This window comes from Spinacia oleracea, chromosome 1, assembly GCF_020520425.1.
Source record: "Spinacia oleracea cultivar Varoflay chromosome 1, BTI_SOV_V1, whole genome shotgun sequence".
Classification (NCBI taxonomy): Eukaryota; Viridiplantae; Streptophyta; class Magnoliopsida; order Caryophyllales; family Amaranthaceae; genus Spinacia; species Spinacia oleracea.
This window is the reverse complement of record NC_079487.1, coordinates 125,730,044-125,801,447: the sequence shown is the minus strand read 5'-3', so window position 1 is coordinate 125,801,447 and position 71,404 is coordinate 125,730,044. Positions and strand designations below refer to the sequence as shown.

At 34.3% G+C, this 71,404-nt stretch overlaps 9 protein-coding genes and 2 non-coding genes across 16 annotated transcripts; 7 read left to right on the top strand and 4 right to left on the bottom strand.

Annotated features, from left to right (window-relative positions):
• The first annotated feature begins 7,299 nt into the window (after positions 1-7,299).
• On the top strand, positions 7,300-9,132 carry LOC110782872 (metalloendoproteinase 5-MMP). The gene is made up of 2 exons (XM_021987116.2): positions 7,300-7,958; positions 8,335-9,132. The coding sequence occupies exons 1-2, from the start codon at positions 7,609-7,611 to the stop codon at positions 8,909-8,911; spliced, it is 927 nt and encodes a 308-aa protein (XP_021842808.2). The 5' UTR covers positions 7,300-7,608; the 3' UTR covers positions 8,912-9,132.
• Positions 9,133-25,737: 16,605 nt separating this feature from the next.
• On the top strand, positions 25,738-26,999 carry LOC110782805 (metalloendoproteinase 5-MMP). The gene is made up of 2 exons (XM_021987054.2): positions 25,738-26,123; positions 26,249-26,999. Exons 1-2 carry the CDS (start codon positions 25,783-25,785, stop codon positions 26,808-26,810), a joined length of 903 nt encoding a protein of 300 aa, XP_021842746.1. The 5' UTR covers positions 25,738-25,782; the 3' UTR covers positions 26,811-26,999.
• Positions 27,000-29,740: 2,741 nt separating this feature from the next.
• Positions 29,741-32,873, bottom strand: LOC110782871 (uncharacterized). The gene is made up of 6 exons (XM_056834513.1): positions 32,799-32,873; positions 32,059-32,112; positions 31,885-31,977; positions 31,666-31,805; positions 31,148-31,536; positions 29,741-29,948 (listed from the first exon to the last, which is right to left on the bottom strand). The coding sequence occupies exons 1-5, from the start codon at positions 32,871-32,873 to the stop codon at positions 31,152-31,154; spliced, it is 747 nt and encodes a 248-aa protein (XP_056690491.1). The 3' UTR covers positions 29,741-29,948; positions 31,148-31,151.
• On the bottom strand, positions 30,162-30,248 carry TRNAM-CAU (transfer RNA methionine (anticodon CAU)). Its single transcript is given in 2 exon segments — positions 30,162-30,197; positions 30,211-30,248. It is a non-coding gene; the product is annotated as a tRNA-Met (tRNA).
• On the top strand, positions 30,496-30,943 carry LOC130465661 (acetylserotonin O-methyltransferase-like). The gene is made up of 2 exons (XM_056834514.1): positions 30,496-30,741; positions 30,875-30,943. The coding sequence occupies exons 1-2, from the start codon at positions 30,496-30,498 to the stop codon at positions 30,941-30,943; spliced, it is 315 nt and encodes a 104-aa protein (XP_056690492.1).
• Positions 32,874-35,967: 3,094 nt separating the features above from the next.
• Positions 35,968-37,426, top strand: LOC110782846 (metalloendoproteinase 5-MMP-like). Its single transcript, XM_056834512.1, has 2 exons — positions 35,968-36,302; positions 36,820-37,426. Exons 1-2 carry the CDS (start codon positions 35,968-35,970, stop codon positions 37,424-37,426), a joined length of 942 nt encoding a protein of 313 aa, XP_056690490.1.
• Positions 37,427-38,592: 1,166 nt separating this feature from the next.
• Positions 38,593-40,525, top strand: LOC110782804 (metalloendoproteinase 1-like). Its single transcript, XM_021987053.2, has 2 exons — positions 38,593-39,057; positions 39,703-40,525. Exons 1-2 carry the CDS (start codon positions 38,693-38,695, stop codon positions 40,298-40,300), a joined length of 963 nt encoding a protein of 320 aa, XP_021842745.2. The 5' UTR covers positions 38,593-38,692; the 3' UTR covers positions 40,301-40,525.
• A 2,830-nt stretch (positions 40,526-43,355) lies between these two features.
• Positions 43,356-44,736, top strand: LOC110782845 (metalloendoproteinase 5-MMP-like). The gene is made up of 2 exons (XM_021987091.2): positions 43,356-43,738; positions 43,994-44,736. The coding sequence occupies exons 1-2, from the start codon at positions 43,404-43,406 to the stop codon at positions 44,559-44,561; spliced, it is 903 nt and encodes a 300-aa protein (XP_021842783.2). The 5' UTR covers positions 43,356-43,403; the 3' UTR covers positions 44,562-44,736.
• Positions 44,737-46,354: 1,618 nt separating this feature from the next.
• On the bottom strand, positions 46,355-46,438 carry TRNAL-CAA (transfer RNA leucine (anticodon CAA)). Its single transcript has one exon. It is a non-coding gene; the product is annotated as a tRNA-Leu (tRNA).
• A 3,209-nt stretch (positions 46,439-49,647) lies between these two features.
• LOC110782803 (non-functional NADPH-dependent codeinone reductase 2-like) lies at positions 49,648-52,114 on the top strand. Its single transcript, XM_021987052.2, has 4 exons — positions 49,648-50,112; positions 50,490-50,733; positions 50,837-51,016; positions 51,563-52,114. Exons 1-4 carry the CDS (start codon positions 49,799-49,801, stop codon positions 51,785-51,787), a joined length of 963 nt encoding a protein of 320 aa, XP_021842744.2. The 5' UTR covers positions 49,648-49,798; the 3' UTR covers positions 51,788-52,114.
• Positions 52,115-58,962: 6,848 nt separating this feature from the next.
• Positions 58,963-68,528, bottom strand: LOC110782870 (non-functional NADPH-dependent codeinone reductase 2). 6 transcript variants are annotated; one of them, XR_008918647.1, is made up of 6 exons: positions 68,005-68,528; positions 64,578-64,821; positions 63,668-63,847; positions 63,085-63,460; positions 62,663-62,870; positions 58,963-61,329 (listed from the first exon to the last, which is right to left on the bottom strand). XR_008918647.1 is itself a non-coding variant. In XM_021987114.2 (4 exons), the coding sequence occupies exons 1-4, from the start codon at positions 68,403-68,405 to the stop codon at positions 63,236-63,238; spliced, it is 1,050 nt and encodes a 349-aa protein (XP_021842806.2). In that variant the 5' UTR covers positions 68,406-68,528; the 3' UTR covers positions 62,942-63,235. The 6 variants fall into 6 exon arrangements, 1 of the variants encoding a protein (XP_021842806.2); XR_008918648.1 differs by having other exon boundaries at positions 58,963-60,427; XR_008918649.1 differs by having other exon boundaries at positions 58,963-59,900.
• Positions 68,529-71,404: the final 2,876 nt, after the last annotated feature.

The following is a 71,404-nucleotide window of genomic DNA, read 5'->3' as shown; positions in this document are numbered from 1 at the left end:
AAGTCAATTTTCACTTTGCTTCTTTTCTCTCTAGTTTCTCTCTCTAGTTTCTCAACAAAAGGAAAGATTTGGGTGATGAATTGCCCTAATAATAATATTCGACATGTTTTGTGCGATTTATTTACTCCGTATTAACATTGAATCTATTTTATTGCTGAATACAGAGTATTATAAAAAGAAAAAAGAAAAAAGAAAAAAAATCATATCCATAAAAAAGGAGTCGTAAATAATATGATTAATGTGTTGATCACAATACGTATATACCAAGTGTTTTATTTACATAATTTTCTACTCCCTCCATTTTCTTTTTGTTGTATCCGTTTTCATTTTAAGCGTTTCTTTTTGTTGTATCCGTTTCTATTTTTGGACATACATTTTATCCTAAAATACCCTTACATTTCTATCTAATTACCAAAATACCTAAAGATTCTACCCATATTCCCACCTAAATTTCCCCACCCCTATTATTTAATTCTTTTCCCTTTCCCATATACCCACTCTCTCACCTCCTTTATCACCCATCATTATCACTCCTCTCTCTTACCTTATTTCTTTATTATTTTCTCTCTTCTTTTTTTATTATAATCTCTTACATACAATCATTTTTTCTTACACTCAATCATTACACTTATACCAATACAATCCAAAGATTCCAATTTTCTTAAAAACTCCCCACTTTCTGAAATGGATACATCAAAAAGAAATGGAGGGAGTATAATTTTCCTCCATTAATTCTTGTTTTTCTCATTTAGTATTCGATATAAAAGTCTGAGCATGAAAGTGTCGAGCATGAATACTCATATTAAAATTACGTATACATATAGAAGAAAATAACAAGATCTCACATTAGTGTTTTCATTCTTAGCGTAGATTATGATATGACTGATCCTAATAGACTAATACGCGTTCCCTACTCTCTTATACTTTCTTATTTTCACAATAAATACATTATTTAGACTTTTTACACTATTTATATTTCGTATACTCCACTAATTTTGACAATCAATATCTTTAATTAGATATTAATAAAAATTGAAAATATATATTGAAATTAACCCAATAACAATTAAAAATACAAAATTGTATTTACGTATTAATAATAAATATGATAAAAATTACGGAGTAGTAAATAAATAGTTAAAAAAGTCTAAATGATACTCCGTACATCTATTACAAAACGGAGGAAGTATAAACTTATGATAATACCATTTATGAACACGCTACTAAAAACGAATGACCTCAAATTTGCCACAACTCTTGAATTTAATGCAAAACCATTGTCTAGATATTACAATATGGATTATGGGGTAAGACCTGCTCACACTAGAGGTAGTTGGTACAAAGTGTGGACGACATTGCATGTCTCATAGTGTCATAATTTTCATAGATGTGAAATGTGAATCAATGCTTTCAAAGCTAGATCTGAATTAGGCAAACTTGTCAATTCAATGTTTGTTTTTATTTATTTTTGATGGAAAATTCAAAACAAATGCTCCATCCGTTCTTGAATGTTAGTCCTCTTTTCGTATTGGGTTGTTCTTTTTATTAGTCCCTTTTGAAATCATTCCTTATTTGTCTAACATTTATATCTATTATACCCTCATAAAAATATAAATAGTCCACTTGTTTGCTCAAAGTACACCTTTATCCCCATTAATTATTTATCTCTCCTACCCAAACTTCGTCGAGATTTAAAGAATCCATGCATAGAACCATTCAGCATCAGAGAAAACATAGGAGTAGTGACACGTTGCGTGATTATATCAACAAACTGCTTAGAAAATTCCAGGTAATCTAACATTTTTTGAAGAAATTGCCAGTCTACCGTATCATAGGCTTTTTGAAGATCAATCTTCATAAGACAGATAGGCTTAACCCCCTTCCTCCCGTAGTGTTTCACCAAATAATGAACCACCATGATATTGTGCCCAATGTACCTTCCAAGAACAAAAACTCCTTAGTTTTCAAGAATAAGACCAGGCAAAACTTGCCTTAGCCTTCCACACAAAAACTTTGTAATACACTTATAAATTGTATTACAGCAAAAAAATTGGTCTGAATTCATTCATGACATCCTTTGGACATTTAGTCTTAGGGATGAGAGTTATCACTGTATGATTCAACTCTTTCAAAAGTCTCCCATGTTGTAGCATATCTAGGATAGCTGCAATGACTTCCTCACCAACTATATGCCATGCATCTTTATAGAAATAGGATCCAAATCCATCTGGTCCAGATGCCTTAACCCCTGGAATAGAAAAGAGGGCAACCTTAACTTCCTCTGCAGTATATGTAGCATCCAAGATGGCTTTGTGATGATCTTGACAAACTGGACCTTGTTGAACTACCTTTTTAACAACAGGAGTTCTATGCTCATGAATGCTCCCTAGCAACAACTTATAATAATCTAGGAAAGCTTCTGAAACCTCAGAAGGTGTGTCCTTCCACACACCCCTCATATCATAAATGATGTAAACTTAATTCTGCACCTTCCTGCTTCTAATACTCTGATGGAAGAGAACAGTATTCTCATCCCCATCTTAAGCCATGCCACTTTAGCTTTCTGACTTAGAAAAGCCATATAAGCCTTGTGTTTCTCTCTATACTCTTGAATAGTTTTTAACTCTGCATCTGCTACTCCTTGATCTGTAGGATTATTGTGCATTGCATTCTGAGCAGCAACCAAATCATGGTATGCTCTTAAATCGGCAGCTTGAACATCTGTAAAACCTGCCTTGTTAAGCTCTTTAAGAGCATGCTTAACCCTCTTCAATTTATTAACCACAATGGACATTTTTCCCCCAATCTGAGTATTCCAAGCATTATGAACTGTGTCTAAAAACAGAGGAGAACCTTTCCACATTGTGAAGTATTTATATGGCTTCCTCCCTCCATCATTTCTAGGGTACACAGTTAACAAACCAGGAGAATGATCAAACTGACCTTCAGGCATAAAACAAACTTCAATAACTGATTAATATCCTTGCCAAGCATGATTAGCCATAATTCTATCTATTTTTGAAAATACTCTTTTACTACCTTGTTGCTTATTATTCCAGGTATAGAGATTACCCACACACTTTATGTCCTCCATGCCACAAGCATGCATGCAATTACTGACATCCACAATGTCACTATGTTTAACCGGGGCACCAATTCTTTCATCTACAACCATGTCACTATTAAAATCCCCACACGTATCTTGAGTATTAAGCAACAACACATCTCTCCATAATTCTTGCCTCATATTAACATCATTAAAAGCATATATGAAATAATGAAAGTGCAATAAAAAATGTGCATACCACTTACAGGAGTTACATGGCAAGTGCAATAAAAACACCAATTTGCAAAAACTTTTTGATAAAGCGTCCATACATTAGACAGCTTCACCTTATGTTCCAGGAGTCCTACTAAACCCACTTCATACTTCTGAATGAAATTTTTGACCTCATTCTGTGTTTGAACTAAGTTTAGACCCCTAACATTCCAAGCTAGAACTCTATCAATTGGAATAGGAAGAGTCCCCTCTTCCAGCTAATACCGTTATTAATTTTGTACCCCCTCCAATCTGCATTTCCATTCATAGGAGAATCCAACATCTGAAAAGAATTAGATATCCTGACTTGAGCTTCTGGTGAGACTCTAACTCTGATTGGCCTAAGAGATCTCTGAAAACCATCTGGATCCACAACTAGACTTGTTACATGCTCAGTGATTATTGGCTGAACTTGAACTTTGGTTGTATTTTAAACCCAAACCCTCTTCCTACCTTGCTTACATTCAGACTACATATGCCCAATAATCATGCATTTTGTGCACATTGTTGGTCTCCATTCATAGAACAAACCAACTCTTACCATTACTCCATTCTCATCCCTAAATGAGATCCAGTCAGGGAGCTCCTGAGATAATGGCACATCAACCATTACTCTAGCAAATTGCAGTTTTTCTCTACAAGCTGTAGCTTGGTCCTCCTAATTGGCTTCCCTAACTGACTCACAATCTTATACATTGCCTTCTCACTCTAATATTTGAAGTTTAACCTCAATTGCACCCATATTGGCACTGATTTAACCTCTACTTTGTCCATATCCATACCATGATCCCATGGTTTAAGAATGAGAGGTTTACTGTAAAAAACATAGTGCCCTGCCAACACCTTATCTCTCGAATCCATAGTCAAAAACCTCACTAGAAAAATCCCCTTCCTCACCATTACTACCTTGTCCACATTCAACTGCTTCCATACCCTCCTAATGAATCCCTCCATCGATCACATTAATAGGAGGACTAGCACCCACAATGTAACACATAACAGCTGATTTCCAAAAATCTACTTCCTCCTAAATATCGTCAAAATCGATTTCAACAGGGCTTCTATCAGCATTATATATGCAATTCATTCACATCAATATTATCTAACTCATTTTGTTCTGGATTCAAAACTGATATACTCGCACTATTTGATTCAGTAATAGATTCATTATTCCATTTCAACATTAGCAACTTCATCAAATTGCTGCAAAATAGGAACTGAAATCGTACCAATATCCATATTAGGTCGAATCATACCTTGTTTCATCTGGTTTGTTAATCCATGAATCACCTCCATGAACTCATTAAAAGAATGTCGCATTTCAGAACGAGCTTGAAGATGCTGCAACCCTGATTTTGGTGTGAAAATCTCATTTTCATCACTGAAATCCAGAGCTTCTACCCCCTAAAATTTCCTCAATAGTTTGTGTAGCTCCTTACTCCGTATAATTTTTATTTAATATATAATTTTATTTATTTTACCTTTTTTTTCGTGAGCTATCTGCTCAAAATAGCTACAAGATTTTAATAGTTGATTATATCATTGATGTACCAATGGTTGGCTACATGCTCACATGTTTTTATTTTTTGTGAGCAGATTCCTTTTAACCATAGGAGTTGCTCTAAAGGGGTGTTTGGTTGGGATTTTAGGAATTGGTTAGAATGGAGTTTGAATCCATTCCATCCATATTATTGTTTGGTTGAAACATTTTAGTATGCAATCTCATACCAACACTACAAAAGTTTGTATCTTTTATGACAACTTAATAACGACTAAAAATCCCGTTGTAAAAGGGATTTTGCGACGGGGATAATAACCCAACAAAGACGGGAACAACCGTCGCAAATGTCTTTTACGACGGGTTAACGACAAGATTTTCCAATAACGACGGCCCCCTTTTATGACGGGTTCGCGACGTAAAATCCCGTCGTTAATCAACAATTATATGCCTTTAACGACGGAATTTCCCGTCGTTAAGTACAATTTCTTGTAATACAAGGGGTTCTAGTCTTACGACGAAAGATTGTGTTGTACGGAGTAATATTGTTTACAACAAAGAAAACAATTTTGGGCCAGATTTTACAAAAAGGGACACTAACTTAAGTGAATGATTTTTTTTTTTTAAGGTAAGTATTATAATAAGCTCAAAAACATGATAAGCCCAAAAGCTTAGGCCCAAAAGACAAGCATAAATAGTGTACAACCAAACCAAAGCAAATAACAAACTGCTACAAAGAATTGATCCAAACTCTACCTATATCAGAAGCTTTTATGGGCATAGCAGCTCAAACTCTACCCTTCACTAGGTCTTTGATGCACTTAACCATAGTCTCCAATGTAGGAATTCTAAACTCCCAATAACCTTCATTCTTGACTTTCCATACCTGATATATATAAGAAAGTAGTAGCAGCTACAAAGAGTGATTGAATTAATTAAGAACAATGATTTTGATGAATTTCCATGTATGACGATTGATGACATGCACGATTTTTTTTTTCTATTCTTTTCTCTGTTACTTTAATAGTTTTATGCTTGATTTAATGAATAAAAATGAAGAAAAAAAATTGAGTCGCAAATAGTAACAAGTCGGGTCAAAACCAATAGGGTTTAATCAGGTCAATGTTGTATTTGATTGAGTTGTAATGTAGTTTCTTCCAGAGTTAATTCGATTTTGGATTAATTTTTACCCTGTTTTTTGTAATTTTTACCTAGTTTTTTGTAACTTTAATATGTTTTGATTAACTTTTATATTAAAAAAAGGTAGATACATTTAAAAGGTTAAATGATAAATTTTATACATTATTAGTGATTTGAATAAATATTATTTATTAAAATGAATTTTTTTACTACTAATAAAATAGATAACTTTTACATATATAAACTTACATTTTTAAGCATTTTGAGTTAACTTTTATTCCAGTGTGCAATATTTATTGTATATCACTTGTAAATAAGAACTAACAAAAGATTTGGTGCGCACAAGATATACAATAAATTTATTTTACACAAGATATCTATAGTATCACTTCCCCGTGGCCCTTCTCAACTTTGAGCCCTCAGCTTCTTCTGTTGAGTGGTATTGATCCTAGCTATCGGAAAAAAAACCGCAAGTATGTGGGGAAAAGTAAATAAATTCCTTGAATCTTTGACTTTAAGAGGTTATTAATTCTATGCTCGTTCTGATTTTTTACCCAATTTTTTATAACTTTGGAACTTTTAACATGTTTTGATTAACTTTTACATTATATAAAAAAGTTTATAGATGAACATTTTAAAGTGTAGAATGATTATTTTTTCACATTATTAGTGATTTTGAAGGAATATTTTTTATTAAAATGAAATTTTTTATTCACTAAAAAATAGATAACTTTTACATAGATATGATTAACTTTTAAGCATTTAAGCATTTAAGTTAAATTTTATTTCAATCTACAATATTTATAATACACCACTTGTAAATAAGAATATGTGTCAGATGAATTACGGTATTTAGTGAATTTGTGATTTTTACTTGACCGAATTTAGTGATTTGAATGTTATATAATAAATTTAACATAACATACCCTAAAATTCAGATTAATAAAACTTCATATAGAAAACTTATCCTAGAAGTATATTATAAACACACAAATAATTATGAACGGTAAACACTACGTAGGTTCCAAGAATGTTCTAAGGTCTTTGCTGTTGTTGTCAAGTATTACATCTCAACCCAAAAAGCAAAAAAGGAAGTGATGCTTTAAAGTCTTGTAAAGCCATGCATCACAATTCATATGTACCATTAATTGGAAAGTAAAATAAGTCATGTTCTAAATTAATGATATATGGGTAGAAAAAGTCATTACCAGCAAATTGGAGCTACTTGTACTGTTGATAAGGCCGGGAGTCCAATCTCCTCACAAGTCACAACTAGACATAACAAAAATGATCCAACCCTCCCATGTAAAAGTTAACCCGATCTTCAAAACAAACTTACGCACAAAAAATATATTTGAAAATTGCATTTTTTCGAATCGAAAGCGATGACTTATTTGTACGATCCTTAATTAACAAAAATAATCCGACCCTCCTGTGCAAAAATTGGCTCGACTAGAAAAAAAATATATCAAACCTTAGCACGAAATGTATGATCGACAGGGTTGTACAAGAAATAGTGGTTTGGGCGATACTTCAATTAATGTTCGTCGCACCAACCATTGTGCAAATTGCAACTTGTTAATAGAGAGTCAAGATTTGCACATCTATAAATAGGCCATACCATGTTTTCTGATCACACAAACAAGATAATATGGCAACTACTACTAACATTTTTTGTGCAATTTTACTATTTGTCTTTACTTTAGGTCCACACACAACTCAATCCAAACCAAATGTTACCCCTTTTGGCTTCCTAAAGAGCTTAGAAGGAAGTAGGAAGGGCCAAAATGTAGCCGGTCTTCACCAGCTTAAAAGTTACCTTGTCAAATTCGGGTACCTCGAGAATAATCGAGTGTCCGAAAATGAGTTAACTATCAAAAACGATGATGGATTGTTTGATGAGCACCTCGAGAAGGCGATCCGGACATACCAAAACAATTACAGGTTAAATACTACAGGGCATTTGGATGCTGCCACGGTGAAACAGATGATGAAACCTCGGTAAGTTAAGTTAAATTACGTTTAATTTTGGTATGATAGAGTATAAAACTAATTTCGGGGGTTCAACCATCAGCTTAAGCTTTTGATTGAGTTGGTCCTTTGACATGGTATCAGAGCCAAAATCTCATCCACCCCTCCTTTCAAAATGGAATATTTCGCGCTAGGTATGAGAAGGCCTATGCTGCATCCACATTTCAAGCCCAAAGGGCTTTCATGTGAGGGGGCGTGATAGAGTATAAAACTAATCCCGGACTTCAACCATCAGCTTAATCTTTTGGTTGAATTGGTCCTTTGACACGGTATATATTTCCATCAAGATAACTTATATTTGTATAGTAAAATAAATTCATTAATTAATTAGTTACCCATTTTCTAGATGCGGATGTGCGGACATTATCAACGGTAGGAATACGATGCAACGGAAACACAATACAAGTAGTAAGTCCATGTATGGAGCATCGTTTTACGGAGTTATAGGGACAAGATGGACATCCTCTGAATTGACATACCAAATTCGGGTAGAGACCCTAATACCCGGGTCCGAAAACATGAGATACGTAGTAGCGGATGCATTGAACAAATGGGCAGAGTATAGCCCGTTCAGCTTTCAAGAAGTTGGCGAGGGCAGCCGATCCAATTTAGTATTCGGGTTTGCGGTAGGTGATCACGGGGATGGTTTCCCCTTTGATGGGCGGGGTGGAGTATTGGGTCATTCATTTCCTCCTCCTGATGGGCGGTCACATTATGATGCAAATGATATTTGGAGCGATAATCCGGGTCAATACCAAATCGATCTCAACTCCGTTGTGTTACATGAAATCGGTCACCTCCTTGGCCTCGGACATAGTGCTGATATAAATGCTGTGATGCATTCGGGTATTAATTATGGTGAGAGGAGGAGAGTGCTCCAAGAGGATGATATTCAGGGCATTCAAGCGTTATATGGTTCATAGTAAAGGGCCGTAGTGCTTATATGTTAGCTACAACATGCGGGCGAGGCCCAAGCCCATATTTAACAATATATGGGCTTTAATTTATTAGTATGTGTTTATAGATGTGATTATAGATTTATAGTATGACAAATTCAAAAATGTATCATTGATTCATATAATTTTATGTAAAGGCCTATAGGCGCATAATATGAAATATATATGCTCAATTTCTGTGATTAAAATCAGCTTGCCCTTTGAATGCGTGTGGATGAACCAAAAAACAATACAAGTTGTAAAAAGGGTGGGACATATTCGAATCTGCGATCTATAATACTTAAATTCTCAGCAAAAATCAAATTCAAACTAACTAATCTAACCAAAAGTTTGATCAACTCCTATAACAAAATAGCTACTCTTATGCCTGACATATAAACGATCATTAAAAAGATAAAAGACGTATTCTCACCCGCAGAAAAAACAAAATGAGAGGATAACTTAACTTGTAGGAATGGGATCCGCCCAAACTCTTAGCAAACGAACAACTAAACTCTAACCCAAAGTACTCAAACCCACACCAAGCAAGGGAGGAGTCAGGAGTGATACCCCACTGCCCCACTGGTCATTGGTCAACAACGAGTAAAAAGCCCATATTTAGGTTCAAATTGGTATTTTCGCAAAAGATGTTGAAAATTCAAATATAGTGCTAAAGTAATGCAACAATGACAATAATTATACAAACGTTAACGGTATATATAACAATACTTTTACCCATTTATTTAAGTGGACCCCCTTACTTTTTCTATTTTATTTATTTTCTTGTTTTTAGGTGGATACGGGTTATTTGCCCGCGCGATGTATCACGACTCCCTAACAAGGAACTTCACTACATACAGTTGTGTTACTTCACACTATTTAGGCCCTGTTTAGTTCACCTTATTTCAGGATTTTATTACTTATTTCAGACTTAATCAGATCAGATCAGACCAGACCAGACCAGACCAGATCAGATCAGAAAAAATAAGTTCAGATCAGATTAGAAAAAATAAGTTCAGATTAGATCAGATCACACCAGACCAGACCAGATCAGACCAGACCCGGTTATTATTAATATTATATATTTATATCATTGTTAAGGGATACACTTGCTTTTTCCGGCCGTATTTATTCAAGAGATACACTTGCCATTTTTAGTAACTTATCAACACCACCATCTAATTAAACAATCTATCTAATATATCATATGTTCCACCACCCTATTAACACAAATAATTTCAGAACTACACCCCACCTCCCACCCCCTAAAATGACATGGTCCCCACTTATTTTACCTATTAAAATATCTACCCAACCTCACTTGTTTTATTACTTTATTTCATTCAATTTTTCATCTTAATACACGTGCCCGGTCAAGTCTACCCCTTAAATAAATACGGAGGGAGTATTACTTAAGGCATAAAAAACCATTAACAAAATATTCAAATTCATCATGTCCAAATTAAAACCATTAAGTCCAGATCAGAAACGATATGATCAGGTCATGTCCATATCAAAACTGATTTTTATAGATCAGAACCATTATATATCTAGACCAGAACTGACAGGATTAGATAATATCCAGATCATAACTGATCTGTACAGATCATGTCCATATCATGTTCAAATATGCAAAGGTCTTGTCTACATCAGAACCGATCCTTACATAACCAATATGTTCAGATCAAAATCGATTTGTACAGATCATGACCAAATCAGAATCGATATGTCCAGATTATAACTGGTCTAGATATCGATTGTGTACAAATTATGTTCAGATCAGATTTTTCTGCAAAGATCATGTCCATATCAGAATTGATTTGTACTGATCATGACTAGACCAGAACTGGTCTGTACAGGTCATAACCAGATCAGAAATAATCTGTACAGATCATGTCCAGAGCAGAACTAATCTGTACAGATCACGTCCAGATCAGAATTGATCTGTACAGATCATGTCCAGATAAGAGCTGAACTGTACAGATCATGTCCAGATCAGAACCGGTATGTATAGATCATGTCCAGATCAGAACTGATCATGTCCAGAACAGAACAGATATGTACAAATCATGTCCAGATCAGAACCGATCTGTACAGATCATATCCAAATCATAACCGATCTATCTAATATATGGAATAGTTAAATCATGAGCCTCAAATAAATAATAACAATGTTATAAATTTGTGTAATATTTATTTTACACGTAAGTCGTTTAATATTAATAAATGTAGATTTTTGTTTAAACTTAATTATGAAAACTAGATCAGATTAGACCAGACTAGATCAGACCTGATCAGATCAGAAAAAATAAGTTCAGATCAGATCAGATCAGAAAAAATAAGTTCAGATCAGATCAGACCATATCAGATCAGATCAGGAGAAATAAGGTGAAGGAAATAATGCCCTTGGTCCAAGTATGCATTCTATGTTAAGTCTAATAAATGCGGTTCAGTATTAATTAACAAGTTAATAATTCAGTGAGATCAAGTGAGCTGAATGCCTAGCTAGAGGCCGCTTCAGTTCAAGTGGAATTAATGATATTAATCCACAGCTTACTCTTGACTGAACCCGTAGGGTCACACAAATAGTACGTAAACGGATCAAGTATTTAATGGCATTAGATACTCCATCTATGGATATTCGGAATCGACAGATCTTGGTTTCAGTGGGAGCTGAGATCGTCACAGGCAAGAAATGAATACTCCGGAAACGATGATATTGCCGGAAACGGAAATATGGATCGTATCGGAAATATAAATATTATCCAAGTCGTAGATGTTGCCGGAAACGGAAACATGGTACGTATCGGAAAATATTATCGGAAATGGAAATATTGCCAGAATCGGAAATATTGCCGGAAACGGAAATATTGTCAGAATCGGAAATATTATCGGAATTGGAAAATAATTCCGGAAACGGAAATATTAAATATTTGTTCGAAACGGAAATTAATTCCGGAATCGGAAATGTTAAATATTGTTCGTATCGGAAATGAATTCCGGAATCGGAAATTTAATCGGAAGCGTATCGTACGAATAAGCATCGGACGAGGCCTGCCGGACGAGGGCCCAGCTCGAAACCAGGCCATCGCCCAGCAAGCCAAACGCGCGCCACAAGCCCAGCCAAGGCAGCGCCCAGGCCTACCGCAAGGCAGGCCCAGCGCGCGCCAAGGCCGCGGCTGCGTGGGCCTCGCTGCGTGGGCTGCTGCTCGCACGCACGCGCATGGGCGGCCCATCGTGGCTGCCGTGTGTGTGTGTGTGAGTTTGTGTTCATGCACGATTCCTAAAACGTGCAGAGTTCGGTTAATGATTAAATTCCTAATTCTATTTGATAAATTAATTAATTAGAGTTCTTGTAGGATTCTAAGTTTAATTAATTCGTATCCTAATAGGATTCCAATTCTCTTTCCATACCCCTATAAATATGTGGCCTGGGTTCACAATTTATAACGAGTTTTCAAGTATTCAAAGTGAGTTTTTGAGAGAAAAATTCAGTCACACATCTTGCTCAAAAGTGCCGAAAATTCTAGTACCTTAAGGGCGATTCTAGTTGGTCAATCTTAAGGCGGATCCGGACGTGCTGTGGACTATCTACGGAGGGACGACACTTGGAGTCCTAAAGACTTGTTCTTGCTCGGTTCGGGCGCAGCTAGGGAGGGCACGCAACAAAGAGTATGCATCTAAATTATGCTATATGATTATGTGTAAATAATATGTATTCCTGGGTTAATGGTTGTTTCCGCATGATTTATGTAATATCATATGTATCATAACCTAACAGTGGTATCACGAGCCCCTTATTATTTTCATAATCTAATTTGCATGAACATGGTTAAATATTACAAATTTGCAAGAATTAAAAGGGGTGATTAATTTTCGTAATTGTTAATTAATTGCAAATTGCGTTTATTTAATTGTACGTACGCAGTTTTTCGGCAGTTTCTTCGTTACTCATCCAAATCGAGTAATTTTTGTGTCAATTCCGCATGTAAAAGGCATTCTAAAATTTTGACAAAATTAATATTTTTCTGCCGAACCCAGAATTCTCAAATTCGAAGCCTAACTATGACTTTTCGAAGGTTTTAGTTTTTCGAATGCAAAATTTCGTAAATTTAAGATGTTAAATTAAATATTTGCGATTCTTGTTGATAAATCTTGAATTTTTGATTGACCTACTGTATATGTTTAACAAGTTTGAATGCCTAGCCTTGTTAATTATGCAATCTAATTTGTAATTATGATTAATTTGTTGAAAATTAGAATAATTTAGAATTAATTTGATTTTCATAATTAATTATAATTTAATTAGAAACCTATGATTAAAAACCACCATAAAAATTGTAAATTTATGATAAATTTTAAATTTTTATGACCTAGACTTGAATCCATAACAATCGGAAATCAATTGAATAATAAATTTTCGATTTTTTCGCCCTAAAATTATAAAATTAATATTATTTATTAATTTGTCATTAATTTTAAATATAAATTTTAAATTTTTTATGCGATTCGTTCATATAACTTGCGCGCACAAAGCAATGGACGCTTCGTGTTACCCTTAAGGGGTGTTGTATAGTGCGGGCATGCGACGACGAGCAAGGGAGCTCGTCGCCCGTGCGGCACCAATGCAATGAGCAAGGCATGGTGCACGAGCACAAGGCAGCAGCCCTGCCTTGTGTCGTGGGCCACGAGCTATGAACAAATGGGCATGGGCGAAAGGCAAGCCAAGGCAGTCGCGTGTGGGCAGCAAGCGAGCTGCGCCACAACGCGCACTGCGTCGCGCAAAAGCGCGCAGCCTCGCGCGCAGCGAGCGCAAGCTCGCGTGCCACGAGCGCTGCGCCCAGCGTTGCTCGCGCGCACAGCTAGCGATGTCGCGCGCCCAGCGAGCGATGTCGCGCGCACAGCGAGCGATGGCTCGCGCGCACTCGCGCGCACAGCGAGCTGTGAAGCGCGCGCAGCGAGCGCTGGCGAGCGCGCACTGCGAGCGATGGCTCGCGTGCGACGAGCGCTGGCGCGCGCGCAGCGAGCACCACAGCGTGCGATGGCTTGCGATGGGAGATGCAGCAGCTATGCGACGAGCGCATGGGCTGCGCGCACATGGCCAGCAATGGCTGTGTGCGTGCGGCCCATGGGCGTGCAATGCGTAGGGTGTTTGCGTTACGATTAGATCGTTTTGAATGTTTAATTTGAAAATTTCAGTTCACGTAATTTTAATTAATTTTAAAATTAATAATTTAAATTATTTTCTTGGATTTTAATTTTGAATATTGTAATTATAATAAATGTTATTTATTCTAATTATTTTACTAAAATTAAAATCATGAATTAATTTAAATAACGACTGAAATTAAATTAAACTTTTTGGATTCAATTATAAATTTATATGAGCTTTAAATTTTAATTAAATTTGTATGTTTCCGGTTAGACTAGAAATACATTTTTATGTTTAAAATTAGTAAAGCATATGAATTTATTGGTTTAAGTGGGAGCGCTTTTTAGTCATAAACTCTTGATTAGGTCTACATGCAAATCCTTAAGGTTAAAACAACTTGATTAGAATTAATAAGGACTGAATAATTGGTAGATTATTGGTGCCCTTGATTAATTGCTGCAAATGTTTACGTGATGCATAATGTGTTTTACTAACCAGCTATGTGGGCCATTCATGATAATGAATGGGTGAATGGTATATATTGTATATGTACTGTTTTGCAGGTTATGAAGTGACTAGTATGGCCCAAATAGGATAGAAAATATGGTCTGCGTACCATTAATTTGAATGTAATTGGTCTAAAGTACCAAAGTTATTTTTCAATTCAAATATGGTATGCGAACCATCAAATAGTTGTAATTAGTTATAGCTTATCCTATTTGAAGAAAATGGTGCCTCCCACGGAGATTTTCAAGACGGACTTTGAAGTCAAAGCTTCAAGATGAAGTCGGGCCATACTAGATCACATTTATCTTATGCATGCTTTAAGTTATTTATTGCTTTAAATATGTCTTAAAATGCATGAGATTAAAAGCTTGATTATGTTGCATGATTAAGGATTTTAGTTCACTTAAAATCTAACCAACATAGTAAGAGCCTTAAGTTCCAAACTTAAAAATTGAGTTAAAAGGTGCCATGCCAAAATATACACTTGCTTGGATATCCTTTACATCAATCTAGTAATAGTTTTCGCTCAGCGAGGTGTTACTTATTGGTCCTAAAGGGGCAAGGTACACAAATAATTGTGAGTACATGTTAGTTTTGGTGAAACTCAACGATATAAGTAAGGAGTCCTTTTATGTCGTGGCAAAATCGATAGGTTTACCTAATAAGTTCTTAGACGTACCTATCAACCAAGAATAGTTTCTAGACTATTAGCAAAAGGCTTTTGCTTACCTAAAATGTTTTAGAATTGAGTCGACAAACTGTGCTTAATTCTTCAATGGTTTTAGGGTCTTGGAATCATTTTATTCACACCTGCCGGAACACATAATTCGAATAAAATGCTAATGACTTGTTTAAATTGCATGATTGCTTTCATTTTCAAGTTATTATTCATGATAAATGTTTAGACTTTGCATGCTTCAATGTATGTTTTAATTATTGTTTATAATTAAATATCTTGCACTGCAGTAAATCCTTTTAGAAAGGTAACAGTAAATTTCCTCGATTGGTAGTGAATCCAAGAACGATTCACGGAAATGAGAGAAAGTGAGCAATTTAAAATGTACGTTTCTTTTAGCGACTTTTATGGTTGTTCAAAATCGAATGGCAAACCAATTGGTGCTTGTGAATTCAAAATACAATGTAGTTTTGAGATCATAAAGCATTGAGTTTAATACGCTCAGCTTTACCAATGGTTAACAACCTAATATCTTTGTCCATTTAATTCTCGAATGAGTCTAGTCCCTAGACATTCGAATAGATCGATGCTTAGAGAACTTTAGAAGCTTCTGGTAAGATCATCTAGTTGAAACAAAATATTCAACATAAATTAAAATGGTAAAGAACCTTGTTGGTGACATTGGACATGTCTAACAAAGTATAAAAGTCAACACTAAAGAATTTAATTCTTAAGACTATAAGAAAAGGTACAAGAAATAGGAAAACGAGGAACAAATGAAAGGAATTTACGATTTCGTTTCTACCTATAAGTTTATGTTTAAAGAGAAGTGACCTAGCAATCAAACTTCCTTGGTATCATATACCGCTTGAGGTTCTTACTTCGGTAATAACTCAAACAATGGAAGCTAGGATACACTAATGACCTACAAGTGGGAAATGAAGCATGGCAATGCTACATTAGTTGTAGGGTCATCTAGTTTGTTTTTAAGTCCTTTCAAAGGCTGGAACTAAATGGCTATTTTGTTCCATAATCAGCATACCTAAATTTCTGCTTCAAACACAGAAAGACTCACATTCAGAAGAACAAAAACAATGCTTGTTTGTTTGTTTATTTGAATGAAATGGTCAATTACAGGTTGAGTCAATATGCTTGATTAAAACAAACAACTCTTTAAAGAACTTTACTAGGTTCAAATCAAACCCTTGATTTGAGTTCCATTAATCTTTGGCATTTTTGCTTAGACCATATCAACAAGTTAACATTCATAAGCTCTATTTTGATGGACTTTTTGAAAGTTGGTTGATTTCTAGATCAACTTAAGACAAGCTAGTCTTACTTGTTGAAAGTAACAAAGAATATGAACTATTGTTAGAACGCCTAGACGATAGAGTTCAAAGCTAAAGAAAGGTTTTATGACTTTATTATTTCACATGGATTTGAGTGAATATAGGTTTATTTACTCAAATGTGATATAAGTTAAATCTGTTTGGCTAGTTCAAAGATTCAGAAGTATAAAATCCACTTGGCAAGAAATCATAAAGATCTAGGTTAGATCATGTTGATGATTACTTGAGACCAAATATGATCATCAATGATTGTGTGTTGTAATTTCACAATCTAGCTCCATAAGATATGGCATATCTACGTTGGAATGATCGAAGTCAATTAGTACTTGATTCGATCAATGATGAATCATAAAGACTTTTCCTATAATTTCTAAAACAAAATGCTCAACTACCACCAAACTAAACCAAATTCGTCAAAGCTATTGAAAAGTAATTTCAGGATATCTTTTCAATTAAATATATCTAAAGAGTTGCTAAACTCAGTGGGAGCTTAGTGTTTGTTATTCAACAAACTAAGGCCCAAGTCTAGATATATGTTTCATTATGATTTATTCAAATGAGACACAAGGGTATTGTTTCTACCACGAATTTTGAGAACATAATGTTTGTTTGCTCGAAATGATGTCCTTTTGGAGATTCGTTTCCAAAATGACAAGTGGGAGAAAATAGACCTCGAAAGTCTTCGAGGCAAACAACAAACATAAACGGACATTCCGGAGGCTTTTCGAAGTGCTTTAGAAAATCCGAACTTATTCTGTAAGGACTTTACAAGTGGCTTTAAAGAATAGACATCTCTTAGAAGACTTTACAAGTGCTTCAAGGAGAACAGAATATTCAAAGGACTTTCAAGTGGCTATTGATATTCTATTGTTTGATGTTCTATACCCAAGTAGGCATAGAATTCAAGTCACTGAAACTATGAGATTCTTATATTAGATAGTGAAGAAACATAGAGATCAGGTCAATGAAACTATGAGATTCTTCTATTAAATAGTGAAGAAACCTACAACTTGCAGTCAAACTATTATCATGTAGATTAATGAGTTTGTGACTTGTAAGAAAGCTATGACGAAACCCAGATTCCCTAAAATGGTTAGAGGCCATATATAGACTCAAATGTTTTAAATGGTTAGAGGCCATAAAACATACTCAATGTTTTGATGACAAAATTGAAATTTTGTTGATTTGCAAGAATAGTTTCACACCTATTGGTTGCAAGTTTGTTTTAAGGATAAAAACCATCAAACATGGAATTGTGTTCACACACAAAGCTAGATTAGTTGCTAAAGGTTACAAGCAAATTCATGGCATGGATTGTGTTGAAACCTCATGCAAAATCGTAATGCTTAAGTCTACAATTCAAGCAATGATTGCATATTGGTACATATGGCAATTGGATGACAAAACGTATTCCTCAATCAAATGATGGAATATAATATGTACATGGTATGTCATAGAATTTGTGGATCCAAATAAATTCTTGAAAAGGAAAGCTAGCTTATAAAATCTAAGTACAGATTTAAGCAAGCAATTGGGAATGGGAACTGTATTTTAAGTGAAGCTAATAAGCATTTTAGTTTCATAAAATATACATGATTCTTATAGATGTATAAGAAATTTAGTGGGAGTACATAAAAACTTATTTGGTCCTATGTGTATCACACACATATCTCTCAATTGTGAAATAACATTCAAATGCTAATGACTTAGATTTGAAATTATTCATCAATAATGGACCATGGCGAAACTTAGTACATATTGGGTATTAAGATCTATTTACAAAGATCTTATAATATTGTTTTAGATTAAGTAATGGCATTTACTAAATCAAACACGAAAGTCTCCATTGGAGATATTCAACCCATGTGAATAAATCTAAGTAAAGGATGTTTGAACTATGTATAAGCATTTACTAAGTTAAACATCAAAGAGTCTAAATGAGATTCTTAACCTATATTATATGTCAAAGAATTTAGCTGAATTTAGTATCTACTGAAACTAGATAAGCTAAAGTTACATGAATAGAATTCAATTGGGAAATATTCTGCAAAAGAATTTATCATGTATGATATAATATGAGGATCGCCAAAAACGTATCGTATGACTTTAGGCATGACGAACATATACCAATCTCTATTGATCTAAGTGAAGATCAACTAGATTGAGATCAAGAATACTTATGGTACTTGAAATGGTACATAGGAATAGTTCTTGATTCAAGGAAATAAAGATATGCTAAATATTGATGCCACACGCATAAACACTGGCAAAGGATCAAGCAAGACCCTTTGGATTTAACCATTGATAAGGACGAGCTATAGAGCATCGTGTTTTGAAATGGCAACATGGATTGGAGACCATGAGTTGTTGCGTGGGAAATTAAATATTAATTTCGGAAATTTCATGAAATGCCCTCGAGTTTTGTCATAATTCACCAAACGCCCATCAAGTTTCAATAATTCATAAAATACCCCTCACAATCCGTACAAATACCCAACATACCCTTACTAATAACGGGCCGTTAGTCCGCCGTTAGCCAAGTTTCCAATTCACCCAAATGCCCCTATTCTAAAACTTATTTCACCAAATGCCCCAAATTTAAATATAGCTATTCTGATGTTCCGGCGGCTAGTTTTTGTGTTTGAAAAGTGGTTCTTGGTCATGGTTGGCTATAAAAACCCCTTTGCTGAATGGTTCTTGTATTTTAGATGTTATTTTACTTTACTTTGCTAATTTCATAAGATTTGTGTCATGAGTTTTCTTTCAAAATCATCTTCCACACCCAATGAGTCCACATATATTAGGGTACCTAACAAATTTTGTTATTGTGGTAGGAATGGAGGTTGAAGTGGTGTTTCACAAGCTCTTCTGGATAGCTGCTAATGCTTTTTGGGGTAGTTTTTTGCACATCTGTTTTGATCTTGCACATATTCATTGAGTACAAAATAACATTAAATGTAGTTGGTGCAAAGATGTTTTGTAAGTGAAGCTAAAAACAGAAATGCTTCCCAGTTTGGTATTTTGTGCAGATTATGCAACATCAATTATTTATGAAATGTGAATTTGTTTCTCATTACTTGTGTTTACTTCATGATTACAAACAGTAAAATTACAAACATCAATATCCCCATTTGTATTACAACTTTGACTACTTTTTGTTGTTGTTTTAGCTTCTTCTTCATTTGCTTCAATTCTTCTTGCATCTTACTGTTTCGCCTGTTTTCAATACTTTCTCCTTCGTCTAAGCTTCCCCCGCATTGTCCTTCGTGTTGTTGCCCCTTGTTTTTTTGCTCAACTACTCCCTTTCACCATCTCAGATTGTTTCAAGTATCACACTTGTAGTACAACCTTTGTGGATTGAGTGTTGTATCAGAGCTTCGAATGACAAAATTTCTAGCACAATAACAAAATTTGGTAGGTACTCTAATATATGTTGACTCATTGGGTGTAGATGATGATTTTGAAAGAAAACTCATGACAAAAATTTTATGAAATTAGCAAAGCAAATCAAAATAACATCTAACTTACAAGAACCATTCAGCAAAGGGGCTTTTATAGTCAACCGTGACCAACAGCTACCTTTCAAACACAAAAACTAGTCGCTGAAACATCAAAATAGCTATAGTTAAGTTTGGGGCATTTGGTGAAATAAGTTTCACAATAGGGGCATTTGGTGAAATAAGTTTCAGAATAGGGGCATTTGGGTGAATTGAAAACTTGGCTAACGGCAGACTAACGGTCCGTTATTAGTAAGGGTATGTTGGGTATTTGTACGAATTGTGAGGGGTATTTTATGAATTATTGAAACTTGATGGGGGATTGGTGAATTATGGAAAAACTCGAGGGCATTTCATGAAATATCCGTATTAATTTCTATGTTCTAAGATACAACTGGAAAGTCTTCCACATATCTGTGAACTGCTTGGATAAGTAAATCCAAACAAAGCATCACTAGCAACCTAAACAGTTGAAGTAAAAGTACTTATTGCCTAAGAAGCAATAAAACAAGGTTGTTTGTTTATGTTAAAGAGTTTCTTCACTGAACTTGGGTAGATCATATGTCTTCTGACTTGATGGTTCTTCATTGCAAGATGCGTAGAACTACTAGAAGGAAAAGATCACAAAATAAACACACTCAAAAGATCTTATCATCATATCTCGAAGAACATTCGATGAAAGGATATTAAGATTGGCAAAGCATGATAACTAAACCTATGCAACAAGTGAGAAACAACACTCACATTGGGGCACTGGAAATCAAGCATAGCTTTGAATTCCATGAACTGTTTTAAAGATGGGTTTGAGGCCCATGGTTGTAAAACATTGGGGTTGAACATTTATCATATATGAAATGTATTTTCATATTCCATTTAATCTTGGTTTAGTATTAAATGATGAGTCCCTTCAAATTTGACGAAATATTCAAGATAGACTGTCAGGACCAGTCCTGTGACTAAGAAATGTCTATCAAGTGAACTTGAATGTCAAAGGTTGAAAATGGTCCCTAGTCGGAGTTTTCTATAAAATTGGACGCATAGAAAACGTTAGACGATTAAGAATGCAAGATGACTAGTAGTTCTGTTTCTTGAACTATGTGGACATGGCAATGTCATAATCATTTGCATAGATACTTACTTTGGGAAGACTAGTATCGGACAAGACCTATGAAACTTTACTGTAAGAGATGAAAATCTGTCATAAGTAAATTTCATTAAAATTATTAGACACTAAATCCTCAATACCTAAGTGATTTGAGATTACTTGTTTGAGAACTGGTTGCTTTGACGTTGACCAACCGTCGCACCGTAAAAGGAGGCTATAAAGGCAACGCTCAGGTAATCACCTATCAAACGAAGTCTAATCTCAAGATCGCAAGATTGGGATTGTCCTCCCATAAATCGGGATGAGATGCTTAAAAGTTGTACAAGGCCACTCCAAGAGCTAGAAACTGTGAAATGCATGGCCGTGCTCGGATGAATCATAGGCTATGATTATCTGTTTATTTGATCAGTTGAACTCTGAAACCGAGGAACACCTCTGGACATAATAAGGATGACAACTCTTACCTTATGTTCAAGAGCAAGCATCGAGCGACAAAGGAATTAGGAAATGCACACTTGTCCCTAAGGACAAGTGGGAGACTGAAGGAAATAATGCCCTTGGTCCAAGTATGCATTCTATGTTAAGTCTAATAAATGCGGTTCAGTATTAATTAACAAGTTAATAATTCAGTGAGATCAAGTGAGCTGAATGCCTAGCTAGAGGCCGCTTCAGTTCAAGTGGAATTAATGATATTAATCCACAGCTTACTCTTGACTGAACCCGTAGGGTCACACAAATAGTACGTAAACGGATCAAGTATTTAATGGCATTAGATACTCCATCTATGGATATTCGGAATCGACGGATCTTGGTTTCAGTGGGAGCTGAGATCGTTACAGGCAAGAAATGAATACTCCGGAAACGATGATATTGCCGGAAACGGAAATATGGATCGTATCGGAAATATAATATCATCCAAGTCGTAGATGTTGCCGGAAACGGAAACATGGTACGTATCGGAAAATATTATCGGAAATGGAAATATTGCCAGAATCGGAAATATTGCCGGAAACGGAAATATTGTCAGAATCGGAAATATTATCGGAATCGGAAAATAATTCCGGAAACGGAAATATTAAATATTTGTTCGAAACGGAAATTAATTCCGGAATCGGAAATGTTAAATATTGTTCGTATCGGAAATGAATTCCGGAATCGGAAATTTAATCGGAAGCGTATCGTACGAATAAGCATCGGACGAGGCCTGCCGGACGAGGGCCCAGCTCGAAGCCAGGCCATCGCCCAGCAAGCCAAACGCGCGCCACAAGCCCAGCCAAGGCAGCGCCCAGGCCTACCGCAAGGCAGGCCCAGCGCGCGCCAAGGCCGCGGCTGCGTGGGCCTCGCTGCGTGGGCTGCTGCTCGCACGCACGCGCATGGGCGGCCCATCGTGGCTGCCGTGTGTGTGTGTGTGAGTTTGTGTTCATGCACGATTCCTAAAACGTGCAGAGTTCGGTTAATGATTAAATTCCTAATTCTATTTGATAAATTAATTAATTAGAGTTCTTGTAGGATTCTAAGTTTAATTAATTCGTATCCTAATAGGATTCCAATTCTCTTTCCATACCCCTATAAATATGTGGCCTGGGTTCACAATTTATAACGAGTTTTCAAGTATTCAAAGTGAGTTTTTGAGAGAAAAATTCAGTCACACATCTTGCTCAAAAGTGCCGAAAATTCTAGTACCTTAAGGGCGATTCTAGTTGGTCAATCTTAAGGCGGATCCGGACGTGCTGTGGACTATCTACGGAGGGACGACACTTGGAGTCCTAAAGACTTGTTCTTGCTCGGTTCGGGCGCAGCTAGGGAGGGCACGCAACAAAGAGTATGCATCTAAATTATGCTATATGATTATGTGTAAATAATATGTATTCCTGGGTTAATGGTTGTTTCCGCATGATTTATGTAATATCATATGTATCATAACCTAACAGTATGTTCAGGAGAATTAATCCCTTAAAAAAAGTATATTTTAGGAGAATAGATCCTTTAATATTACTCTACTAAAATATATACGAATTATAAACGAGATGTTCATAAACACTAACAAGATGAACGCGATATTATTCGAGTAAGTCTCATTTAGTAAATGAGACTTAAATATTTACTTGAGCTTATTCAATTTTTTAATAAACGAATTTAGTTTAGCTTTGACCGAGAGTATTCAGAAGCTACATATCGACTTATTTACGAGACCCCCTAAAGTCCCAAACTATATACTCCATCCGTATTTTATTAGGAGTCACAATTCCATTTTTTGCAATTTTTTTACCTACCTTCTAATTATTTAATATATCTAATTTCGTAGGAATCACCACTGCAATAAACTGCCTCTCTGATTTAATTAAAATATCACTACAAGAATTTGTATCTTTAACAACAACCTATTTACGACGGGTCAAAAATCCCATCGCAAAAACCTTTTACGACGGGGTTAACAACCAAACAAATACGGGAACAACCGTCGCAAATATCTTTTACGACGGGTTAACGACGAGATTTTTCATTAACGACGACCCCCTTTTATGACAGGTTCGCGACAGAAAATCCCGTCATTAATCAACTATTATTGGCTTTTAGCGACGGAATTTCCTGTCGTTAATGGTACAATTTTTTATAGTGTATTTTTCTCATCATCGTTTTTTTTTATTTCTTTATACTACTCCCTCCCCCACATATTTTAGCATTTTTATTAATTCAACTATTATTTCCTAATATACATGACGGTCAATATGTAACTTGTAATCAAATACGGAGGGATCAAGGGAGAAACCAATAGGAGACATCTTGCGGCGAGTCCGCAACTACAACCAATAAGAGAATTCCTACGTGGAACAACTATCAGCTTGACACCTCTCGAAAAATCATCAATAATTAAATGGGTATATATTTTCTTCACATGGGAGGATACTAGTATCCAAAATATTCCACTTCATAATTTTGTCATTATTTTGTGGTAATGGTCCATGAATAAGTATCATGATTTTTTTCGGTCTACTAATACGTACTTAGAAGTAACGTTTAGGATTTGATTCCTTTTATTTCTTATAGTTCACATAAATTTTATTTCAGTTCATAAATTATTCAAGTGATGGAGAAGGAGGAAATTTTTTTTTTTTTTCTTTTTGCGCATTTTGGCGATTCATTTAGAGTTAGGTGTACCACCTCTTATATCTACTACGTAATTTTACATGCTTTTCACATAATTAGGTGAACTCTTTCACGTGAGAATGTGCACCATGATTTCGAGTACATATAAAAGATTTACGAGTAGAAGTAGACTATTCGTTATGTAAGTACTTCGTATATCCACTACAAAAAATTGTACCATTAACGACGGAAAATCTCGTCGTTAAAAGCCAATAATCATTGATTAATGACGGGATTTTCTGCCGCGGACCCGTCATAAAAGGGGGCCGTCGTTAATGAAAAATCCCGTCGTTAACCCGTCGTAAAAGACATTTGCGACGGTTGTTTCCGTCTTTGTTTGGATGTTAGCCCCGTCGCAAAAGGCTTTTGCGACGAGATTTTTGACCCGTCGTAATTAGGTTGTCATTAAAAATACAAATTCTTGTAGTGATCGTAGTGACCAATTTCTATTTATTTTCAGGGAAAAGTTTGTAACCAATTTCTCTTTCATGTTAATTAATGGTAATTTCTTTCATTTTCATTTCTTAATTAATACTACACTGTATTTAAATATAACTAATTAATGACCAACCTAATATTATTTTATTTTTAATAATAAATAGGTGTAGTTGTACTGTACCTGATAATGAAACAAGTAAGAGTTCGATCTATTCACCTAATTTCACTTATTTGTTCTTAACTTATTTTATATGGATTTATTTGTTGAAATAAACCTATTTGTGGATGATAATATATGAAAAAATTAATAATTTTCAGAACATATATTATATGAATTTCTAGAACTTATATAAATTGCACCATTAACGACGGAAAATCCGTCGCTAGGTCAATAATCGTTGATTAATGACAGAATTTTCTGTCGCAAACCCGTCATAAAAGGGGGCCGTCGTTAATGGAAAATCCCGTCGTAAAAGACGTTTGCGACGGTTGTTCCCGATTTTGTTTGGTTGTTAACCCGTCGCAAAAGGCTTTTGTGACCGAATTTTGGACCCCTCGTTATTATGTTGTCATTAAAGATACAAATTCTTGTAGTGTTATATGGAATTTTCTAAATTTATTTTGTCTGAAATAAGTCAAAATAAGTCGAATAGAGCAAAACCAAGCATAAGTTAGGCAACTAGCAAGAAAGTGAGATGAGATGAAATTTATTAGAAATCATGATTTAACAAACATAATTATGTTTTATGTGGTAATTAACGGATATATGTCCAGAAAAGATTTTAGCGAAATGCAACGACGAATTTGCCGACTTCTTGATAACGAGAATACAAGAGAGAGTATGACAAAAATAAAATAAAATAAAATAAAATAAAATGAAGGAGAATAATAATAGAGAGCTTATCCCAACTAGTACGTATATAAGTAAGCTATATTTTAGGTTGGTCATTCATTAGTTATATTTAAATATTCTGAAACCTAATAAATAATGCCAAATAATATGGCAACAAAAAATTATATTTTTTGTGCAATTCTATTTTTGGTCGTTCCACACACAACTCAGTCCAAACCAAATGATAGCCCTTTTGGTTTCCTAAAGAGCTTAGAAGGATGCATGAAGGGCCAAAATGTGGATGGCCTTCACCATCTTAAACGGTACCTTGCAAAATTCGGGTACCTCGAAAATCATACCATGACTATCAACAACGAAGATGATCAATTATTCGACGAGAGACTCGAGGAAGCGATCAAAACCTACCAGCACAATTACGGGTTAAATGTCACAGGACATTTGGATGCTACCACGGTGCAACAAATGATGAAACCTCGGTACGTTCTATTTCAACGTACATTTCTATATATCTATATGTTAGTCAATATCTCTCTATTTAGTCTCCTATTCACGTATGAATTACACTCTTAACGTATATTTCTCGATCTCTTGGTGTTTATAGATGTGGCGTACCGGACTTTATCGAAGGCAAGAATACAATGCGAAAGAAAGACAAGACATCCTTGTATACAAATCAAGGGGTAGCATGGCCATCCTCAGAGTACAAACTAACGTTCCAAATCCAGTCAGGAACCCTAGTCCCCGGAGCCGAAAACATGAGATCCATAGTAGTTGATCAGTTGAGTAAATGGGAACAATATAGTCCCTTTACTTTTGAGGAAGTGGGTGAGGGAAACCAATCCGATTTAGTATTCGGGTTTGCGGTTGGCGATCATGGGGATAGGTACCCTTTCGACGGCCCTGGTGGAGTAGTAGGTCATTCTTTTTATCCAACTGGTGGGGTTTCACATTATGATGCAACTGAGGATTGGAGTGACGACCCTGGAATAAATCAAGTCGATCTTAACACCGTTGTGCTTCATGAAATCGGTCATCTTCTCGGCCTTAGCCATACTCAGGATCAGAGTGCTGTGATGTTTGCCATTGTTGATCGAGGGGTGAAAAAAAGAGAGCTCCAACAGGATGATGTTTTAGGTATTCAGGCCATATATGGGAAGGCATAACAACACAATTTGGTGTTATTGTTACGTAAGTTAATTAGAGTGCCATGATATGATCAATCATCAATGCCGCATGCATTATTATAGTATTCAATTATTTAATCAAATTTCTTAAATTGTTGTACGTACAAAATGAGGTTATGGCCTACTTGTATACAAGTATTCCACCTTGCAATTCAATGTACTTCTCTATACGTGTTCACACAATAATATCATATAATAGCGCGTGAAAAATGAATTGGCCTTTAAGAAAAATTCTTGTACTTTTTATGTTTTTTTTTTGGAGTAATAATAGAACTACTTTTATTTATTTGTTTTGTGTTATAATAACTGCCTGGAGAGTGGAGAACTGGAGACTGATTCATTCTGTTAAAACTTTCCTTTAGTGAGGCTCACAAGTCACAACCAACGCCTTTCCTCCATTCTGATTCGATCGTTCCTTTGAAATTTCACTTCCCTTTCTACGTCACCATTATAAACATCCATACAAATTGATCGTAAATCTAAATGATCGAGGCAAACAATGAGCTAGCTGGTGTTTCCAAATTGGGATTCAATTCGCTCCAAATCTTCTCATATTCTCTCTAATCTTTTGAATTACTATAGGGTTTTGGGGTAAAATAAAGTGTAAAATTAAAAAGTGGAGGCAACTTTAAAAGTTTGGATTTTGAAATTTGCGGTAATTGCAAATATATATCTTGCAATTGTTGTTTTAAGTTGTGGTACCATGTAATTTTCCCAACTTTTCCCAAATAAGATTTTTTTTTTTTTCAATTTTATTTTAGGGTTCTTAATTATTAACAGTACAAAAAGTTGTACCATTAACGACAAGAAATCCCGTCGCTAAAGGCCAATAATTGTTGATTAATGACTGGATTTCCTATCGCGAACCCGTCATTAGAGGGGGCCGCCGTACGTTAATGGAAAATCGCGTTGTTAACCCGTCGTAAAAGACATTTGCGACGGTTGTTCCCGTCTTTATTTGGTTGTTTAGCTCCGTCGCAAAAGCCTTTTGTGATGGAATTTTTGACCCTTCGTAATTAGGTTGTCGTTAAAGATACAAATTTTTATAGTGTAATTCAGAGGAAATTAACGTTAAAATTTGTAAAATTACTCACTATTTTCGATAACACTATATATGGAGTACTTTTACGGAGACGTGGTATGAACCTTTGTACCACGTACGTACTACGTATCCAGTGGTATGTGTAAGATTTACAAGCTCGAGATCGAACTGATCAAATATGTAGCTCAACCTATCCTAAACAAGTACGTGTGTTACACATCTTACGAAAATTATCAAATCAACTTCGAAGTATAATACTTCGTATATATAAAAGTCTAAGTTAATTAAGAAAATAATGGAGCCACAAAAAATTTGTAATGACAAAAATACTAACATGCATGGATCAAATCAGAAAATCATCATCAATTATGGAATCTTTTGTGGTTGTGGCCGGTGTTCAATCAGTTTAGTTGCAAGCTCTTGGCTTCTTCGACTCTTCATCAGTCGTCGTCCATTTTGATGTTAGGGCCCATTTTGAATACGATTGTGATTATACTACGTGTCTACGTATATCCATTTTGTGGTTGCTAATTGAGTTTTCTTTTGGTGCGATGTTAATTGAGTTATTGTATACTCCATATGATATTATGCCGATTTCTAAAAAGAATAATTAAACATGGTGGACCTTGATATTAAGAGTTTGTTCTAGCAAGTATGATGCTCCGACTCCGAACATTTTTGTGGGGAAAAAGTACCGAAAACATCACTTTGGTTGGGAGGAAATCTTTGTCATATTTTCTCTAGGAACATGATTTTTTGTTTGGCTTGTAAAAATAAGTGATAACAAGTTTTATTTTATCTAGTGTTAAAGAACAATTTCTGTTTGTTTCGACACCACCTTTTTTCTTCTATTCTTTGCCTTTCACTTTCACGCAATCACAACATTTTTTTTAACCTTTCAACCGCATTCACTGTCTCGTTTCCCTTCCATTTTCCCATCATGGAGATCAGGTTTCTCTATCAACGTAACCACTCAAAAGACCTAATAAGTTGTTTAACAAGTTTTAATAAGTTCAAATGAATACTCCCCCGTAATTTATTAGGAGTGGACACGAGTATTAATTTAGAATAGTAACATAAAATAAAATAATAAAGCTAGTGGAATTGGAGTAAATATTTTATTCAAGTAAAACAAGTGAGGACCATTAACTTTAGTGGGGTGAGTTTTTAAAATGAATTGTATAATGTGGTGGTGGCCTGGTGGGTTACTGGGTTATAGAGTAAATTAGATATATTATTTAATTAGATGGTGGGGTGGAAAATTTACTAAAAATGGAAATGTGACTCTTAATAAATTACGGTCGAAAATAGTAAGTGTGACTTCTACTAAATCACGGAGGGAGTAAAGATAAGAGTGCGTAAAATAATAAGTCGCACTAGTAGTTGTCAGATCATATATGGGTCGGCTACATGTCAGTTCAAAAAAATTGATGAATAAGAAAAGTTAAGGTCCTTCGATCTTAACCCTACGAACTGCATGTTTTCTTACTCATATTAAATCCCTTACAAAATAATTTTACACTCTATGTTTTATTACGTTTCATAATATTTTTTACATTGAGTTTCACTACAACGAACAGGATCAAAGAGGGCGAAAAAAATCGCCCTCTTTGATCAAAATATCGCCCTTTTCTTCGTCCTATTAGCTTTCCACGGCAACACTATTTATTCGCCCTTTTTGATCAAAACCAAAGAGGGCAAATAAATTTCGCCTTCTTTGTTTGAAAACAAGGAAGGCAACTTAAATATCGCCCTCTTTGGTTATTTTTTTTTGTTCAAAATCAAAAATGGCAACTTGATAAAGTCGCCCTCTTTGTTCTTTTTTTTATTTAAAAATAAATAAATCTGGTTGAGGCTACGCAAAAACTTAGCTTATAAGTAACTATATATATTGCAACAAGCTTGGTGAATCTGTCCGTACAATAAAATAAAGGCGCTGTCCTGATTGTGTCATAAAGTTGAGCACAACAGCTTGATTACTGAGTTTGAGCAACCAATAACAACACCCAGTAGAATTGTGAGTAATATGTAGCCTACAAACATTCCTTGATTCAGTACCAGCCAGCATCAAGATCCTGTAAACAGGTAGGAGTATGTTAGAATAGATCCTTAGTACATCCACAGTTGAATCTGTCAGCTCAACCATTTTCTTTATCATCTAAAAATCTAAGTAAAGCATGTACAACAGGAGGGTGATGCAATAGCAAATGCATAGAGAATGTAGAATGCATACTGGTTAAAAGAAAACTTGCTCATTTGGAGCAATTTTTTTTAAAAAAAATTACAGTTGGGGTGAGAGAGGCTCGAACTCTCGACCTCAGGATTACTCAACTTAGCTATGAGACCTACGCGCTAGCCAACTGCGCCACCACCCCTATTGATGATAAATGTTAAACTTTACAAATTAACACATAATTGTAATTCTAAACAGATGAAAGAATACATTCCATACAATACAGTGTAGTGCAATTATATGAGACAAAGGTGTTATGAACTTTTATGACTTATATAAAAATATCGATCAACCAATGACATACCACAGGAGAAACGGAGGGCAATAAATGTCCAGCATTATATAAACAAAGCCTTGATATTAGCTTGCTGGACAAACACAGAACTAAAATGGAACAAACAATGTTGAGAGATGTAACAAATGGTGAGCACAGGGGAAAGGAAGAGGAGGAAGAAGCAGAAGCAAGTGTAGATATTTGGAGATATGTATTTGGTTTCACAGAGATGGCAATAGTTAAATGTGCTAATGACCTTGGCATAGCCGATGTTTTTCATAAAAATGGTGGATCTATGTCAACTAGCCGAGCTAGCATCTTCCCTTTAATGTCCGCCACCTTCCCTCTACCGCGTAATGAGGTTCTTAGCTCACCGTAAAATTTTATGTCAAAACATGAAAAAAAACAAAATCGATATATCTCCCATGTTCTAGTATCCACCACAAATTGAACAATTGGCTTCCCTCATTAAATTTGTGCTAAATCTAAATCAGCTAAAAGTTGGCATTGTAAAGGCAAGGACTGCATCAAATATGAATCGTCACTATGACCAAAGAGAATGACAAATTCAGTGATCTCCCTAACCCAATTCAGTGACCAAAGAGTTTAATCTTATCAAAATTAATTCTTAATCCAGATATTATAATCTTATCAAAATTTAAAATTAATTTTGGCAGCATGTCCCCATAAAATACTTGTATTTAACCCAACCCCCACAAGTATATATTCACAATAATTTTGATTTCATTTCAAGTATCAAATATTACCTCTTTATGTCAAGGATTCAAGGCCAATTTTCTCCATGATTAATTTAAGCTTCTGTTCCAGTTCTTCTTGTTTCTTCTTAGCTTCATTTTCCTTTCTCAAAGTTTCAGCTTTATGATGCTCAAATTCAGCTCGCATCGTGTTGTTCTCATTCTGGAGTTGCACTACAGTTACTTCCAACTCAACCCTTCCTTTCTTCAAATCCTTGGACAACACCGGGTGACCTTTACCTAACCCCCGTGCATAACCTGGACGATATCCAAGAACGTTTTCATAGGCCACATCTACGGAAACATTGTCTGCACCTTTCTCTCCAACTTCTTTCTCATGCAACTGTTTAAACTTGTTGTACTTAATTTCAGCCTCGTCATCAAACTTCCCATTTTTGTGCCTATCGATAATATAGAAGTAAGAAGAGAGAAAGTGATGAGTGTAGGAGTTAAACTGTATGCAACCAGACTATCCTTGCATTGAGAACCTTCCTACTTTTTATAAGTTTCCACCTTTGACAAATTAATACCTCTTTGTCTTCTCCCATAGCTTCAAATACATAGGGTCGCCATTAGCTTGTGTTGTTGATGTAGTTGCATTTGAACTAGATGCATTTGTGGCCTCGTTCTCCTCTTCATGCTCATTACTACCTGCCTCAACCTCAAGTTCCTAGGAAATATATAAACAGTAAAGTTATTCATTAATTATAAACAGTAAAGTTTGACAAGAAGTTTGACAAGAAGCTCACCAATTCATAAATTGTCCTAGCTATTGATTTGGCACCACAAGCTGACCGGATCTTGTTTGAAAGAGCATTCGCCCGATTCTTTTCACTTCTTTCCTATTATTTACAACACTATATATTAGATTACTAAAACGATGACAATGCAAATGAATATTAGTATTCGTAATTAATACTTGCCCTCTGTTTAGGAAGGTTCCAATAGCTATATAAGCCACCTCCATTGAGCAAGATCTATTGTTACTGGGCAGGCACGCTCCACCTCTTTCAAATTTCTGCTCTTTGAAAAATAGGCCGCCTTCAGCCTTTCTCTCCGATGTCTATAAAGGGTAGAACATTGAATCCTTAATGCTTTCTCAATGTTTGCATCATCAGCTTCACTGAAGTCATACTTAGCCTACAAAAAATTGAAGAAGGCAGCTTGTTATAAAAGAGAAGTCCAGTTTGAGAAACAATATATATTGCAAGCACCATCAAGTACAATAAGATTAATGTTGAACAATGAAGGCAGAGGGTGGTTGTGCTAGTTAGATAATTTGACGGTCACTTTGTCAACTATTCCGGAGCATTAGGCATGTCTTCTCCAGTTTTCTGCAAAACTGACCTTGTGGCTTGTGTGTTTCAAATACTACAATATTCCATTTTTCTTTGTTCAATATTCCATTTTTCTTATATTGAGGGCAATACAAACTACGAGTAATACTTTAAAGAAGCAATATCACTGTCTGGAGAATCAAACATCAGATGATCAAAGTTTGGTTTCCATAATGCATGTTAGGTAGTTAAGTTTGTGCCGATTCTCACAAATTAATGTAGATAGGGAGAAAGACCAACTTCAGCATAAATGCAATAGTAAACATTATGTATTTGAATGTTATTGTATGCAACTGACACGATGTAACATAGCTAGAAGTGAATACCGGGAATTCAGAATCAGAAAAGTGCTGCAAATGATAGACATGAATCAAACGATAATCAGATATGTAACTGATCATTTCTTAAGAAAATAAATTTTAGCAAATCTATACTCCACCAAATAATTACCAAATAATTTGTAACTACCAAATAATTTGTTAGTATGTACAAATTTATACTCCACCACATCCAACTGGAAAATGTTTACTTCATCTCCTTATATGGAGTATCATAGAATTAAGAGTTCATTACAGTTGTAATACCTGCCATTTCTATAACAGAGATCTTCAGAAAATAAGGAGCAAATCACTTTCGAACCGAGAACTTCAAGAGGGAAAAGATTTGTGCTTGCAACATGTCTTTGCATGCCTGCATGGAGGCCCATATATATATAGCAGTCACACAATATCTGTGATTTTTACTTTTTTTAATTTATTTGGGACTCATAATTTGGAAAACAGTTCCATGCTTTGATATCTGGCAAAATCTGTGATAAGAAATCTATGATTTTATTTAGTTGTGGGGTTGTGTTGTTCTTATGAAATTTCAGTTTTGTCCCTCCCTGCTTGGTAAAGACCAATGTAATCAAGAGGGAGTGTAGTCTGATACATCTTCTTAAGTTTGTGGCAGAGTTCATAAAAATCTATACAACAAGCCCAAGAAGGGTTTTACTGGGGGTCCCTATGAAAATTTAGAAAATCTGACACTATTATGGAATGAATATATTGTAAAAGACTACTATAACGGCATAGTATTGAAGTAGGCTAATATATCTTTTATAATTTTTTGATACATGTATTATTCTAGCAGCTTCTAGATTTTACAAGGAATTCTTGGGTGTAGTTATATAATTTATAAAACAGCAACAATAAACCATCCCCATTTAGGTGGGGATCTAGTGATGGCAAGTTGTACACAGCCTTGCTCCTGATGAGCAGAGCAGCTGTAGTTATCTTGTAAGGTTATGCTCACTAATTAAGAGAGTTTAGTTATCTCATAGGCATTCAAAATGGATGTAGCTTTGAAATTTTAAATTGACAATAGTGCATTTTATATCTAAGCAAAATATAATATGGACCAAGAGAATTCAGTGAAGTCATAAGTAGACCCTAATCATAGAGGAGAGGGAGTAACAGAAACAACAGAAACAAATGTCATATATGCATTTCAGAATCTCCTTTTGTTGTAATGTTCTTGCTGCTGTCATGCAATGTCCTACATCAATTGAATACGACCAATACGTAGATGGTCTCAAAAATCACCCAACAACTAAAAGTACCACTGTACCTGACATAATCATAAGGCTACAACAGATGACTAAGCCTTATGCCTTCTGAATCACAAGGCTAGCTACAACAGATGTGCCTTAATCACAAGGCTACAACATATGACTAAGTCTTATGCCTTAGATCATGTTTCAACATCAACTGCTAATCATATTCATTTCTCTGCAACACAAACTACAAAGAGCTTTAACTAGCCAAGGTAATCTATATGATCTTTCAAAATTTCAGTAATTTGACAGGCAAAGGTAATCTCTCTTCTTAAGTAAAATAGCAATTAATGCGTGTAAAACAATAAAAAATTGCAAAAAATTGAAATTGAAATTGCAGAAAACCGCCATACACCTCAAAAATTGCAGAAAATTGAAATTGAAATTGAAATCGGAAAGAGTAGATGATACCAGTAAGCAGAAATCGGTCTCCCCTCGAACAAATCTCAGCAAAAATCGTTCTTCTCTAAAACAAATCTCAGCAGAAGATCACAAGTTCGAACAAAACCCCCGAGGTTAAGAACTAAGCATAAACAAGTTGAGAAATTCAATCATTTTCGACTAAACTAGGATAATCTATGAAGAAATTAGGGAGAGAATCAGAAGCAACGAAATATCTTATCATCTATTGATTTATTTTTTAGGGAAAACGAATATGGGATTTTAGGAAAAATGAAGAACACGGGCTCCTGGAACGCATTGGGTGATTTAGGGGTTTATATTTTCTTATTTTCGTATAGTTGAACACTGGCTTCTTTTTTACTCCGTATGTTTTATTATTTCCGTATAGTTATTTGATCAACCAGGGCGACTTTTAAAATGTTTCCATGTATTATTAGCAAAAAGGTAACCTCAAACAAGTCGCCCTATTTGTTCATATATAAGACAATGACAAACACTCGCCCTAATTGCTTGTTCATTTAAAGGCGATTATACATTCGTCCTCTTTACTCAAATAATATCGCCCAGCTGGTTGATCTTTAATTTTTTTAGTGTAATTTACTATTTTTGGAATTAAAAATTTACTATCCTATTTTTTTTACCCCACACATTTACACCTTTCACTCAATTTCTCTTACTTTATCCTTTTTTTTTACAACCACCCATAAAATTTCACTTACTTTATCCACTTTTTAACTCCTTTGCTTTTTTATGGTAATGAACTAATGATATATCGATATAATGATAAGATTATCAAATTATTCTTGATATATACCCTACATTAATTGCAAGTTATGGGCTTGATTCTTCAAACTTTGAGTACATTCTCAAATCTTTAACCGTATTGAAGGGCAATACATGTTTCTCAACCAATCGATTAAAATTACACCTTATTCTCTGAATATATTCCCGAATCCCCCTATAATACCTGATACTCCGTATGTGAGAGGGCTGTAACACTACAAAAATTTGTATCTTTTATGACAACCTAATAACGATGGGTTAAAATCCTGTCGTAAAAGAGGTTTTACGACGGGGATAACAACCTAACAAAGACGGGAACAACCGTTACAAATGTCTTTTACGACGGGTTAACGACGGGATTTTCCATTAACGACGACCCCTTTTATGACGGTTTCACGACGGAAAATCCCGTTGTTAATCAACAATTATTGACGGAATTTTCTGTCGTTAATAGTACAATTTTTGTAGTGTAAATACATGCGGAACAATCGTTGTAATAATATGGATACCAAATTTAAACAATGACATGCTTATTTTGAAACAGTTGATATTTTTTGTACGTGCAACAATATGAATTCCATATATTCTATGATGTTTTACATTAATTTGCTGATAGCCGGTTTAAGATCGATATGCATGTACAATTATAAATAAGCCATGGTTGTTATTTGCTAAATAATTAAGCAACACTAAAATTTATAATTAGTCCCAATAATATGGCAGCTAAAATTTACCTCGTGGTATATGCAATTATAATGTTGCAATTATCTTTGGTTCCACACATATGCCAGTCAAAACCAATTGATAGCCCATTTGGATTCTTAAACAGCTTAGAAGGATCCACGAAAGGCCAAGAGAACGTTGATGGCCTTCACCAGCTTAAAAGTTACCTTGCCAAATTTGGGTACCTCGAAAATCAAGTCGTGTTTGAAAATGACAACTTATTTGACGAGAAGCTTGAGAAAGCAATCAAAACTTATCAGCGCAATTACAAGCTAAGTGTTACCGGACATTTGGATGGTGCTACAATAACACAGATGATGAAACCCCGGTACGTTTATATTAGTATCAACTTTTGATTGATTCTTGCTTAACTTAAATTCTAAACTGGTAACAGACGGTAATGAAAATTTATAAGGTACATTAGAATGGAATAACACTACATAACTATATATGGTCCGTTGTAACCACACAATGAGATTTGTACACCTTTTTACGCATAAAAATCATAAACGTTACTAATATTTACTTACATCAAATCATCAACTAAACGAGTGGTTAGGGTACCAATTGAGGTTGGCATGAGTGGTTAAGGGTCTCTTGCTCCTTAACCAAGGTCTCGGGTTCGAGCCTTGGTAATGGAAAAAATCTCAAATGGGAGGGATGTTGCCCATCGAGGTACCCATACAAACTCCCGCGGGAGATTAGTCCACTCGTCGAAGGCTGATGGCATGTGTACAATAGATTTAAGCCCTATTTGTAATTTATATTGCTCTTGTGACTCATTTACATTTCATAACAAGGCTAACGTTATATATGGTCTTTCTCTTTCTATTTTATGTGCGTAGATGTGGTTGTCCAGACATTATGAATGGAAGGAATTCGAAGCGAAACAAAGACGAGACAAGTATATACAAAAACCGAAAATCCCGAAACGGAACATCCTTGTACGTACTTGGTAATACAAAATGGCCACCCTCAAAGTACAACCTAACGTACAAAATACTAAGCAAAACCCTAGTTCCCGGAACATTCAACATGAAACACTTAGTAGAGGAGTCGCTAAAACAATGGGTAGAATTTAGCCCATTCACATTTTCGGAAGGGACTGACGGAAGCAAAACCGATTTGGTATTCGGGGTAGCCCGATGGAATCGCGGGGATGGAAAGCCATTTGATGGTCCAGGTGGAGTATTAGCTCTTTCTTGTTTTCCAACTGGTGGGTGGTCTAGTTATGATGCAACTGAAAAATGGAGCGATGATATAGATGACACTAAACCAGATCAATTTGATCTGTACTCCGTTGTGCTACATGAAATCGGTCACCTCCTCGGCGTTGCCCATTCTAAGGACCCGACTGCTGTAATGTTTCCTACCTTTGGGTTTGGGCAGAAGAGACAAAAGCTCCAACCGGATGATGTTCAAGGTATTCAAGCCTTGTATCGTCCTAATTAAATTCAATTTAATTAAATCGGATTACGTTGTGCATGCTTAAATTATATAACGTCTAGTTGTCTAAACTTATGATGTCATATAAGTTCGAGTAGCCTAATATTAATTTCTCAATAATTGTACAAGTTATATTGAATTATTTTTTTCAAAAATTGGGTATTTATATATCCTAATTATATTCAAGTGTTAACCTTGCATTTCAATAATTCAATATAAATACTATTCCTTTAATATTTAATTTTTATATATTTTCAAATATGGAGCATATTAGATTATTAGACGGCTGAAAGAATGGTTAATAGATGGACTTACGTAACACCCCGAATCCGAAACGATCTAACCATCACCTGTTTCTCATCCATTTCATCAAGGTTTTCATCAATAAATAATTTCGGGTGGATAAACGAATATCCATTTAATATTGCATGTATCCTTAATTGGTCCTCAATCTCTGGCAAAGATTATCCCTCTTTAGGGCTCCGTTTGGTAAGACGTAAAACATTTTCATTGTAAAATGATTTTCCATGGAAAACACAATTTCAAACTAGCTATATAGCTTTCCTTTATTTGGTACCTTAAAGGAAAATGGGAGAAGATGGTGAAGATTGAGGGGAAGAAAGGAGAGGGAGCCAGGGAGGTAAGGAGGAAAGAAGAAAAGCGGTTTCCCTCCCTTTCAAATGGAAAAGGGTTTTCCACCTTTGAGAGAGTCATGTAAAATTGTTTTTCATCCCTTACTCAACCAAACAACGTAAAATGATTGAAAAGAGGAAAATTATTTTCCATGAAAACGTTTTACGCCCTACCAAACGGAGCCTAGAACTTTCGTTGATTTAATTTTTTAAGTGAACTTTCCTTGATTTACGTTGGATTTTTTAGTGAACTTTCCTTGATTGACGTTGATTTTTTAAGTGAATGGAGGAAGTACGTTAGACACTTCAACCAAGAACATTCTAATTTCTAACCGAAGGTATCTTGTCTCATCTTAATAAGTCATGTTCCAAGTCTGACTGATCTAAATTGCATATATCCATCATTTTGAAAAGTACTCGTAATTCACTAGCAAATTGCAACGACGACTTGGTCAACTTCTTGATAGATAACGAGACGACAAGAGCAAGCTTTGCGCAACTATAAATAAGCTAACACTACGTACCATTTTACTCATCCCCTAAATAAATTTTAAAAAATAATCATTATTATTATTAGTATTTAGATATTAATTAGTCCCAATTATAAATTATCAACTACAAAAAAAATCCCAAATATTATATGGCAACTACACCTTATATTTTTTGTGCAATTTTAATATTGCTCTTTAATTTGGTTCCACACACAACTCAATCAAAACCACATGGTAACCCTTTTGGCTTCCTAAAGACCTTAGAAGGAAGCAAGAAGGGCCAAAATGTGGATGGCATTCACCATCTTAAAGGTTACCTTACAAAATTTGGGTACCTCGAAAATAATCGAGTGTCCGAAAATGGGGTGACTACTACCATGGCTATCAACAACGAAGATGCTCAATTATTTGACGAGAGTGTTGAAGAGGCGATCAAAACCTACCAGCACAATTACGGGTTAAATGTTACAGGACATTTGGACGCTGCCACGGTGAAGCAGATGATGCTACCTCGGTACGTTATGTTTCAAGATTTCGATTAACATTTATGCAAATCAATACTAGCTAGAGTAACGAACTCTTGTTTATATGTTTTCTCCGTTCCAAAAAATATTGTAACACGTTCAGTTTTGCACTATTCATAGTTTCATATACTAATTTTGACTATATATTTTTTACTAATTTATTTAAAGCAAATGGTATCGACTAAGATGTCGTTGAATTGATTTCATTACTTCCTCCGTTCTGAAATGTTAGTCCCCTTTTTTTATTTAGTTATTTTTCATTACTTCTTCCGTTTTGAAATGTTAGTCCCCTTTCTTTATTTAGTTATTTTTTTATTAGTCCCCCATGGAATCTTACTTTATTTGTACAACATTTATTCCCTTTATACCCTTATAAATATGTAACTCACTTGTTTACTCTCAATTAAACTTGTATCCTATTAAACTCCTTAATTATTTATCTCTCCTACCACCATTGGTTATATTCTGTTAGAAATTCATGTGACAATTATACTTTTGTTGGATTTTCAATATAATAAAATTCAATAACTTTTAACATGCAAAAAGATAATTAGAGAAAATTATGGCCGGTAAAAGTTGTATCTTGGCAAACATGCTAGTCAAAGTATGGTCTAATCTCTCCGTGTGTTATCTAGATGTGGCGCTGCGGACATTATCAACGGCAAGAACACGATGCAAAAGAAAGACAAAACAAGAGGTCATAACAACCGAAAGTCCATGTATGGAACATCATTATACGCAAATAGAGGGGTATATTGGCCATCCACACAGTATGAACTAACATATCAAGTTCGGTCAGAGACCCTAGTCCGGGGGGCAGAGAACATGCGCTACATAGTGGCTAATGCATTGAGACAATGGGAACGATATAGCCCCTTTAGTTTTCAGGAAGTTGCCGAGGGCTACCAATCCAATTTAGTATTCGCATTTGCGCAAGGTGATCACGGGGATGGTCATCCCTTTGATGGCCCTGGTGGTATATTAGGTCATTCTTTTTATCCAACTGATGGTCGGTCACATTATGATGCAATGGAGAATTGGAGTGACAATCCTGGACAATATCAAATGGATTTATACTCTGTTGTTCTTCATGAAATTGGCCACCTCCTTGGCTTAGCTCATACGCAGGACCAGAGTGCTGTCATGTATCCTACTATTGCTCCTGGGACGTTGAAAAGAGAGCTACAAGAAGATGATGTTGAAGGTATTCAAGCCTTATATGGAGCGACATAATTAAGTCACATAACAATACTTGGTGTGTTCATGTCTAAATGCATGATTATTTACCCTTTTTCTTTATGCAAATGAGCGATTTATTTACTCTGTAATTTCAATTGTGATGTTATTTTTTATTCATGTATTTGTACAAAATTCTCAGAAATTAGTACAATTAAACTTGTGACAATTAGAGGAATAATCCATACCGGTACCGGCCTGTCTTCTTAGTGCCTGTGTTAATAGTTCATCCTTTTCACCAATCTTTCAGCGTAGGACTTTTTACACGCTACGTATAAGAAATTGTCTACGATAAATTCACCAAGTACTCCGTAATTTTTAAGTCTATCAGCCCGTATAAAAAGTTACGCACTACATGAAAACAGAGTTTTTCCGACTAAATTTACCGACTGTTTAAATTATAGTCCGAAAATTACGTAAGTTGCGCTAGCTTGGTCCGTTGACTGTGTGTATTTTGACTATTTAATTTAATGCAACTCTATCTTAAAATATGAGTTTGTCTCATAACTTTTAATTGCCTTCAATTCCACAATTATATGGAGCAAAAGTTGCTCCGTTCATAATTTGCAAGGAGTAAATCTATGGGAAAAACCTATATTTCAGGGGAAATTGCATATTGTAGACATTGAAATATAATAGATATTTTTTTTCAAGATTATTGTTACTTTTATTTTTAACTAATAATCGACTTTTAATCAGGACAAAAGAAGTATTGTAGCTTAATCATTAACAAGTACGGAGTACAAATATTCGGAATATATATATAAGAAAAGTATAATAAAAGAGAAGATATAATTAAGAAAATAATGTATAGCCACACAATTTCATTCTAGTGACAAAAATATCAACTTATATGGATCAAATCACCGTCAGTCATGTTGTATTTCCAACAGTTTGCTTGCAAGTTCTTCAATTCGCTTCTTCTCTTCAGTCTTCACAAGTCACTGCAGGTCCACTTCTTGTTAAGTTCGTCCCTCTTTCGAAAAGGACTAGATGTTTGGCACATTTTGAGAACGATATTGATCGATTTTTGTGTGTCTATTTCGTGGTTGCTAATTGAAATTATTATTGTTCACGATAGGCCATAAAAAGAATTAGGGAATTTAAGAACTAAACATTAGATTTTGGTTGGGAGGAAATCATAGTCACATTTTCCTAGTTATAGAAATTTGAGGACGCACGCGGAAGTTTTGATGGACCTCAATTATATAACAAAATTGCATTTTTATAATTGATTACATTAATAAGAATTGCACAACAATATTTGCGAGAGCTCATGTCTCTCACTTATCTCTTTGGTAGAACCCTTGTTTCTACCTCTCACCCATATTTTTTGTGGGAGTCTCTTGATTAGCCCTAAACTTATGCAAATACAACTTATTTATAGTTGTTATTTTATGGTTTCTAGATTCTTCTACTCCCCTCATCATCTAAATGTTTTCTCTTAGGAGATTTTTCTTAGGATAATTCTAGAAATTTACCTACTAGATTTCTACAACAGCGCGTCTCCTGTCAGACCAGTCACACCATCAACTAATGGTGCGATGAGCGCGAAACCAATAGCGTACCTCCCCTAAAACTATAAAATAATAATAAAAAAAAAGTAACAGATCTAAACTATAGAAGTAACATACCTAAATTAAAAAAGTACCTCCTCTAAAATTATATATAAAAAAAAAGTAACATGTCTAAACTATAGAAGTAACATACCTAAACTAAAAATGTACCTCCCCTAAAACTATTCCGTATAAAAAAAAAAGTATCATATCTAAACTATATAAGTAACATACCTAAACTAAAAAAGTACCTCATCTAAAATTATATAAAAAAAAAGTAACATGTCTAAACTATAGAAGTAACATACCTAAACTAAAAAAAATCCTCCTCTAAAATTATTAAAAAAAAAAAGTAACATGTCTAAAACTATAGAAGTAACCTACCTAAACTAAGAAGGTATCTCCCCTAAAACTACTCCGTATAAAAAAAGTAACATGTATAAACTATAGAAGCAACATACCTAAACTAAAAAAAGTACTTCCTCTTAAATTATATAAAAAAAAGTAACATGTCTAAACTATAGAAGTAACATACCTAAACTAAAGAAGTACCTCATCTAAAATTATAAAAAAATGTAAAATGTATAAACTATAGAAGTAACATACCTAAACTAAAAAAAGTACCTCCTGTAAAATTAAAAAAAAAAACCTGTCTAAACTATAGAAGTAACATACCTAAATTCGCAAGTGTGAACTGGTCTTACCATCAGTTGATGGTGAGGACAGTCTCATATAAGAATTTGGATTTCTACAAACATATTATCTAGATTTTTCTAGATTAATATTTCAACAAAATGGTCGTTATTTAATTTGTAAAATGGGCGTAAAAAGATTCTAATGGCATGTATTCAGGCCTTTGAGCCCTTGAAAAGTCAATTAGAACAACTTTAAGGGGCGAAGCATAATTGGTTATATGTTTTAATTTGTCAGAAAATCAATTCAACCAAAAGCTTAAACAAATACTCAAGATTAATTTATTAGTTTTTAATTCCCTGGTCCACTGAAAAATAGTCCGCCGGCCCATTTGTCCTAGACGTGACTTTATGAATGAGGCCGGATTCGGTCATGTAGTTCGTGATTGCGATAATTCAACCCATGTTTTGAACAATCAAATGCAGTGGACCCTTACATCGTGGATTAAATTAAACATGACATGAAAATATGTGGAGGTATCCCTTGAAATATTATTCTTTTCCCACTCTATATCTTATGTTTTGAAATAATATCATTTTCTCAATCCTTGATATTCCTACCTTGATTGGAGGATATGGGGTTGATTCTTGATTTATTTTCTGTTTGTTCTCGAATCTTCTACGTATAGTATGGAATGATAAATTGATAATATGGATACAAATCATCCAATTAATCATTTCTTGTACAACAATATAAATTTTAACATATTCTAAATCCCGTATGTAATTCTTTTTACATTAATTTGCTGATAGTCTGTTTGAGATTTGTACAACGTAACTATATATAGACCATGATTATCATTTGTTAATCAACAAAAACAAAAACCCTAAGCAATAATTAGTCCCAATAATATGGCAGCTAAAGTTTACCTGGTGGTATATGCAATTATAATGTTGCAATTATCTTTGGTTCCATACATATGCCAATCAAAACTAATTGATAGCTCATTTGGATTCTTAAACAGCTTAGAAGGATCCACGAAAGGCCAAGAGAACGTTGATGGCCTTCACCAGCTTAAAAGTTACCTTGCCAAATTCGGGTACCTCGAAAATCAAGTCGTGTTTGAAAATGACAACTTATTTGATGAGAAGCTTGAGAAAGCAATCAAAACTTATCAGCGCAATTACAAGCTAAGTGTTACCGGACATTTGGATGGTGCTACAATAACACAGATGATGAAACCTCGGTACATTTTTTTTATCAACTTTTGAATGATTTCTTGCTTATTTATTTTTATGATTATTTTTTAAGCTTACCCTAAGCGTTACAAAAGGTATACAATTTTATTTTATTTTTATTTAATTCCATCTATATGTCAACCAAACAAGACGTTACAGTTTTGCATATGCTTTCTATATATAATCAACGTACGTACATATTTCGTATATATATTGTAACAAAGTTGATATTAATTATATACGATCTCTCTGTTTGTGTATAGATGTGGTTGTCCAGACATTATCAATGGAAGGAACACGATGCGAAACAAAGACATGTACAGAACATCCTTATATGTACTTGGTAATACGACATGGCCATCCTCAAAGTACAACCTAACGTACAAAATACAAATCAATGCGAGTGTTACCGGGACACAAAACATGAGATCAATAGTAGAGGAGTCGTTAAGAAAATGGGCACAGTACAGCCCTTTCACATTTTTGGAAGTAACAGACGGTAGCCAAACCGATTTGATATTCGAGGTCTCACAAGACCGAGGGGATGGAACCCCTTTTGATGGTCATGGTGGATTATTAGCTCTTTCTTCATACCCGACTGGTGGGTGGTCACATTATGATCCAAGTGAGAGTTGGACGAGTGATGACCCAAGACCCGATCAAATGGACTTGTACTCCGTTGTGTTACATGAAATCGGTCACCTTCTCGGCGTTGACCATACCTCCGTCCAGAGTGCAGTCATGTTTCCTATTATTAATGCAGGCCAGAAGAAACGAGATCTCCAGCCGGATGATATTCAAGGGATTGAAGCCTTGTATCATTCAAGCTAATTTAATTACGTTTTTAAGTTAATGCCTAATATAATTAATCGAATAGTTATACTTGTACAAGGCCGATTAAATTATTTCTGTTACAAAAAAGGGTAATATTTTACCTTGTAATTCAAAGGTACTCCATGCTGGTGATGCTACACACGAGATCACAATAATATAAACTAGTTTTTATCCCGTGAGATGCACGAAATTATCAATTATTTTTTTAGTTTGAACAACAAACAATATACAATGTATCCCTTGATTTGTCAAATGTGATGCAAAATCTATGACAAAAAGCTGATGTAATTTACTTTAGAAGAAAATTGGAAAAAACGAACTCATAGAAAGACAAGGGTATTTTTGAATTTTTCATTTTAGTTAATAATAATATGTACTCCCTCTGTCTCTTTTTGTTTTTTACGCTCTTGTTTGGGGTGTCTCGAAATGTTCTTTACATTTGCTTTTATATTATCACATAAATGTTTTAATATTTTATCAAAATATGTGTCAAATGATTATTTTAAACCAATTAAATTTATTGCGTCATTTAATCTTCACATTTTTCCATTGGGATAATAAATTTTTTCTCATTTTCTCAATATCAGAATTTTGATAAAAGTAAAAACATTATAAATGAACGTAATTTGCCTTGTTTAAAAAAAAAAAAATAGATAACTTAACTCTCTCTCTTTTCGAAGAAATTAGACTATTTCCAACCCTTTGTCTTCAATTTAATTCATCTATTGTCTCTTAAATTCAATTATCATATGGGCGGAGTTCGTCCTTGTTCGTTAGTCTCTCTATAGTGGAGTTAGTTTTAGTATGGTTTTTCGATAGACCCTCTCCCTAGAAAGAAAAAGAAAAGAAAAAAAAAACGTCTATATGCCACATAGCTCTCCCCCCCCCCCCCCACCCCCCACCCCCAAATTCATGCTATCAATCCACTTTTATTGAAAAAAAAAATAAGAAATATGATTTCATGAGATTTGAACACGTGATCTCCTGTTTCAACATTAGAGTATTATCCAATTGAGCTATGACCTTTTATGTGTTATATTTGCAAAATTAAACATAATTTTGTTAAAGCATATAATAATTAATTGGTATTTACATAATAATTTGGGGCATAGCCCGAGCCCAAATACTAGTTAATTGTTAAAAAGTGTGAAAATTACCAAACGTAAAAAACAAAAAGAGACGGGAGGAGTAGTATTTATATAACAAAAATGAGAAATATGGTTTCATAAGATTTGAACATGTGACCTCCTGTTTCAACATTAGAATCCAATTGAGTACGTTATGACCTTTTATGTGTTATCTTTGCAAAATTAATTTTAATATAATACAGAAAATTATATTGTGAAAATATTTAAACATAATTTTATTTAAGCATATAATAATTAATTGTTATTTACATAATAATTCGGAGCACCGCCCGAGCCCAAATACTAGTTAGTCGTTAAAAAGCGTGAAAACTACCAAATATAAAGAACAAAAAGAGACAGAGGGAGTAGTATTTATTTACATATAATTCTTTAATATGCATGCTAATGATTACATCGAAGATAATTACCAAAAAAAAATCTCAAAAAGAGACGGAGGGAGTAGTATTTACAGAATTCTTTAACACTTTCTCCGTATTTTAAAAAGAGATACACTTTGACTGATATATAGTTTTAGGAAAGTGAATTAAATTTATTAAAATAAGATAAAAGTGAAATAGTGGGTGAATAATTTATGATAGTAAAATGATTATGTGAGTAAGTATAGGGACTCAAAAAGGGAGGGAAAAAAAATTGGAAAAATTATGTCAGAAGTGGGATTTGAACCCACGCCCTCTTACGAAGACCAGAACTTGAGTCTGGCGCCTTAGACCACTCGGCCATCCTGACGTTTTTGTTAATTGTATGATTCTTGTTAATATATAGTGGGCCACTAAATGAAAGATTTTGAACACGTGGCAATGATGAATTGATGATGATGAGTCGATGACTAATCCAGCCTCCTGGTTTATCTAATACCATTACGGGGATGCGAAGCATGATATATGTGTCTCCCATTTAAGAATAATGGATAAAATTTGATTTTTCTCAAATGTTCAGAAACTAACTTCGATTATAGTGTTTTTTCCTTCTAATATGTTTATAAGAAATATTATTATATAAAATACTAACTTAATAAGGTGCATCAAAAGGGGAAAGCCTAAATTTATAAAAATGCGCTATCTCTTAAGTACCAACTCTTATTATTCTTTTCATTTTACCCCATAAAAAAATGTTATAACTAAAGTGACGACATTGATTTATGAGTGTGTTTTGTGATAGTCGGTCAGCACTTCACATTGCATAAAATTCGATATTTTATGAAAGGACAAAACATCTTGAGGTAGACTGTCATTTTATACGAGATGCAATTAATGAAGGTTTTTACGAAGGCGTTAGGAAAGACGCAATTTGAAGTTTTTCTTGGTAAGATAAACATTCAAGATTTACATACTTCATTTTAAGGGGATATTAAGATACATTAGGAAATACATAGTTCCTAATATGTGTCGAATACGTTAGATGTAGAATGGTAGTGTTAAAGTCCTAGTACTACGTTAGAATAGGAGTCGAATAGGAGTCAGTATTTGTGCAGGAGCTTGCTACCTATATCATGATGTACTACTCCGTATAAAAGATTACGTTGATGATAATAATATTCAAGCCACACTGCCACTAACTCTTATTAAAAAAAAATTAAAAAATCTTTATAAAAATAACTCTTGTTAAGGTCTAAGTGATGGAGTATAGGACCAAAGTAGTATATCAACTATCCAATAAGGATCACATCTAAGACAATCAACTAAATAATATTACTTCACTATACCACAAATAATTCATCAAATAGGTTTGGGATCTATACTTCTTGTGCTAGGCGGATATTGGCTTTTGATTGTAGCAAAAAGGAGAAAGGAGATGATACAAAAAGCTAAAAACTTTGAGCGGAATGGAGGCTTGTTATTGGAACAACATATGTCAACTAAGGATGGTATGATTGAAAAAACAAGTATTATCACCGCAGAAGAATATAATGAAATCAACACAAACAAATTGTACGTAGAAATCCCTTTGAATAGAAGCGTAAAAATCATGAGACTTGTGAGAAGTCCATCTAATTTACAATACTTAAGACATATGCATGCAACATTTAGAATGTCTACACGACCCCATTTATGAAAATACTCGATAGGTCGATCTTGATTGATACATGGCAGCGTTTACCTTATAACAACACCAATATAAAGCAAGGTTTAATTTCAATCTTAAGTATTCTAAAATAGAAGGACGCCTCTTAAGTCTAAAAACAAATCAAACATCTTTGAGCTCGTCCGGTATTTTTGTCGGTTTTCCGTTTTTTTTGTTTTGTTTTGTAAGTCATATGATTTGGATTGAATCATAAATTAAAAAATAGTCATACATATATATAGTAATTATGTTGATTATTAAAACTGACAACAAAATAACGACACATGGCTTACAATCTCCCTGTTATTAAATAGTAACTAGTGTGTGGCCCGGGCGTTGCCCCCGGGTTTTGACTTTTATTCGGGTTTTCTATTTTGCAAATATATGCCCATATAGATGGTGTCGTCATCGAATTACGGTGGTGACACAAGATTAGTTGTCGATCAACGTACAACTTTCTTAATCTAAAACCCCATATCCAAAAATTAAAACAAAGTCGTATCCTTTTGTTCACATTAGTTGATAAAATACTCAACCTCCGTTAGTGTTTCCCCTCTTACTCATTATTACATTCTATTACCCCGAATTTTGTTTTGTGGCTTAAGATAGGAAAGTAATAACTGTACATTTATAAATTAAGTAATTATTCATTCTATTTTTTGCATTCACTTTCATTTAATTTTATTATTTATTGTAAAAAGAACATATATGTTTGTATGGAAAGATGTAACATAAGTTATGCTTAGTTAAGATGGTAAGAAGTATGACTTTTAACAAAGAGGTCAAGTGTTCGATCCTTGTTACATGATTTTTGGTTGTCAATGATATGTTTTTTTTTTTGGTTCTACTACGAGGAGTTCCCACCGCCTTCGGCGAGGTAATCTCCCGTGGGAGTTTGCATGGGTACCTCGATGGGCAGCATCCCTCCCAGTTGAGATTTTTTCCATTCCCAAGGCTCGAACCCGAGACCTTGGTTAAGGAGCAAGAGACCCTTAACCACTCATGCCAACCTCAATTGGTGTTGTCAATGATATGTCATTGTACTGATTAATGGTGATGTGGCCTGATAAAGATGGGTATAGTATACGTGTCACGTATACGTTGTTAAGAACGCCTTTTAATATATTAGTATAGATGTAGCTTTGGACGATTTTTGGTTTATATACTAATGAGGTTTTAGCCTATTGGTTACGACAAAGGTTTTTTAAGAAGTTTCAGGTACGAAATATTCGGGATTACAATAAGTCATCGTAACAATCTTTCAAATATAAGTACGATGAAATGATCCTTGTAGCTATAACAAAATAGAACTTCTCTACGAAAATGATGTATATTATGCGCGAGGGAATGAGGGATTCCAAAGTGCAAAATGTTCTCAACAATTTCAGTTTTGATAGAGAATGCCTTTATTTGATTAAAATTTTATTAATAAATTGATCAATTTTAATTGTTACTATAAGACTAAGCTAGCTACAACATATAAGATCAAAGAGAGCCGAAAAAACAGGTCTCTTTGTTGTAAATACCGCCCTTTTAAGCAAAAAAAATTCTTAGTCTGTGTGCCAAAACAACCATATACGTTTGTGGAATTTTAATTTGGTTTGATCTACTCTTCTTATTGTGAAGTGACACATGTTTCTTCAAATTTCCAATACCTAAAATAGCTGATACTTCATAATTCACATACGTCACAACCCAATTTTAAAAAAAGAAAAAAACCTAGACACGAAAAATAGAAAAAACAAATGTTACAAGGAACTACTACATTTGATATGGTAATAAATGAGTAATAATGGAATCTACTAAAAACAATCCACAGTTTTAACATTTGCACCAACCAAAAACAAAAAAAAAAACTATATAACCACAGTTTTAACATGATCCTGGAATTTCGTCACAAAATTTACATCAATTGAGAAAGACCGTCCACCAAAATTATAAGTGCACATTTTCTGTGCTCCTTTTTTTTTCACCAAACAAAAATAATTATAATATCAACTTTTCCCACCAATTCCTACGAATACAATGTCACATGTACCAAGAATTCAGTTAAGCCACAACGGAGGGAGCATACCCGTGTTGGGATTCGGCACCGCACCCGACCCACCAGTTGCATCCGAGATTACCAAAACCGCCGTCCTCACCGCCATAAAAGCCGGTTACCGCCATTTTGACACCGCTTGCCTATACTACACGGAGGAACCTCTCGGGGAAGCCATTGCTCAAGCGCTTAAGGAAGATTTGATCACATCTCGTGGCGATCTGTTCATCACCTCTAAACTATGGTGTAGTGATGCACACGGGGACCGCGTGGTCCCCGCGTTACAAGCAACTCTAAGGTACATTGTTTTTCAAAATTTGTTACTTTTAGGCACGATAGCGCGCCTGTTACAAATGCTAGTAAATTAGTGATGAAGTTGATAAACGTGACTAATACGATGTCTAATTCTTGTTGAAATTGAAATGAAAAATATAGTACATTACGTCATGTCCAGTATCACGACTAAGTGACTAACTTCATGTCATATCTTTGTTTTGAGTTATCAAAAGTTACAACGGCTTTTAAGTGGCTGCCAAGAAATTGTTTTCGTTGTAAAACTATCCGTACACATTATTATAAGTTAATAGGTTTCCTTTTCTATTAACATTGGTTGTTGTAAGTTGGATGAAATGCCTACTAAAGATTGAAAAAATGCACCCTTTTTTCTTGAATTAGGAAGCTGAACATGGAATATGTTGATCTTTATCTTGTACACTGGCCGGTGAGCTCTAAGCCGGGGGTGTACGAGTACCCGATAAAGGAGGAAGATTTCATGGCCATGGATTACAAATCAGTTTGGGAAGCAATGGAAGAATGCAAGAAGCTTGGATTAGCAAAGTCTATTGGAGTCAGCAACTTTTCTCGCAAGAAGTTGGCGCATGTACTATCCTTTGCTACCATCCCTCCTGCTGTTAATCAAGTAATTAAACTCTTAACTTAACCCAATTATTCGAAACACCAAAATTAAGTATTTATGATAATTAATAATGAAATCTCATTGCATAGAATTTTGAATGTCAAAGGTTGAGGTAAATCCAACATGGCAACAAAAGGAGATGATTGAATTCTGCAAAGCTAATGGCGTTGTTGTGACGGCTTACGCTCCCTTAGGTGCTATAGGGACATTCTACGGTAGCAAGAACGTCATGGAATCGGATACCTTGAAAGAAATTGCCAATCGTAGGTGTAAATCTGTAGCTCAGGTACTAAATCAACTCTGATATCCTCATCATTATCATTATCATTACCCCATTGTCTTAAAAAGACTTCCGCGAGAAGCGAGGTAAGGGAGATCTGGTGTACGCAACCTTACCCCTGCAATTGCAGAGAAGTTGTTTCCAATTGACCCAAAAGCGATAACGGGACGACAATCGGAAGACCATCTTCTACATCATGGAAAGAAAGCGAATAGGTTTTAAAAGCCATTTTGATTTAATCCATTACATCCCACAGCCAAAAGAACAAATGGATCTTTGGCACCATCGAAAATGAACTCAACTCCTATATTCTACTCGACCAAATTATATATCTGGAATTAACAGTCACATATATTATATTATATTATATTATATTATATTATAGTAGTACGTTACGTTCTAAAAATGTTAGACACCTTTCCTTGCTTAAATGAGGGGAAGATGTTAAGCGTGTTTTTGGGACAATGTGACAACTAATTCAAACAGTGTACCAACTTAAAATCGTTTTCTTTCAAGGTTAAATTATTTGTAACTAGTTATGTGATAATGTAGGTATGTTTGAGGTGGGCAGTGGAGCAAGGGATCGCAGTGGTAGTGAAGAGCTTCAACGAGGAGAGGATGAAACAAAACCTCAACATATTTGATTGGGAATTGAGTGATGAGGATCATGAGCAGATCAGAAAAATTCCTCAATTTAGAGTGTGTAGAGGATTAGATTACACGTCAAAGTTTGGTCCTTTTGCAATTATTGAGGAGCTTTGGGATGGAGAGGTCTAATTTGAATGATGAATGTGTATGTGAAAAAGCCACATTTATGAATTGAATTGAAGAAGCAATAACAAGCTATACTATAGTTTAATTTACTTGAATCTTTTTAATTAGTTTGCACTTTGGCAAAGAATTGTTCTTGCCCTGGCCGATAGCTAGTATGCACGGGTCGTGGGATCAAATCTTACGACCTGCGTAGTACAAATTAATGAGTGTAAGTTTTATAAGATTTCCTTTGAAACCATACATTAGGCCAGTACTTTTACTATTTGTGTGTGAGATGTTGTTCGTATTTTTGTAACTAGTTGTGGGACCGTGCGCGTTGTACTTTTACTATTTGTGTGTGCGATGTTGTTCGTATTTTTGTAACTAGTTGTGGGACGGCGCGCTAACGCGCGCGGTCCCCCAAGATATCGGAATTAGTTCGTAGAATTAATTAGCGTATAAGTAAAATCGAGGGAATTAGGTAGTCCAAAAACAACTACAAGGGATAGCATTTTGTATTCCAATATCGGGTGCTTGATCTGTTCAAATAGCAGGTTAATGCAAGCTAGATAGTACATTATAGGAGGTCATGCTAGAAAAACAGCATTACATATTCCTGAAATCAGCATTGCAAAGCAGAACCTAAAGAACTCGGTATAGTTCCCGAGTCATAATATGTACAAGAGTAGTTATGTTCATGTTACAAAATATTTAAGGGGTATTTGTTGAGAACACCGCACTACGAGCTTGTTCCCTTCAAAAACCTTTAGGTAATGGGACTACATTCCCACCTTCTATACTATTGCAACAGAAACTAATTCTGTTGGCAAGAAGTGTAGGAGCCATAAGCATATTACGTACGTGCAAATACTTAAGGGTTTAATTCTGGGGGTTGCTAAATGCAGCATGATTTTACTTAACGCAACCCTTTTTTCTTTCATTTGTTTCATTCTGGAAAAAAAAACCCTAACCCCCACTTTTATTGTTTTCTCTCAACCTTTTCCATGTTAATTTTATTCACGTAAACTTGAATTTTTTTAGTGTAACGTGTATGTGATAAAATTAGAATACGTATTTGGATTGACATGGACGATTTTTTTTGAATTGGAAGACCTTGGAATTGAGGTAATATCCGTTTTTTTCGGTTTTTTTCGAGTCACTTCATGTAACTTATATGAAATATACACTTCCATTTTGTACATATTGAACAAAACAGAATTAGCTATTTCGTATAGATTGAACATAGTGGAACTAACTATTTCGTACAGATTGAACAAAATAGAGTTAACTATTTCATACAGATTGAACAAAATATAGTTAACTATTTCATACAGAAACCAAAGAATTAAAAAGGGTATTTCTGATTTTTTACAGGGGTGCGCCAAAGTAATTGAAGGTTGCGTATAGCAACCGTGTTAATTCTAGGCTAAGAAGTGTAGGAGCCATAACTATTTAACCTTTTAAAATGTTTTTCCACAATTTTTTTCATAATCAAAACATGTTAAAAGTTATTTCATACAAAAACAATGAGTAAAAATGATCCCGGTATACAATAACTTTATTGTACATCTTATGCGTGTAAGATTTTTTGTATGCCAATACTAATGTAACATTAATTAGTGAGTACCACAACCATGCATAAGTAACGTTTTATTTATTTATTTTTTATTTTTTTATTTTTTATTTTTAACATGGGATAAGAAACAGGAAAAATAAAAAGCACTAAATAACAAAAACTAAAAAATCTGAAAACAAATAAACGAGCGACGCTGCACAAAAGCAAAAACGGAGTAAGGGTAAGACGAATAAACGAGCGGAGAAGCAGAGGCAAAAGGAAAAAGGAAAGGAAAACCAGAGGAGAAAGGAATGAAATAAATTAGGAGAAATAAATTAATTTCTTAGGAATCAGAAAACAGAAAAGAGAGAAAGTAAAAAAAATAAATGTGGAAATATGTAAGCAACAAGGTTTGAACCTTGGTTGATTGAACAAGCATTATAAAGCTTGCAAAGGGAAGGGATGCAAAAAATTTCCTTAGGAATAGTGGATTTCATGTATTTGTGACTCAAAACACTATTACTAAGCATAGTGTTCAAAATGTGAGTATTTTAAAGGTTAGAGATATGTTTATAGGGCCGTTGAGGGTCGGGGTTGGGACGTTGGGTAAGAAGATCAATTGGGCTCCGTAGCTGGACTGCGGGGACCAGACCTCTACCAACCCCCGGCTCCTGCCCTTGCTTATTTTAACAATAGTTTTATATGCACGCGCGATGCGAGGAATATAAGAAACATATTTGTGTTACTATATTTAAACCTGGAATAACATGTAAAAAGAATATAATATAAATGCGATGCGTGCGAATATAAGAAACATATAAGTTAGATAAAGCCGAACGCATATAAACAGATTGATTAAAATGGTAAGAATTTATTTAAGGGGCTAGATTGATTAAAATGCTTCTTGGACATTTCCTATTGGATATGTTGTCATCTATATAATATACTAAAAGAGAGGAAATCAATGTGGTGATGACAAGTGTCACTCATTGATTCGCCTCTCTTTTAGTTAAAAATACTCTCTAAGACATATATGGAATAATATCATAACTTGATCAAGCTGCGGAAAATACTCATATAATATCTTTAACTTTATTACTACTCATTTAATAAATCATATATCATTGTAACTTTATGTAAAACGTGAATTAGTTCCAAAAAAAAAACGAAATAAAACGTGAAGCACAAGTACGTATTAATTAAGTAACTATTGTAAAAGATATTTTTGACTTTTTTATTTCATATATACTTATTACGGAGTACTCATTAAAATACATCAAGATCTATGTATCCTGGCATAATTCTATTTCAATCTCACGAGTCACACCTAACATTATTCTTACATATTATTACTATGTTTATAATTTATATGTGATTATCGAACACAATTTTATTTTATTATCTTTATATATTTACATTGACTACCTAACATAATTATAGTATATCTACTATAATTACTTTTCTTTAACATGCATATCTCTAATACGAATACAATTTTTTTCAAAAAATATTTCGCAAAACGTGTTTGTTAGTAAATTTGAGTGCATATTATAACCATTTGTCATCATGCAAGATGTCATATGCATTACAATATTTTCCACAAAATTATGGAATGCAATATTATGTGCTACTTTTTACAATTATCATTCTAATAAGTGTTTCATTTCATTACAATCTTTATTCAATGTTTTCCACAAAAATATGTATCCCTTTATTCTTGAGTGTTAGTCCCTTTTGTAATTGAAAACATTCCAACAAAAAATACTATTGAAATCTGGTATTTCAATAGAATCTAACAAATGTGTGTAGGGTAGAAAGAATTAAGGGGTTTAATGGGGATAAATTTTAATTGAGAGTAAACAAGTGAGCGATTTGGATATTTATAAGGGTATAAAATGGATAAATGTTGAATAAATAAGGAAATTAAGACTCCAAAAATAACTAATAAAAAAGATCTCAATAAAAAAGGGGACTAACATTCAAGAACAGAGGGAGTATGTGCTATTCTGTGCAATTCTCACGCCTTTATACAATATATTCCATATTAAAGTACATATATAATAACATGTCATATTATGGCTTACTCCTATCATTTACGATCAAATCACCAGAGTCAAAATTAGCTATTATAACATGCACTATGATACCCGTTACATCATCATGGAAATTAAAGGAAACGAATGTGAGGTTTTAAAACAAACGAATTACAATGTTTCAACAATAACTAGCTCAATTGAATTATTATTGGTGGATAAGAAGTTAAATTATCACAATTTTACTTTATGATTTTGACATTTCTTTTACTTAGTAAAAATATTTTTATTATAATATTTTTGCAACAAAAAATTATTATTAAATGTTAATGTGAAGTGTTGCAATATCACTTATATATAAAATTTCGAGCAAAATTAAAATTTTGACATGTAAATCGTGCATCACACCTTGGTGATGCATGGTGCGGATTTTGATTTAATTGACTTGGAAACAATCATCACATCCTAAAAATGTGGTCATATTTAAATTTTTTTTTTATCAATATTATGGTTAATAGTAAAATTATTTTTAATAATAAATTTATGTCAAAATTATCAAAATTTAGCTCAAAGGTAAGGTGGATTTTGACCAAATATATCAATATTGGGTTACCTATATACTATATTAAAAGAGAGGAAATCAATGTGGAGCTGATAAATATCACTATCTGATTTGCCTCTCTTATAGAAATAAAAAAATATATAAAAAATTAAATATTTGATTCTGTAATTATTTTAAACAGCGTAAGGCGATCGAAGTGAGGTTCAACCTTGATTGAACTAACTTGCCCCTCATAAAAAAATTGATTCTATTTTCCTGGAAAAAAAAAACATTCTACACATGGAGAATATTTTGTAAATTACGGAGTATACTTTATGTACTTTGCTAACAAATATGACCAATATAAGGTTATCTTTTTATATATAAAAAAACTAATCCATTATATATATATACTTAGTACCTAGGATTTTTATAAAACTTTAAAAGCAATATACAGATATTGGATAATTAGAATACAAATAAATCAGAAAATCAATCAAGTATGTATGAATAAGAGTGTATTAAAAAAATTACTATAGTACTCTATAATATTTTAACAACTAAATTTGAAAACCGCAATTGGTTGTATAATTTTATACGTAGTATATTTAGCAACTAAATTCGATATTATCAAAGCCATTGATAGTAATATTTTACTATTTTTTTAAAAAAAAATGTAACTTTGTTAAACATGAAGAAAACTTGCGTAATCTAATCCACCTACTATTCTACTACTTAGTTCCTCAATTTTTAGATGCAACTCTTTGATTTTAATACTATCTATTATATTCACACATCACCTCTACTTTTTTTTTTATTGTGTGTGATTATTAATACTTTATGATGAACATAGTCATGTACCCCCTAACATTTTTATTGGATTTGTCTAAATACTTACACAATATTACCATTTTTTAAAAATAATTTTTACTTATTTGATAATTTAAGATATTAACAGTTGAAGTTACTTATTAACAACCGTGAAAATAAAATTGCATTATCCAAAAGCATGGTAGAAGTAGTAAATAAGAAAATCAATGTGCAACTAACACACGTTACTCTCTACTTAAAAAAGCTCCTTTATATATTTTAGGCTAAACAATTGAATGATAATTTAAACATTTTTTAACAACTTTTGTATACGTAATACTAAAATAGTGACAAATCGATGTGGACCTGAAAAAATAATGTTGTCTGATGTGCCTCTCTTATAATATAAATAAAAATCATATGATAAAATAATAATATACTTCGTATTTATTTTACCTACAATCTAGCTTCTAATTACTTATGGTAATAATTGATTATACTACGAAGTACTATTTACTTATGACCAATAAATTTCTTAATTAAAACTTATACTCCATATCCATATCTATATACTTTGTACTATACCAAACGGAAGCCAAATCGATGTGGATATGACAAATATCGCTCTATGATTTGCCTCTCTAGCTTATAACATAAATAATGACTAATTGTAAAGTACTGGATGCGGTATCAATTTTTATTTAGAAATTATGTCATATGCTAGATACGGATATGTATAACGAATGTTTATCTTTGATCGTTTATTATTTGAAATCCAATGAATCTTTGCATGCACTTTCTGATAACCGAAAATCTTATAATAGTTGAACATGTACTATCAATTAAATTATTACAATGCTATCATATTTTTAAGAATTAGTGTCATATAATGAATCCGGATATGCATATATAACAAATCTTAAATCTTGATTAAATATATTTTACAAGGTTGTCTCGAATATTTTATTGCCCAATTTTAATTAACAAAATGAGACCCCTAGCCATATTTTTCTTATGACGGGTCCTAGCCTATACTTAATCTTAAATTTGAAAAACAAAATTTTCCACATTGTTATTATCGTAATATTTTTGCCATATATTTAAAAGTTGGTTAAGGAAAGGATTATTGATCGAATATATATAGTGATGTCAGATTGTCAATGAGGCATATTTTTTGGGAGATCCCCGTGCATCCTCCTCAAGTGGACGGGGATGGCGGAAAGTTTGGTGGATGATGGAGTTAAAAACTGTATTCGTCGTGGGAGACGGGACAAGGATAAATTTTAGATTGGACCCACCTGCCTTGCTAATCCTTCATCTAATTGATTATGAATAATATAAAAAAGTTACTACTAACTTAGTATAATATTTTATTTATTTATTTAATTACTCTAATCAGACTAAGGAATTGTCAAAAACTCAATAAGTTTTGAAATTCAAAACTATCTTACCAAAAACATTGAGTCTAGGGGTGCGTTTGAGGCGGGGATGGATACATTGGAGGGGGGGTCATGAAGAGGGGGATAAAGTTTATTTTGTACCTCTGGGATTGGAAGTGGTGGGTATCGTTTATGTCGTGGATGGAGATGAAAATTATAGGCGGGTATGGGTGTGCAGGCCTCACCTCGCCTCAAAGTTATCTCTGACTGAATAAAGTAAATAGTGTAGTTAGGTGTTAAGTGGTCGGGTAATGAATTTAATGGCCGACTCTGCGAGTAATAACTAGGTATTACTATCGAATCCCAGGGTGGATGAGATAATTAAGTTTATGCTTGACACAAGAGGTGAATAAGAAAGAAAATAAATTTATTTGTGTACCCTTATTTGTTTTAACTATTTTAATAAATAAGACACCGAATGAGCAATAATAAATTTATCCATCATTAATTCTAATTTGGAGAATACAGAGTAGCTATAAGATCTATTTTGATAATAATTGTCTACCAAGTTTCATATAAATTTATGTTTAGATTATAAATCGTGCATCGCACGGGTATTATACTAGTTGTATTCTCTATTTTATAAGTGTGGAGGGTATTTTAGTAATCCAAGTATAATAGAGATGATTTTATTATTTGAAGAAGAATGTTGGAGACCTATTAGTTTGTGGTGTGAGAGATTCCTAATAATAGTAGAGCCACTAAAAGACTAAAAGCTGATCCAATCATAATAAAGGATTGGGTCAAATTTTCAACTTGTTTTACTAAATGGGTCGATCAAACGTAACCAGTTTAGTTAAATGGGTTGGATCGGATTGAAATTTCAACGTAAAAGCAACCCACCAAATGTATATAACTAGTTAACTAGTAGTGTCACTGTTAAGATGTTAATCTAGAAAAATCTAAATCTAGAATGTACTATACAAAAATCTACTAGTAAAGTGTGTAGAAAAATATAGCTAAATAATGTCTAGAATTTACTTAAGAAATATCTAGTTAAGAAGAATCTAGATAAATGACAAGTATAGAAAAATCTAGAAACTAAGATATACTAACTATAAATATGTTGTATGCATAAGTTGAGAGGTGAGCCAATCAAAAGAGCTCCTGCAAAAAATACGAGTGAGGGTAGACACAAGAGTTCTACCAAAAATATAAGTGGGAGACATAGGATCTCGCAAATATTGTTGTACAATTCCTATTAATGTAATCAAGATATAAAATACAATTTTGTTATATTATTCGGGTCCATCGAAACTTCCGCGTGCGTCCTCAAATTTCTATCAGTCACTACGTAATCTTCTTTCAATATCTATTTTCTCTATCTCATCTCAAGCATCCAAAATCTGATTTATTTTCTATTTCTTTACATCAAGAAACAAAGATCTTAGTTAATTGCTAAATAACGGTGAAACATTATGAGAAGAAGTAAATAGTGAGCCCTTCCTAACTTCAATTGAATGTCGCCTCTTCTTAGACTTGGATGACCCATTTTAATTACTCATATGACTTTCATCCATTTATTAAAGCGAAATTCTCAATAGTACAACTATGATATTGACTTTTACTGATGTTATCGCTTCTGTTTTTTTGTTTACCAATGGTAGCATTGTACTTTGATGTTAAGTGATACCGTGACATTAACGTTAAACATGAATTGATGTTTTTAAGTTAAAAGTTTCGGGGAAAATATCATAGTGCCCCTTTTCTTCTCTTCCATTTCTCTACAAGGCAGCCTTACTCCATAGCAAACCAAGCCCTGGATAAAAGTCATTTCCACCCTCATCAAAATCCTTATAAAAGCCACCATGACAGTTTTTTCACCTTCTTTTTACACAAAACAAAGACAATACTAGTAATTGGGCTCTAGGCCCATTCCTTTTTCCCATTTTCTCACTTTTTGTTTGTGCTAGAGCAATAAGTTACTTCAATAGTACTCCAATTTGTAAGTGCTTCATAGTTTTTCAAATTTTGTGTGAACTTTGATGAACTTAGGGTGATTTTAACCCTTGTCTGGACTTATTTGTGGCTTAACCTGATTTTCAATTTCAAAATGTTATTTTTGTAAATATAATATTTAAAAATAAAGTAAAAGCGATCAAAAATATTTAAAAGAAACCGAATAGCGGTTTATGAATAATTGAGAAAACATATCATAACAGTATAACACGGTTAATCATTCAAACAATAATGTTTATGCAATACGGTTACAATTTATGAAAATGCCGAACGGGAACTTCCGGTTACCGAACTGAACTAAAACATAGTTTCGGGACGATTAACCACCTAAATTGAACACTCGTGAGATACAATACGTAAAATAGTTCTGAATTAGTTTGTACGAATACATAAAATAACCAACTTTTTTCATGAAAAAAAAAACTATAATACAATTACTCATCTTATTGCGAGATAGGATATGTGAGGTAGTTCTAAATTAGTTTTTATGAACATTTCCCCCTAAAACATTCTATCTTTGCCGGATCATGATATGCACATTAATATATCTGCCTCACTTTTTCCACGAAAAAAACTATATTACTATACCTACGTAATTTAAATGAGAATATTTGCTAGAATATCTTATCAACGATGTTAACTTTTTGTTTTGTTAAGAAAAGTGTTCTATTTAAAGTTTAAATTAAAAACATTAGAATCGAATTATTATTATTTTCCTCCTTTCTTAATTTGACAGGTAAGAAAATACATTCAACATTTCAGCCTACACCTTCCCACGTCTAGACAGCTAAAGACAAATATTCAATCCCTTACTCCCTTGACAAGCAAACCCTCCATTTTTCCAATCTTATTTAACACTAATTTCATCATCAAAAACTTCTCGCAAGAATCATATACATTCATATTTTTGTTGTTGTTGTAAATTTACTTAAAATGGCAGGGCATGGTTCATATTCGAACTCGTGGGCGGACCAATGGGATTCCAACAACGAAGATCAATCATCTTCTCTCAATAACAAAGGAAACAGCAACAACAATGGTGTTAAATCGGGAAAAAGTATGACGAAGAAGTTGTCGAAGAAATTCGGAGAAAGCTTCAACAAGACGAAGGAGGCATCCGCGAATGGAGTGGAGAAGACCAAGGAGTCAGTTTCTAAGGGAATGAGGAAGGCAAAGGATACTACTTCAGGTAGTATTTCTTGGGTTGTTCAGAAATTCCGCAGATCCTCCTACAAGTAGTTACACCCAAAAAAAAAAAAAAAAACACTTTCTATTTTCAATTTGAGGGTTGTTGTGTTTTGGCTTGAAATGTTCTAGGAATATATACTTATACAGTTTATTTATTTGTTCTTTTATTGGGTGTTGGAATTAATTGACTTAGGGCACGTTCCGTGATCAGTTTTTGATTTTATAATTTTGGAAGTAATATGATTTAGATTGCATGATAAAGTAAAAAATAGGCATACTTATAGCAATCATGTTGATTTTGAAGACACGCAACAACAAAATAGAAACTAGTTTTTGTGGTTTCATATTTTTGTTTTTAGTTTTCATAAAATACAGCAAAATGTAAACAAAAAATGGTGTCGAACAAGCCCTTAGTTTCTTGTTTAATTTGGGTTTTTTTCCCTTTAAATTTGGGATGTGAGTGTTGGATTGTTTTGCGTGTAGAGGAAGCCGAACAAGTCAATGATGTAGACGGGTTTCTTTCCTATGTATCGGTGTTAATAGCCGTTTATATTTGAGTTGTTAGGTTGTAAGACTTATAACTGTAAGAATGTTGAATGTTTAACAATTTCACATGAATATTTTGGCATGGATGAATGGATTTAACTTCTTCTTCATGTATTGTGTGTTATGTAAGCTTGATTTGGAAATCTTTTTCAAATATTTTAGCATTGGATGACTACAATTCCAGGTCTGATCATGGGCCTGGGTCTTTCAATTTGGCATAATGCATTGGGCCATAGCTCAGACTGAAACTACTAGCGTAAGATTGGGGAAATGAGGTTGGTTCTAGGCCTTCTAGCTAATGTTAATTGACACTACTACAAGATAAACAAATTTCAAAACTACAAAATAGAGCGGTGTACCAAAAGGTGTTTTTATCTCCACCGGCAGTCTCTCACATTTTCTCCACACATGCTCTGCGCAACACTCTGGTACACTTCAGAGTTCAGACGTGCCCATGTTTTAAGGCTTTGAATCTTTGATGTATCGAAATCGCCAAGTTCAAAGCTTTGCTATCTTAACAGAATATAGTCTATAGTTTTACAATAAAATCAAATGCTTAAAACTCGTCTTTGTCAAATATGGCTCTCAGACCTGTCAGCTTCTCAACTGACTGTATATTGGTAATTTGGTATGGCCGGGGTAGATTATAGTGGTTTCTCATAGTTATTTTACTAGTAGTAATTTGTGTTACACTATATAATTCTATGCATTAGAAGTACTCCGTACTCTGTATTATTTAAGCATAAACTAAAGTAGCAACACAGAAGAAAGAGAAGCATGAAGTGTTGAATTGAACAGACTAAGAAACAGGGTGTACAGGAGTCTCACCATATTCAGAAGAAGCGAAACCATGCTAGCCAACACTTCCATATTTTCCTAGCGCCCGCCTTAGCCATTGCATTGCCACCGGATTCCACAATGAGAGGTACATTTCTCAGTGAATTATTCTTGAAAGATGTATAACGAACAAACTCAACGCAACACGACCAATTCCATGTCCTTTAACTTCCTTCTATCCTAGCTTCCATTCCAGCAGCTAACATGCACAGAAAAGTCGTTATTGAATTTGACATCCAACAGGCCAACAATGAACCATCAACATTCCAATTTTTAAGAATTTAAAGGAATTATTGGATTAATGTTACTCCAACAGTCCTCTTTATCCCATGCGGTTTCATACCAGCTCCAAAATCCTTCCAGATATGAGGCAATAGATTTTTCCAGCAAATATAAAAGAAATACAATCTCACCAGGAGATATACATTGGGAATTTTTAATTTCTCATACGGGAGGTTATTCAGCTCAACTGTAATGGAATAAATCTCTCAACATACGAGGTTTGCATCCTCGACCATGGTGCATTTGAGGCCGCCATGTTTAAAGCATCGTCATGAATCATGATTAAAGCTCTCCATCCCAGAGTTCTTCAAGTGTCTTAAAAGGCCCTTTCTTCGATAAATAAGGCCAACCAGTGACCCCTCTGCTCTGAGGGATTCCCCTGATTTTTTCATGATCTTCTTCAGTCAACTCCCAGTCAAAAATCATGAGGTTTTCTTTCATTCTCTCTTTATTGAAACTCTTTGCCACTATAGTGATTCCTTGCTCATATGCCCATCTCAAGCATACCTGCCATTTCCAAAGATAAAACTGACACTTTAGATCGTAGTGCACGTATATTGTGAGCTTCAGATAGCTTTAGGCAAATCCATGTAATAGCAACTTACTTCGGAACAGATTACAGGGCACACAAATTGGCCATAGGCATATACAGACACTACATGCCATGTATAATATTTGAAGAGTAAGCAGATATAAGGTGTAGAAGGCAAGTACCTGAGGTATAGACTTTCCTTTAGACTTGGCTATTTCCTGAAGCACTTCGGACTCCAATATCCTGTTGCTTCCGTAGAAGGTTCCTATGGCTCCTAACGGAGAATAAGCTGTTATCAGAATGCCATTTTGTTTGCACAAGTCTACCAACTTCTTCTGTTGCCAAAATGGGCTAACCTCCACCTTTCATATTCCAATTGCAATGCTTTTAGGTTAGACAATACGAAGTAATAATCTGACTTTGAAAGAGTATGAGATCAAAAACAGGCTCTGAACAATATTTCTTCGTTCTTTTTTGCATTCTGTTCTCTGAATTCAGAATGGCTCTTAGGAATGTACTGATATAAAGTGTATGATAAGATACATAAAAAATTATTTGTAGCACTAAGGCCCTTCAGTGCATTGTTATTGAATAATGGACGCATATATTGTGTGTTGGGATATCCAGGACTTAGGAGCATTTTACATGTTGAGCTTATAAAGTTACTACAAGTTATGCACATAGAGAACCAGAGACCCTTACAAGTTACAATGTTGCATTTCAAGTAATACAACAAGCATCAGCAGAAGAAAATTCATGAAAAGTACTTTATCCAACTTTATTTTTCTTCTCATTTTGTCAGGATTGAAAACAAAGTGGTGCTTACCAAAGAAACTCAGAACCTAAATCATCCTTTGATGTGTTTACAAGTATACAATGACTTTGGGAGATCAATGAGTCGTAAAATTTGGCAACACCAAGAAAAGATAGACCTAGCCCTGCTACAACATAAACTCAATACTTACTAGTGACAGACAACTAGGCTACAAATATAAATCATTACTTTGAAACCAATGAAAGAAAGAAACAACTATTTGAAACAATCAGGAATGAAGTGCTAAGTTGCTAACAGGGAAAAAGGAAAATTCTTACTTGATTAACAGCTGGTGGGATTTTAGCAATAGCCAAGAGATCATTGAGTTTCTTACAAGAAAAATTGCTAACGCCAATGCATTTCGCAAGGCCAAGCTTCTTGCACTCTTCCATAGCTGCCCAAACACCTTGAAAATCCATGGGAAGAAAATCATCCTCCTTTATTGGAAAATCATTTTTACCAGGTTGACAGCTTAGTGGCCAGTGTATCAAATACAAGTCAATCCACTCCATCTTTAAATTCCTACAAAAGCGCCCCCAAAGCTCAATAACATGTCTTTCAATAACTTGTTTGGTACTCCCTCCGTATTTTTTTAAGAGATACACTTGCCTTTTCCGGCCGTATTTTTTTAAGAGATACACTTGCCATTTTTGGTAACTTATCAACCCCACCACCTAATTAAATAATATATCTACTACACCTTTTGGCCCACCATCCAATTAAAAAAATAATTTTACAACTACACCCACCCCACCCCCATCCCCACTTGTTCAAAAGGACATGGTCCCCATAGTACTTACTTATTAAAATATCTACCATAACTCCACTTCTTTTATTCTTCTTAAGACCCGTGCCCAACCAAGTGTATCTCTTAAAAAAATACGGAGGGAGTATGAGTTGGGAATAACTAAAGTGACTCATTGCACCATTGGGAGTTAAGGTTCGCAAAAGGTTTCACTACAAAAGTCTGATAAACTTGAATAAACACAAGGAATTCCGAAATTTACCATGTTTGGTTGGTAAGAACCAGCGGAAAATATGAGAAGTATGACCCAGAATTATAAGATACAGGGTGTGTATAAGCTGTTTTATGGAGAGATGAATAGTGGACCTTGGGCGTATACTGTTTGGAACAGATTTTTGGTTCCAAGTCTCTGCTTTATATCTTGGCTAACTGGTCAAAGTAGGTTACAAACGAGGGAGAAGTTGTTTAGGCATCAGTGACTCTCAACTATGTCTTATATGTGGTCTGCAACCAACCAGAAACTCAATAGGCACCTGCTAGGGGAATACATTTATGCTCATCAGTGTTACAGCCAGATTATAGAATGTCTGGGGATCGGGGTCCGGAACTGCACTATCAATGAGATGATGACTTGGTGCAGGCAGAGGTATAAGTGTATAACTGTATAACGGCTTCTAGTTCAGAAAGAAGGTGATAGTTGCTGCGCTAGCTGCTGTTATAAACAAAGTGTGGCAGAACAGTTTTTTTTTTTGGAATAACACAATTGATTGTATAGATTTTGTACTTAAGGAGATTAAGAGACTTGTAAAAACTAGAGTGAGTATGATCAAACATGGTTTGATACGTTGTAATGACATTAGTCTTTTCTAAGGCCTTTGTGTTTGTTTCTTTTAATGTTGTAATTTTTCCATGCCTTTTAAGAACTTAGGATTTATCATGTATGTTTGCCTGTTTGGTTTTTCATGTAGGTTTTTCCATGCCTTTTAAGAACTTAGGATGTATCATGTAGGTTTTTCCATGCCTTATAAGAACTTAGGATGTATCATTTAAATCTACTTACCAAATAAAAAAGAATAAACAGAAAATAAAATTGAGCAAATATGAGTAAATCATTGAATCTATCAATTGATTTTCATCCCATGTATTTTTCATATTTGTCCCAGTCTAAGCAACTCAAACACTAACTGTAGTACATCCAATCTATCCCACACTGTAACACTTAACCCCCCATTTCTATGGATTTTCAAATGACAAACCAAGCTAGTGAAAATTAAAGATTTCCATATAGTTTTAAATTTCTCCATATTTCTATACTTAAACAAAAAACCATTGGGTCAAATTCCATTTCTACACCTAGTGCTTGTTTGGTTGACTAACAATAATGGGCAGGGGATATTATAATTTCATGAAAATTGCTAAATTGGATTAGATGTCTAATTGACACTAAAAATAATTGGAGGACGCTGAAATGGGAAATAGAACTTCCAACAAAACATTAGAAATAAAGAACAAATCCCTTAGAAAATACTGTCCTTTGATATCATTTTAACAAGGACTGACAACCAGACATGAAACATGTCAATTCCCCTTCGATATAAATGTCTGAACCAAACAAGTAAAGACAATTCCCAAGAGTCGCAAAAGCAAAGTAATTTACAAAATATAACTTCCGATCAAAATTTAATTCTTGTTCAACCAAACCAGCACTTATAATCCAAACTAAATCTTTAAGAAAGTTGCCCAAATGAAGTGGCATTTTTCTAAGTGAGACACATTATCCAAACTAAATCTTTAGGAAGGTTGTTCTTAATTATATTTCTGTCAACATCCAACAGACAAAAATATTAACTTTCCCTCGATAAGGAACATGAAGATAAACTAAAAAAAATGTCGCGTAGAATAAAATTTTACGAATTTGGATCATCTCCATTTCTTTTCCTCCAATACCCAGGCTAGTAAAACAAATAGAACGAGAAGGCCAATATCAGCATGCATTACAAAATATATATCACCAACAAAATAGGAAAAAGACAAACTCTAAAAACAAACGTCATTTTCCACATAAAAAGCACAATTTGATTGTTGTGGTTTATCCTTTTGTGCTTGTTTTTTTCCTATATTGTCGTTTTGTTGGCTGATATGTAATTTATAATACGTCTCAAATATTGGAATTTACTTCCTCTTCCTCGTAAAACAAATCCCCCAAACCCACTAGAGTGAATGTCAACGAAAACGGCGAGACTAATCTCAGAGATGTATTACAAAATACATACTTCCTCCGTTTGTAAATACTTGCAGCGTTGGTCACAAAATACATACTTCCTCCGTTTGTAAATACTTGCAGCGTTGGTCACTTTCACGCATGACAATGCACAATTTTAAACGTTAATATCTTAAATTCTCTTCAAGTAAAAATTATAAAAAGTTGATATTTTGAAAATACATATTGAGACGAATCTAACAAGATCGACATGTAAATTACCAACAATAGTCAGAGTAAAAAAAACCGAACGTTGCTAGTATTTAAGAACAAAGAAGTATCGGCCAACCAAACGACAAAATACGGAAAAGACAAGCACATTTTTCAAAAACAAAAGCCATACAAATGCCAATTTCACATAAAGCACAATTTGATTGTTGTATTCTATCCTCTAGTACTTTATCCTTTATTGCTTGTTTTTTCCATTTTTCACTTACAAACGCCATTTTTCAAATAAAAGGCAAAATTTGATTGTTGTGTTTTGTTAGTGCTTTGTCTTTAGTGCTTGATTTTTATTTTTTTTATTTTGTCGTTTTATTGGCTGATAGGTATTTTGTGATATTGAAATTTAGATATCATAACCTAACATCAAACCGAATTCTGTCTGCATAGACTGAACCATTAATGAGTCGACTCTCTGTATAAGAAATAATGAGCCGACATGAAAATCAATAATGACGCAAGATTAACAGGAGATTACCCGAGGGATTTCTGGAGGCCAGGAACAACGAGATTTGGATGAGCATCACCACACCAAAGCTTAGAAGTAATAAAGAGTTCATCTCTGGATTGAATGAGCCCCAAACTCAAAGCCTCCTGGACTGCGTCACCAATTGGCTGCTCCGATTTGTACTTGTGGGCCGTATCGAAGTGCCGGTAGCCCACCTCGATGGCCCGCACCACCGCTGACTTCATATCTTCTGCCGATACCGGAGGATCCACAGCAGTACCTAAGCCAATGACGGGGATGCTTCGACCTCCGTGACTGAGTTGGATTTCTGGGACTCGGAGTTGACTCGGTGGCGCCGCCGTGTTGGTTGTCATCTTTGGCCGTGTTACGAAGGGGACTAGTCGCGGTTTTAGTGGGTCAACTTTGATCATATAATTTGGGGGTTTTCGTTTGGTTAATCTAATTTTCTAAATGAGTTGAAAGGCGGCTCGTTAAAACTTCAAACCTTTTTTTTTTGGGTCAGTTTTTTTTATCAGAGTGAACTTTAAAATCTACTTGTCTGATGTGATCTAGTTTTATTACTCCGTAATTTCTAGTGTGATTTGATCTGTTTTAAATATTTTTTTGTGGGGTCTTGTGTGGCTTGTCACTATATCAATTTTTTTTTTTTTTTTTTTTTTTTTTTTGCAAATGAGTCACAAGGGCAATATAAATTACAAATGGGGACGGGGGATTTGAACCTGAGACCTATTGTACATGTTGCGATTTAATACGATAAAAGAATAATGTTGCCACAATAATTTAATTGGAATATAATTAGAATAAACTTATCTCAATATCGTGATGAACGAGGTGACCGAATTAGAACGATTGTCGCGTCGTGGACGAACCACTGCTCTAAAAGACAATTCCGCGCTACCCCGGTGCAGTAGAACGCTTGCGGTTGCCCTCCAGGGTTAACACGACATCAAGACTTGTGTGCACTCACAAGACTCGATTGGAGACCAGAATATTTGCCCAGAACATGAGATAATTGAGAGGAATTTAGTTAACAGTTTCTGTGTGTATATTTTGAAGAACGGAAGTGGTAAATATATATTAAGAGTTTCTGGAAACTGTAACCGCCATAAAATGGCTAGAAAATAAATAATGGAAGTAGTGGGTGGTTACATGATTAGTGGGTGGAATAAGTGGGCAGTTACAATATTGAATGGGTTGATTAATTCTTCTAACCGTCATAATTAATTAGAACCACTTCTGCCCAAAAAGAATAACCCGACCCACAAACCCATGCTATTCTCATGCTTTCTTAAACAAATCTTTCCCTCAAGTCCCCAAATATAAACAATGAATGTAGTAGGTGTTTTTCCCATGTGGGACTTTCCACATACCCACATTTTCCGTTTCACACTCATTTTCTTTTGTATTTCTCACAAGGATTTCCAACAATCCCCCACAGGTCCGAAGATGAGAAAAAAAAGAAAGAAAAAAAAATTGAATTTCTGGGCAAAACAAACAATTGAATAGGTGTCAATGTCTTATGACTTGAATTAACACTTAGTGACATTCAAGCTAGAATCTCTTTCCTACCAAGTGACTTTCGTTTTGAACTTAATAGGAGGTTAGAAACCCGTCACTCAAAGCACACAATTGAACATGTATAATATTCTGAATCTCCGCCAATAAAAGTGACGCATTATACTGGCCATACGTCCATAACCTGGATGCTCATAGGTGCTCTAGAGAATAGCCCATGCAATTTTCGTAGGAAGCGGCCTCACTTCCACACCTAAGTAGGTGAATCCCATCAAGTGTGAGCTACATCACACCACCAAAAATATGGATATGGGTTCATTAAGAGCCATGTGCTCAACCTCGTTCCAATAGTAGCAAGCACATAACAAACATCTAGGGATGGGTAAAAATAAATTTTTGTGCTTCCGAATTGTCATATAATGTCCCCCTTTGAACTCTAAGAGTAGGAGTTCATTACTTTACAATTCATCCAATGGGCTTCAAGCCCATCCCTTCCGATGTTTCCAAAACTAGTTTTAAATAGGCCTTTCGTTAACGGATCCGCATTTTAGAATTTACACACTCTAAAGATATAACTCCAATAGACAACATACCTTTGACGGCCTTATGCCTCAAACGAATGTGTCTTTCTTCCCTTGTAGGCAAGGTTATTTGCAACAACAATTGCAACTGAAGGAGTTGGCTTCCCCCACAATGGAATATTTGCAAGCACATTCCTCAACCATTTGCCTTACAACCTGCCAATTCGATAACAATACATTTATATTCTATATTAGTCATAAGAGTACAAGATTGCTTGCAAGATTTCCAAGATACAGCTCCACTCCCTAGGGTGAAGAAATAACCATGCTGGAGTGAACCTTATCACTACCAGATATCAAATGGGCATCACATAATCCCTCCAACACTCCTGGAAATTTTGTGGGATGCTATAAGGTGATTGCTTCTGTACCATGTGGTACCATGGATTGGGATATGAGTGTACCTGCTCAATCCATTCACAGAATAATCAATGTCAAACGTAGTGTAGTTCATACAAAACATGATACTACCAAAAACCTCGTTGACATGAAAACTATTACCAATCATTGTTTTTTAATGCTATTATTTAGGAGTTTGGTTAAGTCCTTCAACAACTTAACCAATTTTACAAACCTTTGTCTCATGATAAATAAGATTCAATCTCAACTTCATAGTGTATAGTACAACATACTTCTTCTCAAAATATTACACTACCACATAGTAAAATTCAAATTCACTAGTAGTGTTATAATTGTACCAACAAACGTTGTTTACTGCAAAGCAACATCAAATCAAGAGTAAATTATCACCATATTAGATTTACAAACACATTGGTCTAATATTTTGAGAGTACTTTCTCAAAAACTATTAATAATAGTATGCTAGAACCACAACAAGTCTAACCTAGATAATTGACGATTTCCAAATTTTCTCTGCATAATGAGGATAAGATTAGAGCATGTTTACCAGCTGATTATCCTTAACCTTCGGTTACTTGTAGGCTTGACAAGCACTCTATCTAGAGCCAGCAATCCATGAGTGGCCTTGCTACATGTGTTTTCAACTTAAGGGTTTCAAAACGTGTTGGAATTTTCATGCTCACATGAAAAAGTTTTCACAAATTTCTGCACACTAACTTAATTGACCAAAGTCACATTGGAATATTCAAGAGAACCCAATAAACATAGATTGTTATCCCTCAATCATAAAAAATTGATTATTACCCAGAATATGTATTCCCAACACTGATACCAATAAATAATCCAAAGTAAAAGCAAAAATAATTATTTCTTCCAAAATTTGTGAGTAACTTGATAGCACACAAATCACAAGAATATTATCCTGCTATGTATTCCGTACACCACTTTGATCG

Coding starts and splice junctions, on each gene's coding strand:
- LOC110782872 (XM_021987116.2), top strand. CDS start 7,609: ATGGCAACTACTACTAACATTTTTTGTGCAATTTTACTATTTGTCTTT. Junction 7,959..8,334: donor AAACAGATGATGAAACCTCG/GTAAGTTAAGTT, acceptor CCCATTTTCTAG/ATGCGGATGTGCGGACATTA.
- LOC110782871 (XM_056834513.1), bottom strand. CDS start 32,873: ATGATCAGTTACATATCTGATTATCGTTTGATTCATGTCTATCATTTG. Junction 31,978..32,058: donor GGAACCTTCCTAAACAGAGG/GCAAGTATTAAT, acceptor TGTAAATAATAG/GAAAGAAGTGAAAAGAATCG. Junction 31,537..31,665: donor CTATGGGAGAAGACAAAGAG/GTATTAATTTGT, acceptor TATTATCGATAG/GCACAAAAATGGGAAGTTTG.
- LOC110782805 (XM_021987054.2), top strand. CDS start 25,783: ATGCCAAATAATATGGCAACAAAAAATTATATTTTTTGTGCAATTCTA. Junction 26,124..26,248: donor CAACAAATGATGAAACCTCG/GTACGTTCTATT, acceptor TGGTGTTTATAG/ATGTGGCGTACCGGACTTTA.
- LOC110782803 (XM_021987052.2), top strand. CDS start 49,799: ATGTCACATGTACCAAGAATTCAGTTAAGCCACAACGGAGGGAGCATA. Junction 50,113..50,489: donor GCGTTACAAGCAACTCTAAG/GTACATTGTTTT, acceptor TTCTTGAATTAG/GAAGCTGAACATGGAATATG. Junction 50,734..50,836: donor TCCCTCCTGCTGTTAATCAA/GTAATTAAACTC, acceptor TGAATGTCAAAG/GTTGAGGTAAATCCAACATG.
- LOC110782846 (XM_056834512.1), top strand. CDS start 35,968: ATGGCAGCTAAAATTTACCTCGTGGTATATGCAATTATAATGTTGCAA. Junction 36,303..36,819: donor ACACAGATGATGAAACCCCG/GTACGTTTATAT, acceptor TTATGTGCGTAG/ATGTGGTTGTCCAGACATTA.
- LOC130465661 (XM_056834514.1), top strand. CDS start 30,496: ATGGAACAAACAATGTTGAGAGATGTAACAAATGGTGAGCACAGGGGA. Junction 30,742..30,874: donor TCCCTCTACCGCGTAATGAG/GTTCTTAGCTCA, acceptor AATCTAAATCAG/CTAAAAGTTGGCATTGTAAA.
- LOC110782870 (XM_021987114.2), bottom strand. CDS start 68,405: ATGATCAAAGTTGACCCACTAAAACCGCGACTAGTCCCCTTCGTAACA. Junction 64,822..68,004: donor GGCCTCCAGAAATCCCTCGG/GTAATCTCCTGT, acceptor GCGCTTTTGTAG/GAATTTAAAGATGGAGTGGA. Junction 63,461..63,667: donor AAGGAAAGTCTATACCTCAG/GTACTTGCCTTC, acceptor TGGAAATGGCAG/GTATGCTTGAGATGGGCATA.
- LOC110782804 (XM_021987053.2), top strand. CDS start 38,693: ATGGCAACTACACCTTATATTTTTTGTGCAATTTTAATATTGCTCTTT. Junction 39,058..39,702: donor AAGCAGATGATGCTACCTCG/GTACGTTATGTT, acceptor TGTGTTATCTAG/ATGTGGCGCTGCGGACATTA.
- LOC110782845 (XM_021987091.2), top strand. CDS start 43,404: ATGGCAGCTAAAGTTTACCTGGTGGTATATGCAATTATAATGTTGCAA. Junction 43,739..43,993: donor ACACAGATGATGAAACCTCG/GTACATTTTTTT, acceptor GTTTGTGTATAG/ATGTGGTTGTCCAGACATTA.